Here is a 65,933-nt window from a genome sequence, read left to right on the forward strand (position 1 = left end):
CACATTCCCACATTGCTCTCAAGTGTTCTTGCATTCCTGCTTATTTCTCTGTATCCTTCACCTGACCCCAGAGGGGTCTTCCTGCACCCAGAGTTGACCCTGATGCTCTCCTGCTCATAGCACTTCCCTGGCTCCCCCATCACCCATGGGACAAAGTCCCAGACCCTCAGCCAGGTGTTGGAAGACCTTCAGCATCCACAGCTGTCCTGGTCAATAGAAATATATTGCCAAGTACAAATGCACTTTTAAATTTTCTAGTAGCCATAATTTTTTTTAAGATTTTTTATTTATCTATTCATGATAGACAGAGAGAGAGAGAGAGAGAGAGAGAAACAGGGAGAAGCAGGCTCCCAAGGAGCAGGAATCCCGATGCGGGACCCGATCCCAGGATCCTGGGATCATGACCTGAGCCAAAGGAAGACGCTTAACCGTCTGAGCCACCCAGGCACCCTGGTCATTTTTTAAAAAAATATTTTATTTATTTATTTGACAGAGAGAGACACAGCGAGAGAGGGAATACAAGCAGAGGGAATGGGAGAGGGAGAAGCAGGCTTCCCGCGGAGCAGCGAGCCCGATGCAGGGCTCGATCCCAGGACCCTGGGACCATGACCTGAGCCGAAGGCAGACACTTAACGACTGAGCCACCCAGGCGCCCTTTTTTTTTAAATAGTAAAAGGATGGAATGCCTGGGTAGCTCAGTTGGTTAAGTGTCCGACTCTTGATCTCAGGGTCCATGAGTTCAAGCCCCATGTTGAGCTCCACACTGGGCATGGCGCCTATAAAAAATAATAGTAAAAAAAAAAAAAGAGAGACAGGAGCTCATTTTAGTATTTCATTTAGCCCAATACATCCAAAATTGCAATGTGAGATCAAAATAAGAACATTTTAAAGATAGTTTGTCTTCTTATTTTGTGCAAAGTAAATGTTTGGAATCCGATGTGTCTTCCATTCACAGCACATGTCAGTTGGAACTTGTCACATTCCACAAGTTAGGAGCCACCGTGCTGAGCAGCTACTGCTTTGCATAGCCCAGCTCTGCCCACAGATCTCGTGCTCCAGGCATGAAGCTTGCTCTCTCACCTCTGGGTCTCATCCATGCTATTCCCCCTCTCCAAATGCTCTTCTCACCTTCTCCTGACCACAGCTTGTCCTTCAAGTCTTTGCTTTGGCATCATCTCTTTCTGGAAGCCTTCCCTTGAACACCACCCAACTTCCACCTCCTGCAGTTGGGTTAGTCACTCTCTCACTCAAGTTCCCACAGCAGGTGCATCCCTCAAGTCATCCTGGACCGTGAGCATCTGGATCCACGTCCGTCTACCCCACTGGATCGTGAGCTCCTTGAGGGCAGGCACTGAGGCTGACTCACCCCCTTGTGTCCCAAGTGCCTTCACAAGACCTGGCCCAGAGGAAGCCTTAGGAAATTTGACCGAATGACTAAAATGTCTTCATTACGCCGCCCACTCCCATTTTACAAAAAAGAAAACTGAGACTCAGAGAAGGAAGTTAATTGCTCAACATCCAACACCCAGGAAATGGTGGGACCTTTTGGATTGGAACTCAACTTCCAGTGTGGAGGTGGACAAGGCCCATCTTTTGGAGTTCCCATGGGGTGTCCCTTAGCACAACAGGGGATGGGAGGGCTTGGGAGGAGTTGTTGAGAGCCTTGTGGGAAAGGAGGGAGGTGATAGGTGGTGAGGAACTCCACATCTAAGAACTTCTAAGAGAGAGAATAAAGTCCCCAGCTGCAGGCGTTTGCCAGTGACCTTTATGGTTTTGTCCTTGCCACGTGCCACACATTATTATTTACAGGGTATTTTCCCCCAAATTGACATGCTCCACAAAAGTTTTCAATAAAGAAAATGTGTTATAAGAAAATGTTGTGAGAGTGTAAGCAGGAAAAAGTACCAGAAATCACAGACAATAAGAACCAATACTCACTGAAAGCTTATTCTGTGTCAGGCAATGTTCTAGCATTCTCCGAATATTAAATTTATTTAACCTTCATAGCAGACCTGGGAAATAGGTGTTATTCCTGTCACTTCAAGGATGAAGGAAAGGGGATTAGGAAGTAATGTGCAAGCAGCTGACAGGTGCCCAAACCGGGGCTGGAATCCAAGAAGACCTAGTTCTGGAGTCCGTGCCTTTGACTACTATGTTGTACTGTCTGCCCAAAGAGAAAGGAAGTTATTTTTAAAAATCCAGCAAAAGTGCTATCCCAAGTCATTACAAACCAACCCACCTCCAGACTTGTAGGAAAGGCCAGGTGTCTCCAGGCTGATTTAGTACAATTGCAACGTTTCATTACTTTTTCAAACTTTAGATGAATATTGATTTGAGGTTGCTTGCTGGGGGGAGGGGAAGTTGATGGATCTTCATGGAGACTGGTGGCCAAAAACCCTTGACATTCCTTAGACTTGACACTGATCTAGAGGCAGGAAGGGTCAGGGGTCTGGACACCTGAGTCTGAGGGGGGAGGTGCTGGAAGCAGGGACATTAGGTCTGAGGGAGGAGGGCCTGGGGGTCTAGACTCCTGTGTTTTGTGCCAGGAAGGGGCTTTGTCTCCTGGAGTTGGCGGCTGCAGGATTTCTGCAATATGGGGAGGGGTGGAGGAGTGGGGGGCTAGGAGAGACTTGCTAGGGAGATGAGATGAGAAGAGGAAGGATCTGGAGGACACTGGTTGAGAATTCTGGGGGAGAAACTAGAAAGACAGGCAAGAGGGTGAGCTCTGGGCTGGAGAGAATCCCTCTGTCAGCAGCGTCTGAGGTGTGACTGCCCAGGGAACCTTTGATGGCAGGAGGCCAAGGGCATAGCCAGGCTTTGAGTCACAGGGGACTCCTCCCTCCTCCCTTCCAGAGGTCCCTTCCCTTCCTTCTTTGAGAATAGGAGCCCACCAACCCAGATTCCCACCCCCCTCTTCCTCTAGCACCCAAGATGCTGTTTTCTCACTCTGGGTGGGCTCCTGTGGGACCCTGGTGTCCCATCCACCTGCCATCTCTATCCTTCCTGAAAATACCCCTCTCTCCTGGTTTTGCCACCTGTGAAATACTCAGGAACAGTTTCATATCCCTTTCCACCCCAATGAAACAGGCTTATTCTCTCCTCCCTCCGCCCTTCCTTCTTCCCTGTCCAACCTTCTCTTCCTCTCTACCCATTTTATAGATGAAGAAAACTGAAATCTGGGGAATGGATAGAAACAGGTCACTAAGCAGGAGGCAGGGTGAGGGCTCAAAATCGGATGTCTCTCCCTCTCTTAAGGGTTCCTCCTCCCCAGCCTCAGATCTTCAGAGCTTTTCCACCTTCGTTTTCAAGTTACAAAAGTGCACGTCTACAGAAACATAAATGGAAGGAGGCACCCCACAACTACCACTGCATGAGTTAGTATATCTTTTCAGATTTTATTCTGTAAACATTTCATTTTACACAGCTAGATTCACACACCCATTTGTATCTTTCTTTTTTCTTGTTCCATCATATAACACATTCTTGCATAACACTAACAATTCTGCAAAGTTATTATCCTTAACAGCTTCCTAATATCCCTGTCCCAAACAAGCCTATTGTTTACATAAACAATCCACTAATTTGGGACATGTTCAGTGTTTCCACTGTTTTGCTATGATAAATAATGTTGTGATGAATTAAAACCTTGCTCTGCACTTTGAATTTTTTAATTTTTTATTTATTTATTTATTTTTTGAGTAGTATCTTCCTCAAGTAGAATCACAGGGTCAACGACCTGGTAAGTAAGGGTCTCAATCCACCATGCCAAACTGCCTTCCATAAAAATGGCATGATTTACAATTCCACAGGCTGAGAGTGCTGGTCTCACTGTGTCTTTACCAGCACTGAGGTTTTTGTGTTTCATGCTGGTTTTAGGTCTTTGCTAACTTGATTGGTTTACATATGTGGTGTATTGTTGAGGTTTTAATACGTCTTTGAGGAAAGGTAAAGTCAAATATGACTACAGTTCATCACGTCCTTATTTCTCTGAATTTCTTGTTGAGGGCGTATGGATGGAGAGATGGGAAGTATGCAGAGATTAGCAATTCTTTCTCATGGTCTCATTTATCCATTTGACGTACTTGCAGACTTGGGTGTAGACACCTGGGTCATTGGGTTGGCCACAAGGGAAAGTTCCCCAGGACACCAGGCCTTGCAGGGTACCTTTGCACATCAGTGGTCCCCCTGAGTCACCCTGGAGAAGAAAGAGCAGATAAGCTTCCGTTTCCGAGCAACCACCACTCACTGGACGTGTCCACGTCTGCAATTATCAAGTCTTTGTCCTGTCACACCGAAGACTTCTACCCTGGCCAATGGGAGAGACTCATGGTCTCTGGGCACCAATAGGAGAACAGGAGTTAGTGTTGTCATGGCGAGAACAAACCAGTTCTCTGAAGACATTGGCTTGAGTCCCGGCCAATGGGACCAATCACTGGGAAGGGGGTGGAGCTTCCAGGGGGTCGGAGCCCCATTTACTTTCCACCTTTAGGGACTCTGCGCCAAGCCAGAGGGAGAAGGAGCATTATCTCCAGAACATGTCCCCCTTGAGCATGAAAGGGGGACAAGGTGGCCCTGGAAAGCAGGGGCAGGACAGGTGACATAATTCAAAAACCACAGTGCAAAATGAATATGCGGCCCCTTTTTTCAAAAATTATTAAGAGATTCAAGACAGCAACAGAAGTGCATTAAATCACTTGTGTGGGACTCTCTGAGTATGAAGCCCTGTGCCACTGCACAGCTTGCATATTCATGAAGCCAGCCCTCACTAGGGAGAAAGGGGACCCCTGCCGCCCATTCTCTAGGACATACATCCCTGTCCATCCCCCTCATCTCTAACACACACCACCCCACCTCCCCTGAAAGCTGAGGGTGCAGATGTGAGCAAAGAGAGTGGGGTACTGAAAGAAGGGTGGAGTGGAGAAGGCAGGAGGAGGAGGGAGATGGAGAAGCAGAAATGTAGGCGGTGGGGAAGGAGCAGAGATGGACACAGGTGGAGACGGGATCAGAGAGAGAGAGAGAGAGAGAGAGAGAGAGAGAGAGAGAGAGAGAGGGAGGGAGAGAGATCCCACACAGAGGAAGACAATGTCATTCAGATACAGAGAGGAGTTTAAAAGGATGAGGAAGGGCGGGGCGCCTGGGTGGTTCAGTCGGTTAAGCGACTGCCTTCGGCTTGGGTCATGATCCCAGGGTCCTGGGATCAAGCCCCGCATCGGGCTCCCTGCTCCGCGGGAAGCCTGCTTCTCCCTCTCCCGCTCCCCCTGCCTGTGTTCCTGCTCTCGCTGTGACTCTCTGACAAATAAATAAATAAAATCTTAAAAAAAAAAAAAAAAAAGATGAGAAAGGGGGAACAAAGAGGAGGGGGAGAGATAGTTCTTTCCCTAAAACCAGGACTGGGATGAGGTGGAGGAGACAGCTCCTGCAACAAAGTCTCAATAATTGCAATAAATAATATTTCAATGCAATGCTTGAAAAAAAAATCAAATTCAGTATGAAAAAGTCCATGATGAGCACAGTACCCCAACCTTAGATAAAGACAGCGTCAGTATAGTGCTGGGTTGCACCATTACTGTAGCCCGAAGCAAATGAACGATTCAGTAAGACTGATGGCTCTTTATCCAAAATTCTGATATATTGTTCATCATGGGCTTTTTGCATGGATTTTAATTTTTTTTTTTTTAAAGATTTTATTTGGGGCGCCTGGGTGGCTCAGTTGGTTAAGCGACTGCCTTCGGCTCAGGTCATGATCCTGGAGTCCCGGGATCGAGTCCCGCATCGGGGTCCCTGCTCGGCGGGGGGTCTGCTTCCCCCTCTGCCCTCTCCCTCTCAGGCTCTCTCTCTCTCTCAAATAAATAAATAAAATCTAAAAAAAAAAAAGATTTTATTTATTTATTTGAGACAGAGAATGAGATAGAGCATGAGAGGGTCAGAGGGAGAAGCAGACTCCCTGCCGAGCAGGGAGCCCGATGCGGGACTCGATCCCGGGACTCCAGGATCATGACCTGAGCCGAAGGCAGTCGCTTAACCGACTGAGCCACCCAGGCGCCCCATGCATGGATTTTAATTTTTAAAAATGTTGCATTAGTAGAATATGATTTATCCTGGCAACCACTTGAAGTGTGGGCTGGAAGCCAGGGCCTTACTCATCTGCCTGTCCCAACCCCATCTTTTCCACCGCCATTCTGCCCCATCCCAGGGCCATGCCAGCCTCCTGGGCTCCCACTACTGCCCCAGACAGAGAGCAGGGTAGAGAGAGCTAGGAAAACAGGCCTTGGGGTGGGGTGGGGGTACAAGGGAAATGCTCAGCACCAAGGTCAGGTGCACAGATTTCTGGACGGAAGGAAAGACAGGGGATCCAGGGCTGGGGATGGGTGGACTCTCACATTGCAGGCGTTGGTCTTGGAGTTGGGGATGCCAGCACACAGCATGGATTCTCCCAGTAGGTCCTTGTAAATCTTCTTGCAATCCTGGGAGGAGATGAGCTTGACATCCGTGCACATGAGCTCTGATGGAAAGGTCACTGGTGGGGAGAGGGGAGGTCAGTCAGAGGCCTGGGCCTGCGGCCCCCTGAGTGCTAATGGAGAGAGGAAGAGCCTTGGACCCTGAAGGAAGAGGGGACTGGAGGCTCAACACTCAAGTCATGAAATGGGGCCTGACTCCTGGTCTCCAGGGTCTGAGGGATGAGTTGGGAGCCAGGGCCCTTGGGTCCCGGAGGCAGCCTCACCATCAGGGCTGGTGGTGGTGCCCCAGCCAGAAACGGTGCATGTGGTCCCAGGGGGTTCACAGCGGGAGGGCAGCTTGACTTTCCTCACACTCGATGATAGCCTGGCTCGTCTACTTAGCTTCACAAGCATGAGGTCATTAACGTGGGTCTGAGTGGAGTACCCAGGGTGGCGGAATGACCTTGTGGCCCGGATCTTCTGAGCTCTGTTATCACCCAGCTGATGACTGCCCATGTGCACGTTGTATTCACTGGGAGAATAGAGTGACATTCAGAGAGAAACACTATGATTGGGAGAAGGGACAGGGACCTCGAGGGAGGGGGACAGAGACCCCGAGAGAGGGCTGCAGTGTCCCTGCCACGTACTTCATCATGCAGTGGGCAGCAGTGAGCACCCACTGTTCATTGAGCAGGACACCTCCACAGTGGAGCTGATTGCCTCTGAGCAGGGCCACCTGCCAGGGTTGGGAGCCTTTTGTACATGGGACTCCATCAATAATCTTCTCCCCACTCTTGTCACCTTGGGTTGGATAGAGACAAGGAAGAAAACATGGGTAGCATGCATTAAGGGGGCTGAAGAAACAGCCGATGGATCTGGAGAGAAAGATGGAAAGAAACAGAGAGGCATGAGAAATGCAGAGGCAGAAAGAGGGAACAGTACAGAGAAAGCGGACGTGGAGATGGAGAGAGACAGAGGGAGCCTGCTCATAAACCCAGGAGGAACATCTTGTCTGGAGGCAACCACAGAAGCTGATGGGAGCAACACTGAGTGCAGGAGATGGCCCGGAGGGCACAGAGACCCCAGGAGTCAGAAGGAAGCAGGAAGAAAGGGGACAGGAGGTAGAAGAGTCTTGTCTTCCATAGGAGGAAGCTGTAGCAGGGAGAGGGTTCTGACCCAGGAAATCCTTGGAAAGGGGGGGGGGCAGCAGGGACAATGGGAGGCCCCAGGGGTGAGGTCAGACCTCCCAGTCCAGCCCTCACCTTCTTGGCCAGCAGATCCCAGGACTAAGGTCAGTAGTAGGATCTGCAGGGGCAAGAGAAGGGATCCTGCCATGGTGGCCTCTCTCAGCCTCTCCGGGGGCTGCCAGGCAAAGCAAGGGTCTCTTTTGCGGGGGGGCTAGGAAGGACAAAGAGTTTCAGGTAGCAGGAGTCCAAGTCCAGCCCCTCCTACATCAGGCCTAGAAGTCCAAATCCCCAGTTCTTCCCCTACTCAGACCCAGGAGGCCAGGCCTCCAGACCTCCCTTCCCCCTGGGGACTCAGGAATCTCAGCAATCTGTCCCATCCCTCCTCATCCGCAAGTCTAGATCTTCAGTTCTTTTTCCCCTAACTGACACCAAATTCCAGACCTCCAGTCCCTCATCTCTCACAACCAGGATTCCAGCCACCCCCCTCCCCTTAGAAGCAGGAGCCAGCTATCCAGCCAGCTTCATCCCCCACCCCAAATGAGGCCCCTTCTCACCGCCCGAGGGTCCGATGTGATCTCGGCTCCAGCCTCAGTTGGGAGCCAAGCGTGTCCAGCCCTGTGCAGGGCGGCCCTCTTATACCATCCCCGTCCCCACGCCCGCCCCAGCGGCCTGGGGTGCAGGCGGAGCCGGCTCTGAGACGCCCCCATCCTGCGTTCGCAGTTATCTCGAAGCCCTGAGGCAGCGAAAGCAATTGGCCGCACTCAGTTCTTTCTCCACCCTCCTTCTCCAGGCCAGGGTCGGGCGGTACCCAGCTAGTTGGCCCCGCCCATTCGGGCCCTCTGTCCTGGGGGCTGCTACAGATGAGACCTGGTGTTGGCTCTGAGGGGGGCCTCAGGAGGAGGAGCAAGGAACTGCAGAGCTCAGGGAATGTCCTCCTCTGGGGCCATTTTCTTGTCCTCATTCCCTCTCAGGGGTGGCCTACACCCTGTACCCTAATTCAGACCAGCCCGTCGGCATTTGTCCAGGCTGGATCCCAATGGTGTCTTTGAGCCTGAACCCACTCCCAGCCCTGATATAGGGATATGAATTAAAAAGAGAGTGCTTTCCCTAATCCCACCCTACTAAATGTTCACAATGGTCAATTTAGTCTGTGTTCTCGTATTATACACAGATTGCTGTCGTATTGTGTATTTATAACAAAGAACTCCATACTTAAGTATTACGTAATAGAACTTTTTTTCTCTGTAAAATAACTTGAACAATTTTTCTTCTTAGTGTATTTAGATAATTTCCTCTTCCTTCCTAAGGATTGCCTAGTATCCCATTCTATGGTTGAAACATGATTACGTAATGTGTTTCAATTTCGTGTATTTTGGGTAATTTTCATTATAAAAATGCTGGAATGAACTTCTTTGTACCTTTGTCTTTGCCCCTGTGTTTGTTCAAATATTCATGGAGCATCTACTCTGCCAGAAATTCTTCTGCTCCTGGGGCCACAGCAAGCAGTCAACAAAGCAGATAAAAATTCCTTCACAGAGGCTCTCCTACCGTGGAGACCATGAATACAAAAATAAGTACATAAAATATATCGTTTGTTAGGTGGTGGGAAGTGCCATGGAGAAAAATATAAGTGGGAAAAGGGATAGCGAGTTATTGGTTCTCTCCACTCTCAGAGATCCCTGGGGTGATTAATATTTGGAATGATGATTGGAAAGACTCCATGTGAAGGTAACATTTGAGCAAAATCTTGAAGGAGGTAGTGAATGGATCCATGTAACTACTTGTGGGTACTGAGTTCCAGGCAGAGCAAACAGGCAGGTGAATTAGGCAAGGGGTGTGACTAGAATGTTCTAACAGGGAAGACATTTTTGAGTGGAGCTGAATGAGTAAGGGAGACAACGCAGGCCACGAGATCAGAGACAAAACAGGACTCAAATGACATAGAGTCTTGAAGACCAATGTAGGACTTCAGCTTTCACTTTGAGTAAGATGGGACGTTGTCTGATTATTAGTTGAAGGCAAATTCCTAAAAATGGAATTGACCCCAACTTCTAAATCAGATCTCCAAAATGTAATTGGTTCCTTAGCTATCCCAAATCTTATCTCAGTGCTGATCCAAACCCAATTCTACCTCCGTTCCATAATCTGACCCATAATAGGGGCTATTGTTTGCTCCTTCTGCCTTTCTATGAACACCCTAATCTTGCTTGGATAATCTTTTGTCCTTATCATGATGATAAGTTTTACTGCACCAAACACGAAACCCATATTCTGCTTGCCAGTGACTGGTTTAGAAATAGACATGAGAGACAATAAGGCGCGAGAGGAAGATCCCTGGGGCACTTCTGGAAAAGACTGTTTTGTTTACAAGAGACATCTGAAGAGTTCTCTTTTCTTCTGCCAGATGATGCCCCTGATGTAAATTATGGAACTGTGGCAGCCCTCCAGGAACTATGGAGCAAAGTGGCTGGCAGATCAAGCCGAAACAGTGAAGGTTGCCAAACGGAGAGATGGAGATAATTGGGGTCTTTGGTGAGGTCTCTGAGCTAGTGAATTACCCAACTATGGTGGCTATTCATCCTATGACTTCTTTGGATTTCCTATCTGATTCGGAGTATTTGGTTCCTAGAGCCAAAATCTTCCTTGCTAAGACCACAGGAGTTAAATTCAAATCTGATCCTAAACCATGAATCCAAACCCAATTCTAACTTAAATCTGTATCTTGAAGCTACAGTAATCAACAAACCACTCCCACCTCCAATCCAACTAGAGAACTACTCCCCCAGTTCCCCACCCACACTGTCTTTCAGATCCAATCCTTTATACACTTAAGAAATACATATTGAGCACCAGCTGTATACCAGGCTGGGCTAGATGCTGAGGATACAATGGTGTGCAAACCCAGAGTCCCTTCTCTAAAGGAGCTGACAGTCTAGGGTAAAAGAAAGATAAATAATTCATAAACAAATGTAAAATTACAAGCATCATGTGTGCTCTTGAGGAAAGGCACAAGGTATTAGAAAAACACTTCCTAGGGACTTGGACCCAGGAATTGACAATAGGCTGAGAGTTGAAAGAGCAATAAACATTAACTAGAACAAAATGGGAGCAGACTAGAGAGTATATCATTTAGAGGAAATAGCATGTATAAAGGTCCTGAAATGGGAGTTATGGTTGGAGTTCAGAGACTGAGGGTTGACTGGAACCCAGACGATGAAGAACATATGTCATGGCAAGTTTGACTTTATCCTGTGGATGATGGTGAACCACTTGGACTCTAGTCAGAAAAGTGACATAACAAGATTTGTAACTGCAAAATGTCACTCTACCTGCTATATGGAGGATGGATTTTAAGGGGATTTGGACCCATAAGAAGACCATTGCTATAGTCCAGATGAGAGATGACGGTGACTTAGATAAGGCTATTTAGGAGGTGGAGATGGCAGTAGGTGGATGGATCCAATATGTGCTTAGGAAAGAGAATCAACAGGCCTTGGAGATGGATTAAATGTAGGATGTGGTGAGGGAGTCAGATGTTAAGACTTCAAGGTCTCTTGCTCAATGGATGGTGGTGCCATTCATTGAGAAGCCCTGTTCAGATATGATCAAGTGCTTGTGAGAGGGTGAGAAAGATCTCAGTCTCTGGCTTCAAGCATAATTCTAACTCCAATCTTTACTGTGACACAGTTCTCAACACCAATCATGACACAAGCCCAAGTCTTAACCTGAAACCTCAACTCCTACCCAAACCTAACCCTCAACTCTGCTTTATCCTTATCCAATTCTAACTTATACCTCAACTTGGAATCTAGTTCCTGACCAAGTCCCTGATTCCAAATGTCAGCTCGAGCTACAACTCACACCTCAACCAACCTTAAACTTTGACCCAAAACCTGAATCCCTAAACATAAACCAAACTCAATCTTGACCCAAAACTGAATATCACTATAGCCTCAGTCCCAAGCCTGACCCATGCACAACTCAAACTATAGTGTCCATCCGAGACTATAGTAATATTCCGGAAGCCCACACTGACATCCCTATTAACTCATCCCCAACTCACCCCAATCCTAACACTCTGACTCCAGTTCCAGCTCTATCTCTTTTCCAACCCAATTTCTACCTGAAATTTCATATTCACTTCCGTGTCCGACTCTTTCCCCATCCCATCTTCATTTTCCTAACTCCACACACCACCTTGACCCTTTATTTCACACAAACTCTGAAATAAAGTCTACCAACAGACACCATACTAACATTGACCCCATACTGACTAAATTCAAGCTAAATCCCCAAACGTTCTGAGACACGCTTACTCCCATCAAATCCAAAATGAGACCCCCAAACTCAGACTACTGATCCCACCAATTCCACAGGAGGACCCTGGCCTTGAGGGGTATCAACCTTCCTGACTTGGGCTCCCCAGTCAAGTAGAGGTAGACCCCAGTCCACTTGACTTCATATCCCCATGAGTCAGTAATCTGTATCTTTCCCTCTCAGCTTCCTAAGGAGAGGAATTTTAGCAAGACTTCCAATTTATCTACTGCCCAAATCTCTATCCCTGGATTCTCTCTTCATCCCCCTGCCTCATCAGCATTCTGTCAGAAAGAGGAAGGGAGCTACACTCCTCTGGAGCCCTGTTGTCCATTCTTACAAACCCAGAACATCTCCTCTGCTGTGCTCTGCATATCTGTCTTTCTGTGTTCTTAATTATTTAATCTGATTTTGTTGCTAAACATGTCTTCATGAGCAGAAGGAACGAATCGGTGTTCATTGGTGTTTTCTTTAACACCCAGCCCAGACCAGGGAACATAGGAGGTACTTAAATAAATACTAGTTTGCAAACCACTGTCATCCATGGATTTGCCAACCCTAGACTCAGTCTTTCCTTGATCCCTGCGCCAGTCAACCATGGGGTGTGAGCAAAAGAACTTGGTCTCACAAGTCAGACCAAACCAGGTGTGAATCCTAATTGCTTGATTTCAGGTAAGTGACTTAATTTTTCTAAGCTTCACTTTGCCCCTCTTTAAGTGGGGAGTGGGGCACCTGGGTGGCTCAGTTGGTTGGGTGTCTGCCTTTGGCTCAGGTCATGATCTTGGGGTCCTGGGGGCAAGCCCTGAGTCAGGCTCCCTGCTCAGTGGGGAGTCTGCTTCTTCCTCTCCCTCTGACACTCCCCCCCCCCACTCATGCTCTCTCTCTCTCTAATAAATAAAATCTTAAAAAAAATAAAGTGAGGGAGAGAAAAATTTACTTCTCAAGGTAAATGGGAGGATAAAATAAAATTATGAAAAGAAAGTGGATGTACACATAGCATACACTGAGTTAGTATTAGCTCCCTTACCCCGTCATCCAGAATGGAGCAGCTTCCATTTCTTGTACACCTGCTTGGTGATGTGTCAGACATTTCTCAGAACTCATCTCTATTCCTCACATGGGTCCAAGTGAGGACTGTCTTCCCCACTATATAGATGAGAAAATGGAGTTTTAAGAGAGGTGAGATCCCTTGATCAAAGTCATATAGCTGAGGAGTCAGAAGAGGCAGAATTCAAATGCTGAGGATTGCCCATGGTATCACAGCTGTACAGACCCACACCCTGAGAAGAAAATTTTCCAGGGACACTGTCACACCCCCTTGAAGTCTCATACGGCTCAGAATGGACTTGGAACCCTATGGGCCTATTAATGATGCCTACCCTCACATTGGTGAGACTTCAAACCCCAGCCCTCCTGTGCCCTTTGTATTTAGTACCAGCACTTGTTCTGAAGTCCCACACAGATACCCAGCCTCATACTTCCCTCACCCTCAAACTTGTGTCCTGAACCACCTTCAGCTCATGATCACACCTGAGAACTGGCGTCTGGTTATCCTGTCAGCTGTGCCTTGCCCTGAGGGATCCTGGACACTGTGACCCTGGAACCTCCTGACTCAACCCCTTGGGTTCTGAAGGCCCATTGTTTCTGACTTCCTGGATTCCCTTCCCTCTTCTTTCAAGAACAGCTTCCCACTTCTTCTGGGAAGCTGCTCTTTCATTTCGCATAGTTCTGGTGAAAATGTCGATCATAGTACTCCAATCCCTCCCATCTGCCCACCCAACCACTGGGATTGATGCATGACCCAGGCCAAGCCAACAAGAGCATTGCCTCCTCCCTGACAACAAAGATTGATCCAAGGGGTGGGTCAGTTCAAACTGAACCAATCAGAGTTCTTCCCTGGGAGTAATATCAAGATGCCAGGAGAATGGAGATCTTTGTTTCTGCTTTGTTTGCTTAATTGGATAGGTCAGTAGCTGCTATGTTCCCTCCATCTGATAAAGCCTGTCTACAGAGGCTAGAATGAGATCCACAGAAGAAGGAAAGAGACAAGCAGAATGAGAAACAACTCACACACACCAAAAAGAAAATTAAAGGCAGAGAGAAGTAGGCAGAGTGACAGAAAGTGTCACAGAGAGAGAGAGAGAGCAAGAGCACGTGTGAGAGAGCTGATTGGCTTAAGTCACCATTTCAAGTACTTGAGACTCTGGTACCCATGTCACATCCTGACATCATGAACCATCCCCATAACCTTCCTAAGCACCTAAGCCAACCATCCCCTCTTGCATATAAGCCAGTTCTAACTGGGGCTCTGACATTGCTATCCAAAAGCTCCCTGACTAAGTAGATCCTTCCAGCTTTTGTCCATGCCTGGTGTTTTGATTTCCTCCCAGATTCCACAGTCCACGATCCTATTCCTGAATTTCTGGTTGACCTTGGACCAGTCTCTTCCCCCCTTGACCTCAGCCATGCCCCTCCTTAATACTATAAATCAATTTTCAAGTGTTGTTTTTTTTTTTCCCCCATTGGGGACATTTAAATACCACCTGGATACTGGGTGATATTAAGGAATTATTACTAACTCTGTAAAGCCTTGATAATGTAAGGTGTTTATGTTTTAAAATAATCTATATTTTAGAGCTGGAGTTGGCAAACTTTTCTCAAAAAAGAGCCAAAGAGTGTATATTTTAGGCTTTGCAGACCATGAGATAAAATTGAGGATATTAGGGGCACCTGGGTGGTTCAGTCGTTAAGCGTCTGCCTTCGGCTCAGGTCATGATCCCAGGGTCCTGGGATCGAGCCCCGCATCAGGCTCCCTGCTTGGCGGGAGGCCTGCTTCTCCCTCTGTCACTCCCCCTGCTTGTGTTCCCTCTCTCGCTGTGTCTTTCTCTGTCAAATAAATAAATAAAATCTTTAAAAAAAATTGAGGATATTATATAAGTACTTACAACGAGAGAAAACTGGAAAATAAATTTCCAATTTTAATTGATGAAATCCAAAATACAGTAATAATCATTTGTTACCAATTTTTGTCATACAGGTCTATTAATGAGCAGAATGGAACTATTTTTGGGGGATAACATCTTGCTTAATTAGAGTTCAAAATTAACGCTCCCTGTCATCAAATCGAATAGTAAAAGCTATTTTTAGCTCTTGGGATTTGGCCCATTGGCTTTAGTTTGCCATACCCTTTTTTAGAAACATATGACAAAATATTTAAGAACAATAGGATGGTCACCATTAGTTTCAAAATACTCCAGCATTAGGGAAGTGTGTAGTATAGGTAAAAGGATTGGTTTTGATTAAGTTGGATGGTGGTATACGCGGGTTCCCATACTATTTTATGTATGTTTGAAATTGTTCATAATAAAAATTCTAAAACAATTCTTTAGACCAAGATGACCCTTGAGTATCACCTCCAAAAATGCATCCCCAGTTCCAGGAGTTTACTATCAAGCATGAAAGTCTTCATCAAGATGTTTGGTATTCTGGAGACTTTCACGGAGGACAGAGGTTGATGCATGAGAGGCCTCTTGGACACCCACACCACTTGTGGAGAACTGTCCCCCCCCACAGCCCAGGATGGAGAGACACCTCCTGTCACGTGACTCTAAATAGCCACTGATTGGCTGGGACTGGTTACCTGAACAGAATGCAGTCAAACCATTGGCCATTCAGTAACCTATCATGTGGCCGGCTGAAGGAGGAAAGTTGACCTGGACCAATTGGATTCTCTTGCATGAGAATATAATCTGGGAAATCCTGGGACAGTGAAGCTGTTGGTGGTAGGTGAAAGTGAAGTTCAGAGGTTGTGAAGTAAGGAGAGAGATTGGAATAGCGCATGAGCGAGCCAACACTATGAAAATGCAGAGGCATGAAGGAGAGAAAGGCGTCAGAGAGTCAAATAAATGAGTTAGAAGGTTGGTAGCAAGAAAGGATTGAAACAGGTGAAGAGAGATGAGATAGAGGGGAGCCAGTGCCCATCCTGTTGCAATGTATTTATATCCTTACAGTAAGTACCCCCTCCACACACATCTTTCCCAAGACAACTTACATTAAGCCTCTGTTCTAATGAAAACTCCCCCAAATCTCTTTTTCTCCACACTTCAGTTTGGACACATGCAATGAAGTGACTTATTCCCTTCTACCACAGCAGAAAAGCTCTAAGCTGTGAGAAAGATTTCTGTTTCTCCTCAGGAAAAAGAATCTGTCGCTAAGAGTTTTGCAGGCTGTCAATGTTCTATTTCTTCATCTGGGTGTTGGTTCCATAGATGCATATTTAAGCTGCTCACGTATTTCCTGTACCCTGCTCTACATATTTTATAATGGGGGAGGGGAATTCTCCTCTCAAAGCTTAGAAACACTTTACCTGCTCAGAAAAACGAAACAGAAGTTCTTTCAAATCTCTTTTGCAGGCCAGCCCATTGGATATTTGGAAATCCTTGTGTGGCTTCTCCCCTGAAATTAACCTCCCATTCCTCCAAGCCCTTCTAGAAAAAGGGGATCACTCCAGGCAGTGGTGATAGCCAAGAGTGGCCATGGGGATCCTGGTCTCTATAGACCTCCCATCAAGCCTCTCAGCAAGGCGCAGACCCCCATCCTTCCATCCCTCCCCACAGGGCCAAAGCACAGACAGGCAAGGAGCCAGGATGAGTTGTGAGTTTTATTGAAGAGCGTCCAAAGCTTGTCCTAGCATCAAACCCTGCTGCCTATGGTCTTCTTGATCCAGTCCAAGTAGCGGCAAATGTTGGTGTAGACACCAGGTCTCTCGGGCCGCCCACAGGGGTCCGATCCCCAGGATGTGATGCCCTGGAGAACACCACCACACACCAGTGGACCCCCGGAATCTTCCTGGATGGGGAGAGTAGAATACTTTCACCTAAGATGCCCTGCTGTACCCAGAAGTTGGTACTAGTCCTGTAGCATGATTGGTTCCCTCTAGCCAATAGGGATAAGAGCATTGTACCCTGGGGCCAGTGGTAAGAAAGAAGGGTGGGGCTACGTGTATAAGGACACAGACCAGATGTCCTAGGGCAATGGGGGAAATCCTGACCAAGGAGGGAAGAGAATGGTGTCTCAAAGGTCTAATCCAGGAAGAAGACAGTGAGGATTCCATGGGGGAACTGAGCTGATGTCTCCATTCCCGATCAATGGTGAAAAGATCTTTGATTCCAGTTACCAAACATAGGAGGAAGGAGCAGAGTTCTTGTGGACACACACACACACACACACACACACACACGCGCGCGCGCACGCAAGGGACAAAGTCTTTTGGGAAGAGATCATGTCTCTATGGAACCAAAACCATTCAGAGAGATTAGATTTCAAGGGACGACACTGATGGAAATGACTTCATTCCTGGCCAATGGGGAAGAAAGCATTGAAGCATTGTCTTCAAGGACCAATCATTAGTAAAGGGGGTGAAGCTTCCATGAGGGGGGCAAACCTGGGGGAGCCCTGAGGCCCCAAATGCAGCCAATAAGAATGAGAGTGTTATACCTATGGCAAATCCCAAGATTTGTTATCTTGGGTATGGGGAGTTTGTCAAGGGACCATTAAAGTCAGTGGCACCATTCCCTACCCAGTTGGCAAGAGAGCATTGCTCCCCGAGGGACCAATCATAGGAGAAGGCAGCCGTGCTAAGGAACCCAGTCAGGTCCCAAAGAAAAGTGGCGGACTACCTAGTCAGTGGTAGAGTCAGCACAAAATCCCAAAACTATTGGTGAGGAAGGGAGCAGGGAGCTTGCATACCCTCTAGCCTCAGAGTCTTTTCCTCATGGACATCTCCTCTTACCCCCTTATCCCCTCCCCTCTCTGCACTCCATCCTGAAGACAAGGGTTCCCAGGAAAATGATAGTAACAATTCAATGTTCCTGAACCCTGTGCAGTGTGATCTGCAAATAGAGTGTGGTCTTCTCTGAGCCTGTTTCCCACTCTAGAGATAGGGGTCACCTCTCTGGGTACTAACTCTTTGAGGTCACCCTACTGCCAAGCCTCGAGCCTCTATTGGGGGTGAGGGACAAGGGAAGAAGGGAGTTTCAGAAGTAACTCACCTGGCATGAATCGGCCCCATTGCTGTCACCTGCACAAATCATAGCGTCTGTGATTTGCCCGCTGTAGACATCCTTACATTTCTTCTGGGGGAAGATTTCTACTTCTGCACAGTTGAGGGTGTCAGGAAAATTCTCTGAGGGGGCAGAGGTTGTAAGTTCCCAGAGAGAGCAACCATTTTCACCCTCAATCCCTGTCTGGATCTAATCTCCCTTCTGTACATCCATGGCTGCTCAAGAGAGTTTTCTGACACATTTCACAGGGCACATCACTTCTCACCACATTAAACAAAGCCATGGTCCCTGCTGTTTCCTTTCCAACATCTAGAGAAGGGATGTTGGGCTCTACCTTCTGTTTCTTGTCCACTAATTTTCAAATTAAGGATCAGGTGACTGGAAGACATGGAGGTGCCCCCTTATGACACCTCTGACCTTGTCTTTCCAATTTTCCCAACCCCAGACCATCAGGTCCCCAATTTCAGCTAAATGCTACTTTTTCCAAAAGTCATCTCATCCTAGAAGCCTTCCCTGACCTAGAGACATCACCCCTCCATCATTCTGTATCCTCTTACTCTCCATATTTCATTATAGCACTTAACCCTGCCTAATAATTCATTTTATATGTATTTGTTTATCATCTATTTTCCCCACCTAGCATGCAACTCCATAGGATAGAAATTTCACACAGTAAAGCAGTTGGGGCATACCAGATGCTCACAAATAAATGTTGAATTAATGACTAAAAGTGGAATTAATCATGTAATGTACACCACAGGGAATATAGTCAATAATATTGTTACAACTTTGTATGGTGACAGATGGTAATTAGACTTATTGTGGTGATCAGTTTGCAGTGTATACAAATGTCCAGTCATTGTATTTACACACAAAACTAATAGAATGTTGTGGCCAACTATACTTCAATAAAAAAAGAAAGAAAATGGAATTAATCTTTCTTATTAAACTTTGAGCAATTGACTTGAGGGGGAAAAACTTCTATCTGGGACCTCTATGTTCCAGAAACTGTATACTTCACAATCTCATTGATTGTGAAAAGTCTGAACTCACAATAGCTTTTTGAAAGAGGTTTATGGGGACACCTGGGTGGCTCAGTCACTTAAGCATCTGACTTTTTGGTTTTGGCTCAGGTCACGGTCACAGGGCATGGAATAGAGCCCCACATTGCGCTCTGAGCTGAGTGTAGAGCCTGCTTGAGATTCTCTCTCTCCCTCTCCCTCTGCCTCTCCCCCTGCTCTCTCAAATAAATAGATAAACCTTAAAAAAAAAAAAAGGGATATATTCATTTGTTCCATGCCTTCATTCAACAAATATTTATCAAGCACCTACTGTGTACCAGGTACCATCCTGAGCACTGGGAACATACAATGAAGAAAAAAGATTTAACCTGAGCCCTTATGGAGCTTAAAAATCTATTATCTATTACCTAAAATCTATTATCTAATCTTAAAAATCCATCATTTTGCAGATGAGAAAAATGAGGCAAGAGATGGGAAGGGGCTTGCCCAGAGGAAAGAACAGAGCCATGGTTTGAACTGACCTGACTGATTCATGAGCAGGTGGGTTTCCACAGCATCCCATTGTCCCCTTAGAAGGAGTCAGACAGGCAGGGATCTGAATCCTGTCTTTGCTTGGAAAATCCTGGATTTTCTGGTGAATCACATGCCTCTCTGAGCTGAGTCTCAATTCTCTCACTGTGAAGTAGGGTAAGGGTTGCCTGGACTCTGAAGTCCCAAAAGGAGGACTTCAACGGAGGTCCAGACTTTGGGTCCAGAGTGAGGAGGGAGCTGGAGACCTAGACAGTGAGTCTTGGGAGAGGAAGGGACTGGATTCCTGGGTGTGAAGGAAGAGAGTCTCTGGTGCCAGGAATCATGGACTCAAAAGGGAGAAGATGCTTAGGAGCGTGTTCTCTTGGGCCACTGAGGAGCCCATATATCCCAAGTCTGTTAAGAAAATTATAGAAAATCCTGGGCAATGAAAGATTTCATAATGTGGTGCTCTGCATGGGACACCTGGGTGGCTCAGTCAGTTAAGGGTCTGCCTTCGGCTCAGGTCATGATCCCAGGGTCCTGAGATTGAGTCCCGAGTTGGGATCCCTGCTCAGTGAGGAGTCTCCTTCCCTCTCTCCCTCTGCTTCTCCCCCCTATGCTCTCTCTCTCAATCTCTCTCAAATAAATAAAATCTTAAAAACAAAACAAAACAAAACAAAACATGGTACTCTCCACCGTGAAGGAGGCATGCATTCTTTTTTTTTTTTTTTTTTTTTTTTTTTAAGCTGGGTGTGAAGCCCAAGTCGGGGCCTGAACTCAGGACCTTGAGATCAAGACCTGAACCAAGATCAAGACCTGAACTCAACCGATGGAGCCACCCAGGCGCCCCAAGGAGGCGTGCATTCTTTATCCACTCATTCACCCATCCATTTTTTGGAAACCTGGTTTAACAATCTGCTATTTTGCTTTCTTTCTCCCACCAGTCCTGTTAATATTATGGCCTTCCAGGTTTCCAACATGGGCCACCTGTGAATCTCAACCTCACAATCACTGTCCCTTCTCTATCTCCTTCTGGAGGCAAAGCTTTGCCAATGGCTTGAGGTCCACTGGGCCAGCCAGCTCCTCCTCTCCCTCCTACTACCTCAGGGGCTGGTGACGGTGCCCCAGCCCGAGATGGTGCACTTCTGGCCAACTTCAGGACAGCAATCCGCCAGGTTGATGGGCTTCACTTTGGGCCCCAGGGATGCCCGACCACATAGTCGGATGAGCATGAGATCATGGCTGTGGTCCTCATTGCTGCTGTTGTAGCAGGGGTGTGGGATGGACTGAGCCACAGCCATTTCTTGCTCTGAACGGTCCTTATTCTTCAGGCTGTGATCCCCCAGGCGTACTGTGTATTTCCTGTAATGGTGGAGAGTAATTTGGGACCCAGGCAGGAGTCTGGGAACCCAGTCCCCTCCTCCCTCAGCCCTCCTCTTTCAGAGGCTCAGTCTCCAGCTCTCTTCTTTCCCCCTTCCCCCAGGCCCCAGCCCACCTCTGCCCCAGGCATCCACTCACTGTTTTTTACAGTGGGCTGCTGTAAGGACCCCGTTGTCATCGATGAGGACACCCCCGCATAGCAGCTGGATGCCCTGGAACAAGGCTGTCTGCCAAGGCTGCGAATGGGCCTCACATTCCTGGCCGCCCACCACCTTGGACTCCTGTGCCCTCACGTGTCCTGCAGCAGGAGGGAGAGAGTTTGGATCGTCACCCCCTGGGGCAGCGCAGAGGCCAGGAAAACCCATTGTGGGTTCAAAATGACATATGGCACATTCTCTGCCTGCCTCCTCACATGTCCACACTGAGAATGTGAGGCCCCCAGCTTGCGCAGGCTGCCACACAGATGCCCACGTCCACTCATTGAAGCCCACGAGTCTCACCGAGTCACACACCCGAGCATGCGTCCACATGCTCCCACATGCGTCCACATGCCCTGTATACTGTGTGTATCTGCACCCCTCAGCAAGCAGCCCTGCCGGCTTGGTATACTCATGCAACATGCAGCATAAGCTGACACACTCCTACCCTCTGCTATGTGTGCATGCCTCCATCCACCCTCAGGAAAGCCCAAAGGAGTTCCCACATGTGATCGCATGTTTCACATCCCCCCCGCATGCTATCACAAGCGCCTACCACGGCATTCCCACCCACGGCATTCCCACAGGCTCCCACCAGGCCCCCCTCACCTGCCCAGGCTTCCAACAGCAAGAACAGGAACATCCAGGTCCAGACTGCAGCAGGTGAGAGATGTCCCGTGGCGGGGTCTGGGAGACGGAGAAGGCAGGGCTGAGAAATGAAGAGGGAGGAGCCCTGAATCCTAGGAGAAACTTGAAATAAGGAGGCAGAGCATCCAGAGCCATTCTTCTGGGTCCTGCTGGGGGGTGGGGTGGGCCTGGGGACCCATCTTCTTAGGTCTGAGGAAGAAGGGGGCAGACCCCAGATTTCTGAATCTGAGGAGAGGAGGTGGAGGCTGGATTCCTACATTCCCAGGAATGGGAGTGTTAGAGTCCCGGACTCCTGGATCTGAAGGAAGAGGGAACTTGGAGTTAAGATTCCTAAGTCTTGGGGAGGAGGGGGCCAGGGTCCAGATTCCTAAATTTTGAAGGAGGAAGGGGTCTGAGATTGGGGTCCTGGGCCCTGGGAGAGCAGGGGCCCCGGGGCCTGATGCCTGTGTCTGAGAACTTTGGCATCTCACGTTGCAGAATCCAGGGGGCGGGGTCACCGACTGATTCAGACCCCGAGGAAGAGGCCCCAATACTTCAGCTCTGTCTGCCTGATACTAGGTTCTGGAGGCTTTTAACTGGGAATTCCCGCCTCCCGCTCCGCCTCCTCCCGCTCTGGAGCCGACGGAGCATCAGGGAACTGGAACCCTGTGTATGAGTGAGGAGGGGCTGAGGGGCTGAAAGGGAAACCTGGGGGCGGGTGTGGGGGGGCGCTAGGATCTGGAACTCCTCAGGCTTGGAAGAGAAGGACGTCAGTGCTGTGACTTCTGGGGCCAGACACCTGGACAACTGGCTCCGAGGGAGGAGGGGCTGGGGACCTGGACTCAGGGTCCAGGGAAGATAGGGATTGGGGGTCTGAACTCCTGAGTCTGAGGAAGGAGGGAGCTGGAGCCCGGAATCCTGGGTCTGAGAGAGGAGGGGGCTGGGGGCCTGAACTCTGGGTCTGGAGAAGAGGGCTGGGATTCCAGACTGTAGGTCTGAGGGAATAGGAACTGGGGGCCCACACCCCTGAATTGAGGGAAGGGAGATTGTGTCTGGACTCCTGGACCTGGGAGGGGAAGGAATGGGGTTCTGGACTCCTCTGAGTCTGACGGTGGAGGGCGCTGGGGACCCGAACTTTTGGGTCGGGGGCGGGGGGACTGGCCTGAAGTTTTAGTCTGAGGGAGAAGGGGGTTAGGGGCTGAATTCTTAAGTCTTTTTAGGAGTGACTTGGAGCCTGGGTTCTTGTGGGAGAAGGGGGCTGCTGCCACTAACTGGAAATGGACGAAAGATGAGTCTTCTGAGGGCGGATCGGGCTCCGCCCGCTGCCCCTGAGAGGTCCGGATCTGGGAAGGCAGGTTTGGGAGGCACCATGACCTGGTTTCCCCTGACTCTGGGGGCGACGGGACCAGCCCAAGCAGAGCCCAGCGGCCTTGCTGCAATAGGGCTGATGGAGACAGACTTTAGGTAGGACCTACCGGGGGGGGTTAAGGGGGAATTGCTGTACGGTGGCCGTTCCCTGTCTGCCCACCACCGCCCACGCTTTGCCCTTCCTTCATCCCACAACGCAGGCAGACGGACGGCGCGGCTCCGCGCGTTTATTGTCTAATCATCCATTGAATCTGAATGAATGGAGACCCTCCCCCAACTTCTCGCAGTCGGGTCCCCCCGCCAGGATCCAAACGCCCAGGGGCGCGGGCACGAGGGGAGGAGCCCGACCCTGCACCGCCGGCTGGCAGGGGAAGCCACAGAGCACCTGACGTCACGGGGGCGGGCTCTCCCACGGAGGGGGCGGGGTTACAGGGGGCGGGGCCCGGAGGGGAATTCTCATTGGGCAAAGTTCCGAGGGCAGGCGCTGTCTGCTGGAGGTGCTGCTGGAGCCGAGCCCCGGGTGAAGCTGTTCCACGGTGATGCCCGCTCTGGTGATATCGCAGAGGCGGGGCTCCAGGGGCGGAGGCGTCTCCCCCCTGCTTTCCGACGGGGCGGGCCCTGAGCCTGAAGATCCAGAAGGTGTCTCGGGGTCGCTGGGGCCACGCGCCGAGATCTCTGAGGCCGGAGCCCTTCAGTTCCCCTCTGCCCTACGCCCACCCTCCGCTCTTGGTCGCCCAAGGCATGAGGGCTCAGTTGTCCTCCATGGTCTTTCGGATCCAGTCCACGTAGTGGCACACGCTGGTGTACACAGCAGGGCGCCGGGGTCTGGAGCAGGGCTCGGCACCCCCAGACACCACACCCGCCAGCGTCCCGTCGCAAACTAGGGGGCCCCCAGAGTCACCCTGTGCGCGGCAGAAGAGCAAAGAAACTGTTAAGCTGGTGTATTCATATTACACTGGCCACTTCCTCTAAGGAAGCACCCTGTTTCCTCTTCTCCCGACACCTTGGCGTCCAGGCAGCCAGTCCCTCCTCCCTCAGACCCAGGAATAAGCGCTCATAGCCCTCGCCTCACCCCTGCACTTAGCACTCTGGGATCCTAGTCCCCTCTTCCCCCAGGACTTAAAGTCTGTACTCCCAGTCCTCTCCTCCTTTAGGTTCTAGAGTCGGGGCTTCCAGTCAGACAGAGAGAGCATGAGAGGGGGAGGGTCGGAGGGAGAAGCAGACTCCCCGCTGAGCAGGGAGCCTGATGTGGGACTCAATCCCAGGACTCCAGGATCATGACCTGAGCCGAAGGCAGTCGCTTAACCAACTGAGCCACCCAGGCGCCCTCCAGTCCCCTTTAAATCCAGGAATCCTGGCCTTGGTCCCATCCTCTCCCAGGACGCAAGTGTCCCGGATCCCCAGGAATTCTGGGGCCCCCAACTCCCTAATTCCCTAGGACCCAGGAATCTGGCAAGATAGCCATTCCCCTCCTCCCCAGAGTAGGTCTCACCTGGCAGGAGCCCCGGCCCCCCTCCCAGAGGCCGGCACAGAGCATACTGTCTGAGATGTGGCCTGGATATGCCTGATGGCACAGTTTGTGATCCAGGATGCTGATGTTGGCACACTGTAGCGTGAGTGGGTACTGCACTGTTGGCAAAAGAGATGCCCCCATAGAGGATCAGCAGCTGGGCCTATCACATTCAGCAGCTCCTCCACCCAGACCCTTCCCTAAGGAGGACCCACAGAACCACAGCAGAAGACTCTCAAGGACAGAAACAAGAGACAGTGACAGAATCATAATGTGAAAGAGAAACAGATGTTTGAGGAGAGGGAGAGGGCCAAAGAGAGACAGACAGAGAAACAGAAAGATGCAGGGAGCCAAGAGCCAAGAAGAGATACATACATGACACCCAGAGAAAAATAGAGACCATGGCAGGAGATAGACTTCTTAAAGGGAAAGGAGATAGACCTCTTAAGACCTTCCTCTCAGAGGAAGCAATGAAGTAAAAGAAAAGAAAAAGAAACAGGCCCAGAGATGCCAAGGGAGAAGGCAGTGAGAAAGGGAGGAAACATTTATGGTCATTGACAGAGACAAAAACATAAGAGATACTAAACACAGACAGGGAGACACAGCATGTAGAATATAGATATGGATATAGATATGCATATATCCACGTATATAATCTAGGGGCACAGATTCAAATGGGCTTGACAGGTAAATTAGAAGTGGGAGGAGGGGACTATGCAGAAACAGCAACCAGTTGGAGGCACTGTAGAGGCCCAGAAAACCTGCATCTGGTCTGAAGGCCGTAACCTCCACTGATTCTGCCCAATGGTCACTATTTAGGGAATGTGGGTCCCGCGTTGTCAGCTCTTTGGATTTTCCCAGCAAATGCAGAAATTTGGCTTTTATGTAAAAATCTCTCAAGCTCAGACTATTTTTTCAAGGCATTTTGAAAACCAAGACTGATGTAGGAGTCTAAATGTGGCTAATGGGTTGCTGATTTGTGACTCTGAGAGATCTAGGCCTCATCTCAATTCCATGAAGTGTATATTTTCATATTTAAACATCTCTGAAATCAGGGCATGTCTTCCAGCAAATGGTGTCATGCAAGTATTCACGGGGATTTTTTTTCCCCTGTTCTTAGTGGTTGTAAATAATGATACATCTTGTAATTTATAGCATCTTAGATTTTTTCCTTATCTATCTATCTATCTATCTATCTATCTATCTATCTATCTATCATCTATCATCTATCTATCTATCATCATCTTTCTATCTAAGAGATGAAAAGGCAGAGACAGAGAAATAGGGGGAATTCAGACCCTCGGCATGAGACACAAGGGGTTGAGTTGTAGGCAAGGCTATACCCTTAGGACTGGACACGGCCCCCCAGCCTGAGATGAGGCACGGGGTGCCTGGGGAGACGCAGGTCTGGCTGAGGTTGAGGGGCTGCACAGCAGGTCCCAGGTGTGCCTTCCTGGGCAGACGGATCAGCATGATGTCATCATTGTGGTCATGAGCCCTGAGATCCTTATTGAACCCAGGGTGGGGGAAGAAGTTCGTGGCCCGGAACAGTTGCTCTGGGCCCTCCCATTGCCAGAGGTGGTGCTCCCCAAGGCGGACCCACAGATACCTGTTGAGACAGGCCTCAGAGGTCAAGCTGGGTGTCCACCAGGGTGATATGTGTTCCATAAGCCACACACTCTCTCGGCCCCCATCATTTCTGTATGACCCAGAGTGCTGTGTGATTTTAAGCAAGGCCCACGCCCTCTCTGGGCCCCAGCTTCTCACTCCATCTCTTTGTCTGCCTCTACCTTTGTAGCTCTCCCCTAAAAGCTCACACCCCTTCCTAGTCCCATACCAAGTAAACCACCTTCCATCCTGCCCCACCTGGAGCCTTCGTGGTGACCTGGGTCCCCTGGAACTGTGTAGGCACATGAGGGCTCCACCTACCACAGAACAACATCCCCACCTCCTGCCCCCACAGGTCTGGTGGCTTCTGTGGGGAGTGGCTCTGTGTATGTGTGTTGTGTGTTGTGTGTGTATGTGTGTTTGTGTGCATGGAAGGGGATAGGAAATGGAAAATCTCCAAGTTGGGGGTCATCCATGGCCTTAGGCTTTTCCTGTCAGCCATATACCCTTACCTTCAATGCATGTCTTCCTGAGGCCTGACCTCAAACTCTCAGTCCACTTGATCTGCTCTGGATCCCCTGCCCTGGACAGCTGGGGACTCTCTGGGGATGTACATGTCCATTCCTCGGCCTCTGACCTCTGACCTTAGGAACCAGGCTTATGACTGAGAATTCAGGATTTAATGAGTATGAGACATTATCTCTATCTCTGTCACCTCGTTGCCTGGGCTCTGTGTCTGGGAAACCAATCTCCCCCAACTTGTCCTCAAGCCTGAATCTTTTCTACCTCCATATCTCTGCCTCTCTCCCTAGTCTTTGGAGCTAAAATCGGAACATTCTTCTCCTAGCTTTAAGTACAGACCTGAGCTGAAAGAGGCCCTATCATGGAGCAATGCATGATGGGAAATTCCCAGACAGCATTCTGTACTTCATTCAGCATCTGTGCTTCATTCCTGGGGGGAAGAATATCGGAACAAGATGGGCTACCCCTTTCCAGAGGTAATATAGAAATTCTGGATTTCTGCATCAGGTAGATTCTAAGATTCCATTAGAATTCCAGAATCTTCTAACACCCTAGGAATCCACGATTCTAGAATTCTATGTTCTAGAATCTTATGAATCCAATATTCTAACATTCTAGATTTCTCTAGGCCAAAAGTCTGGGGTTTTAAAATTATCTGGATGAAATCAAGGCTTTAAAGAGCCTAGAATTCTAGTATTCTGGGACTATAAAATGGATTTAATCAATCTAGAATTCTATAATTCTTTTTTATATATTTTTAAAAGGTTTTATTCATTTATTTATTTGTCAGAGAGTGAGAGAGAGGGAGGGAGAGCACAAGCAGGTGGGGGAGCGGCAGGCAGAGGGAGAAGCAGGCTCCCTGCCGAGCAAGGAGACTGACACAGGACTCAACCCCAGGACCCCGGGATCATGAGCTGAGCCGAAGGCAGACGCTCAACCAACTGAGCCACCCAGACATTCCTAGAATTCTGTAATTCTATGATTTTAGAAATTTAAGAATCTAGGGTTCAAATAGTTTGAGACTCTAGAATTCTCTCAATTAAAACTTTGGGGATTTTAAGAATCTGGAATGATAGCATTCTAAGATGTTTAATTCACCAGATTCTAGACATCTAGAATTCTACTGATTCAAGATTCTAGAATCTGCAAGTCACAGTATTCTAGAATACTGTGAATCAAAGATTCTAGGACCATGAGCTTCTATTTTCAATGAACCTAGCTAGAATACTGAACCTAAGATTCTAGGGTTGTGCTATCCCATACAACTATTGAGCACTTGAAATGTGACTAGTCCAAATTGAGACATGTCATATGTGTAAAATGCACATCTGATTTCAAAAGTGTAGTATTAAAAAACTAAACTATATCATTCATAAGTATTTAAAAATGGATTGCACATTAAAATAATGGTTTGACCATGAGAGACTCTTGACTCCGGGGAAACAAACTGAGGGTTGTGGAAAGGAGGGGGTGGGGGGCATTAAGGAGGGCACGTGATCTCATAAGCACTGGGTGATATATGCAACTAATGAATCATTGAACACTACACCAAAGAAAACCTAATGTACTATATGTTGGCTAATTGAATTTAAATTTTTAAAATAATAAAAATAAAATAAAATAATGGTTTGAGTGTGTCAAATTAAATCTATTATTAAAATTAATGACCATCCTTTCTTTTTTACTACTGTAATATGTCTACTAGAAAATTTAAACTTGGGGTGCCTGGGTGGCTCACTCGGTCAAGTGTCTGCCTTCGGCTCAGGTCATGATCCCAGAATCCTGGGATCGAGTCCCACACCAGGCTGCTTGCTCAGGGGGGAGTCTGCTTCTCCCTCTGCCCCTCCCCCCACTCATACACACTCTCTCTCTCTCCCAAAGAAATAAAAATCTTGAAAAGAAAATTTAAACTTAACTATGTGGCTGGAGTTATATACCCACAGGGCAGGGCTGCTCTAGGCTCCTAAGATTCTACCAGTCTGAGTCTCAATTCTAGAATTCACCGAAACTAATGTAGAATCTCATGGATCTGAGATTTTAGGAGTCCATGACTCTGGATTTTTCTGGGTCAGAGTCGAGGTTTCTAAGAGTTTTGAATTTTAGACCCTAATAATTAGATTATTTGGGACTCTAGAATTTGGAGGGTCAACTCTAATTCTAAGAGTTGAGCTTTGGGGAACAGAAATGAAGGCTAAATCCTTCCAACCACAGCTCCCTCCCTCCTCTACTGAAGGCCCCTTGACCCCCTCACTTACCTCCAGCTCCCCGCCCCACCCCAGTGGTGCCCGGGTCACTCACGGCTTCTGGCAGTGGGCAGCTGTGAGCAGCCAGCGGTCACTGATGAGGGAAGCCCCGCAGAAGAGGTGGGTGAAGTAGAAGAGCCCAGCCTGCCAGGGCTGCGAGTTGGGGCGGCATTCCTCGGCCCCGATGGCTCTGGTGTCTGCCCAGCCATGCCCTGGGGTGGGATGGAGGCAGAGGGGTCAATGACAAGCACCGTGGGAGGGCTGGGGGAGACATGCTAGATGCCTAGCAGGAAGGAGCAGAAGCCTGGGAGGTCAAGGGCAAGCTGGCTGGCAGGGCTCCCGGGACCGTGGAGGGGCAGCGGATGGACGGCTGGAGCCTCACCTGCCAGGAGAGAAAGCAGAGCACAGACGAATCCCAGCCTCATGACCTCGGGGTGCCTGGGTCTTGAGCATGCATTCAGGCTTCTGTGCTTCTTGAAGGTAAGCCATGCCATCTCCTTCCTCCTCTCTGGGGCCGCCCCTGTGATTAATCTGGGTTGGGAAATGTCCCAGGGGGGAGGGGGAAGCCCTCAGGCCTTGACTGGGGGCCTTGGAAATGGAGGCAATACAGGGGGACCCCCCTCCTGAGCCAGATGAGCTGGTGGCCTGCTGAGCCAGGGCTGGGCTGAGTGGGGGAGGAGCCCTGGGATATGGAGTCCTCCTGGGATCTCCAGAGAGGGGAACCCTCATTCCCATGATCTCAGGATGCAGGACTTGGATACAGGATATTCTGTGGTCTGGAGGAGGAAGAGGGAGAGAAAAATGATCCCTAAGGCTGGGTCCTGAAGTGGAAGTGAGTTTATCTTGAATGAAGCTGTGGGGAGCTGGGGCCAGTGGCCCCGGCAGGCTGGAGGGATAGGCAGGAGGACCACCACACCCCACCCCCACCCCCACCCCAGAAAGCAGGTGAGGGTTGGGAAAAAGAACAGAGACTCAGTAGGAAGAAGGCAGGCCGGATGGGGCAAGGCAGGGAAAGAGAGAGAAAATTAAAAACGAGAGGGACAGGGATACAGAAGGATCCAGGGTGAGGGAAGGAGAGAAAGGGAGAGACAGACTGAGCAAGGCAGAGACCACAAGAAGCCACACATGTGTGTACCCCCTAAAGAGCCCTCCCTGCTCTGGGCATTTGGGCCCCATCCTGCAAGGACAAAGGCCTCTCCTAGAAGGTTGAGGAAATATGGGCCTAACTGGATTAACTCACTCTTTTCATAAACTACCCTACCCCCTTCTTCATAACCCTACCACCCAAGACCCACATGCCCAACCTGCCTGGAACTAAGCACTTTCCTTTTCTCTTAATATCACCAGATCTGGGCCAAGTCCTGAGAACATTGCCCTGTTTTTTCATCTCCTCCCTTCCATTGTCCTTCCTACCAGCCCATCCTACCTGCCTCTCTCCCCATCCTTCCTTCCTCTTCATCAGGTGGGCAGGTCCTGCAGGGCCAAGCCCACATCTGATTCATCTCTGTGTCCTCAGGATCACCCATTCAGGGCTGAGCTCTCAGGAGGCCTCAGGAAATATTAATTAAATGAGTGAATGTCTTTCTCCATATTCTTTTCCTGGTAAACTCCTATTCATCCTTCAAGATTCAAACTAAATGCCCCCTCCTCCAGGAAGTCTTCTCTGATTTCTCAAGGAAGAATACATCTTTTCCTCCCCTGGACACTCACAGACTCCTCCACTTCCTGTTGCTGTAAGCCTGATTATCACTCTGGGTCTGGGCTTCCCTTGAATGTGTCACTGGGTATAATGGTTTAGAGCATGGACTCTGGAACTGGACCACCTGGGTCCAAATCTCAATGCTGGCAATTATTGGGCAAGTCACTGGACCTCTCTCAGTTGGCCCATCTATTAAGAAGTAATAATAATCCAGGTTGGGGGCTGATTGAGCCAATTAACCCATACGAAGCACTTACAACCGTGCTCGGCACATGGTAGGCATTCAACCAATGTAGTAAGTCTATCCATCTCCTACAGAGCCCTGCACTGCCCCCATTATAATACACATTACTCATGGTTGTAGGGTGTCTTACTCTCTCTCCAGACAGGGATGGAAGACCAAAGACTGAGGCTGAAGAGACACTATGTGCGAAATGCCATACTAACTGCTTCAGAAACATCTCCATAGCTACCTTTAAAAATATATATATATATTTACTTTTTTTTTTTTTTTTTTTAAGTAGGCTCCACATCCAGCATGGAGCCCAGTGCAGGGCTCAAATTCAGGACTCTGAGATCTTGGTGCTGAAACCAAGAGTCAGGCGCCCAACCGACTGAGCCACCCAGGCGACCCTTGATAGCTACCTTTATTGACCGTAGTCTGTGCCTGGCAGGTAAGCATTTCATATATATATCATTTCATTTAATTCTCACAAGAGTCTATTCAATCTCTATTCCACAGAGGGCAAAACTGAGGTCGAGAGAGCATTCCAGTAATTTCCTCAAGGTCACAAAGTAAGTGACAGAAATACATTTCTTTCTCTACCCAGTACACTCCTACTTATCCTTTTAAACCCCATGCAGATGTCCCCTGATCTGCGATGACTTCCCTGACTCCTTCAGAAAGAGCCCATGGCCTCTCCTTAGGGCACCCCGTGCCTCCTTCCGATGCAGCACAGATCAATTTGTGTTGTTAATCCAATGATGTATTGAGTAGCTTCTGTGTGCAGGCACCGTACCAGGTGCTTAAGAAAATCACAGTGAATAAATCAGAGTCCCTGCTTTCATGGACTGAGTCAGGAGAGAGAGGGGACAGACCATTATGCAGTAAACAGATAAATGAGGTCATTTCATCTCTAACAAGTGCTGCGAAAGAAATAAACCGAGCAATGGATTGTTGTCCTGGTGAGGGCAGGGGACCCCTTTAGCCAGGGCAATCCTGGAAGGCCTCTCTGAGGAGGTGACTTTTGAGTAGAAACCTGAATGACAAGAATGGAAGTCTTGCCTGTCTCCCTGACCTGACTAGCAGCTCCTTGAGGGTAGAGCTCGGGCTGATTCATCTCCAGGACCTAGAGTAGGACACAGCTCAGTAAAGACGTGTAGCATGATGACTAAAGGAACAGGCGATGTGCCTTTAAAAATGAATCGAGTTCCCACCTCCTTCGCTTCTGAGTCTTGCATGACAAATTCAGCTGATACGTCTGATTGGCGTTTCCTGGGTGTGCTAATGGGGGCAGAGGAAGGGAGCTGGAGACTGTGTGCCAGTCTTCTGTGGGCTCTATGAGGGCAAGGACCTTGTGGTTGTGTGCCCAGCATCAGGCCTGCCATATAATAGGTGCTCAGTAAATTGGCGTTTGAAAGGGGAAACAAGAGCAACCAAAAATGGAACATTTCTGTTGTGCATATGTTCAGCTGATGTTACGTCTCCAGAGTTTAGGCTAAATGGACGCACCCAAACATCTGTCAGCTCTGCCTGGATTCTGTGTAGTAGACCCCCCAGTGTAGGAATATTTACATGGAGACACTTTCAGGGAGAGGAAAAGAACCCTTCTCCTTCCAAATTTTCAGGGCGAAATTTCCAAGCCAATTTTGGATAAGGTGGGGATGGTGGTGGACTGGGACTTATGGGCATTGGATCAGAGGAGAATGGAGATACGGTGGAGCTGGGACTGGAGCTTGTGGTTGGTGAGGGGATGGAGAGGGATCTAAACAGAAAATTTCCCCTAAATCTCAGAGGACTTCTTTACATGAACTTAGCAACTAAGGTGGGGTGGGTTCCTCTGGTCTTAGAGGCTGAGGTGGATCTGGGGTGAGGTCCCTTGGGTTCCAGTGGCCCCAGGAGGGCAGAGAAGGGACCAGATGACTCAGAGGTGGCTCAGCTCCTGCTGGGACAGGAGGAACTGGTGTTGGGTGGACTGAAACATGAGGAACAGTGGGATGGAAGAAGGAAGTGGTTAAGGGATGCTTCATGGAACTTGAGAGGAGGGTGGGGAATGTGATTCTCCCCATCAGCCCTGAGGGATGGCGATGCAGAGGATGGGGTGAGGGGGCTTGGGACCGGGGGCTACCCCTGTGCTTTTCTCCCCAGCACGTGGAGTCACATACGTTCATTCTAACCAGGACCTGTTCACAGATCATGACAACAGGTAACATTTAGTCAGGGCTCACCACCCCCTGCATTAATGCTTTACTGATAATTACCATAGCAACCTATGCACTCATGTTATATGATCATCTCTTCACAATGCATCTATGAGGTAGACACTTCATTGTCCCCACTTTCCAGATGAGGAAATAGAGGCCCAGAGAGGGTACTTAGCTTGCCCTAGGTCACACAGCGGGGAGTAGCAGAGGGAGGCAGGTTGAGTGAATGACAGCCTCTCTTGGACACTGGGTGACCACCAGCTTCCTTGCTTCTCTTGAATTAAACTTTGTCACCACTTTTAGCACTTCAGCTTCAACGTGCTTCCACCCGAGCAGTGGAAGGCAGGGGGAGGTAAGGGAAGAGGAGAGATGTTAGGAGGTGTAGATGGGTGGCGGAGGTTCGAAAGGGGCAGGGGGAGGGTTCAGCCCCTGCAACTGCGGAGGAAGGAGCAAGAGGGCAGCTGGTGGAGTGGCAGGACCTCTGGATCAGTTGGAGCGTAGGGTTTTCTCTATCCAAGAGCTGTATTTGCAGATCTGGGTGTAGACAGCTGGATGCTGAGCAGAGCCGCAGGGGTAAATGCCCCACGAAAGGATGCCCTGCAGGGTCTCATCACAGACCAGAGGGCCACCAGAGTCACTCTGGGGGTGGGAGGAGGAGAGATCAAATAAATACACGGACCCACTTGGGTGTCTGGGATAGTGATGGCGAAGAGGTTTGGGCAGGGCTGGAGTTACGTTTGGGTAAAGATGAGCTTGGGGTGGGGTTGGAATTAAGTATGAGCTTGGGTTGGGGTGGGACTGGCCTGGGGGTTGTGGACACTGGACGGGGGGATGAGAAGGGAAACGTGATGGCCCTGGCATTGGAGCTTGTGGAAGGTGAGGGGATGAAGACGGATGGAGAGTAGGGATGGGCTCGGGGTTTAGGACTGGCCTGAAGATGGGAATGCAGTTGAGGATGGGGTGGGAAGTGGGCAGGCCAGGCACGAACAGGTGGAGAGTCACACACGGGGATGAAGATGGGGTAGGGACGGGATAGTGTGGGACACAGGGATGACACTGGGCTGGGGTTGGGGACAGGGACAGGGCCTTCTGATTTCTCATAACTTCCCTATCCTAGCTCCCCATGAGTCAGAGACCCACCCTGACCAGTCCCTACCTGGCAGGGGTCCTGACCCTGCTCCAGTCCCGCACACATCATGTTGCTGGTGACGACACCAGGGTAGAAGACCTCGCAGTCTTTAGGGCTCAGGACAGTGACCCTGGAGCAACTCAGGCCCCTGTTGTACTTCACTGATGGGAGAAAACAGTAGGTAAACCCGTGGCCAGCCCCTAATCCTCCAGGACCCAGGAGTCCACACCCCCAGCTCCCTCCTCCCTCAGACCCAAAGTCCTGGCCCTCAAGGTATTCCCCAGGGTACAGGCCTCAGGGGTCCCAGCTCTTGCCTCTTCGGGTAGCTGTGGTGCCCCAGCCAGCAACCTGGCACTGATCTCCGGGCTGAGCACAGTGGTAGGGCAGGCGCAGGGTCTGGATGCGAGGCCCCAGCACAGCGGGCCTGGCCAGCTTCAGCAGCATGAGGTCATGCTCGTCTGTCCGCCTCGGCAGGATGGGGCCTGAGCCCTGGCGGTACTTGGGGTGGATAATGTGGCGAGTGGTCCGGCGGAGCTGCTCACCCTGGAGGAGGAGCAGGTGGTCGTCCCCAATGCGAGCCCACAGAGGACTAGGAAGGGAAGAGATAAATGAGGGCAAAGCCTCCTTAGGGACTGAGACCAGACTCTGAGTCCCTGGGAAGGAGGGTACTGGTAGCAGGGTAGGAGCCTGGACTCCTGGGTCTGAGGGAGGAGGGGTTTGAGGGTGAGGACTCCTGGGTCTGAGGGAGGAGGTGGGTGGGGGAGAAGGGAGCTGGGGATCTGAGTTCTTGGGACACGGGGAAGAATGATTAGGTGTTTGAATCTCTGAGTTCTGCAAGAGTTGAGGGCAGGGGTCCACCTGGGTCAGCCCACCTCTTCCTTCCTCCCTCAGTGGGGACTCAGGAGGTGAACAATTTCCTTAGTTCTAAATTCCTAACCACACCAGACCCTGACTTCTGTTGCATACAACTATCTACACCACCCCATTGATCGCCAGGGTTGATTCGGCTGATCTGGCTGGCTAGGCGGGTGTCCCCTTCCTCCCTCACCGCTCCATGTGCGTCCCTCCCGAAGCTGCGCGCTCCGTCGAAGAGGACGACCTTCCCTGATAGAGGAGGACCGTTCTCCGGTCAAGGGTATACGAGTAGCTGCGCCCCCCTGCTGGAACCTCCAAACTAGCTCTACACTTCAGTGGAACCCAAGGAGTATCAGCAAGACGGGGCTCGTGGACGGGCCCAGAAACGCTTAAAAGGACCACACCGCCCCCTGGCGGCCACAGCCCCCCCCGCCCGCGCCCCCCACAGGAAGCCCTCCAGAACTGACTCCCACATGGATTCAAGTGCCCCGGCCCTTCCCGCCCCCTCCCCCGGGCCTGCCTCCACAGCCCCTCCCTGGATGCCCCGAGAGGCTCCCCCTACTTGCTGTTCCCGCAGTGCGCGGCTGTGAGCACCCAACTCTTGTCCACCAGGACGCCCGCGCAGTGGAACGAGAGGCCATTGAAGAGGGAGACCTGCCAGGGCTGCGAACCGCGTGCGCATGGAGCGCCCGAGGCCACAGGGTCCAAGCCAGTGTCGTTTCTGGAGAGCAGCGCCGCCTCCGCGGCTGGAGAAAGAAAAGGAGTGGAGATCAGAGCAGGCGGGACTAGGGCTGGGTTTAGGGCCGGAGCGGGCGGGGGGCGGGGGGGGCGCAGCCAGACCCAGGGAAGCTGGGGAGTTGGAAATTGGGGGTCCTGCAGGAACCGACTGGAAGTGGGAGGAGAAGAACGGCGGGAAGGGGGAAGGAGGCAGGAATAGAGCGGACTGGAGTGAGGAGAGCGAACTGGGCGGGTCTGGAGGGACAGGGACAGAGCGCGGCGCTCGGAGCAGGGCCAGCAGGGGGCGAGGACAGATGGCCGCGGAGCTTGGGGAGCAGGGGCGGGAATAGCGCAGCGGGCGGAGGGAAGGGCGAGGCCGAAGCGGGAAGGCCAGCCCGGGGAGAAACGGGCGCACTAAGAAGGGACGGGGACAGAATGCGACTGAGAGAGGGGCCGCGGTCGTAAGGGGCCGGGAAAGGAAGCCAGGAGGGGAAAGGAGTAGGGATCCAAACTGGGGGGCGGGGAGGGGGGCCCCCGGGAGCGGAGCCCGGCGAGGGGCGGGGCTGACTTAGGGGCGGGCCTCCCCCGGATCGGCGGGTGGGTGCTGGGGTCCCCAGACGAGGAGTGGTGCGCGGGGGCTGGTGAGGAGCGCACTCTCCCTGGGGCCCCCCGCCAAGCCCTGTCCCCCGCCTCACCCCACAGTTCCGTCACCAACAGCGGCAGAAGCAGCCTCGCCAGGGCCCGGGTGCGGGAGGCGGGGCACAGGTGGAGGTGTGGGGGTCCCATGGCCAGGACCGAGGCTGGGGGGGGCAGGGGGGAGAGCGAATTAAAACTGATACTCCGTCAGAGACACCCGCACACCCAGCCCACCGCGCCCGTCCGCCCGGCCTGGGCCCACCCAACCCGCGGGGACCCGCTTAACTTTGGGCACAGATCTCAGGGGCGGACGGACAGACGGGCGATTCGGGCCGGAATACCTGACATGAGCACAATTAGCCTAATGACGCCCCTCCTGGCGTCCTCCTGACCTCCCTACGCCAGAAGGGGGAGTGAGGTCCCAGCCCGAGCTTCCCCGGACTGCCCGCCAAGCAGCGTTTGGGGTTCGCCCTCCTTCACAGGTGGGGCCGCGGTCCGAGGCTCAGAGGCGTGTGCCATAGATAGGGAAACCGAGGCTCAAACAGGGCTGTCCGCGACCCAAAGGTCCCCACCCATGCTCTCGGACCCGCCCCTACTAGGGTGAGGTGCATCCCATCTCACCTAGGAGTCGCTGCTGGAAAGGAGGGAGGAGACCCAGGAGTGCCTCTGCCCTGCCAAGTGGGCCGCCGGAATCCTCTGCCCTGGGACCCTTGGCCTGGCCTTCCTTTTTAACCTCGAAGAGCCCGGAAATTTCCCCACCCTCGCCCCAGAGATTCACTCCCTCCCTTTCCCTCTCCCTAATTATACCTTGGGTGGGACTGGCACCCAGCCTGGGCCCCAGATTCCTGCTCTGGGAGGGGCCCAGGGAATACAGGCTTCTTCTAGAGCCCCAAACACCCTTTTTGGAGTTGGACTCCATGGGGATTCCCCAGGTGTCCTATTCCAAAAAGTCTTCTCAGCGGGGAGAGGATGCCATGTTCCCAGGTAGCCTCCGGGTCTCAGAGATAATGTTGGAAAGAGGTGATTACAACAAAGAGAGAGGAAAACCAAACAGGGAAATGCATACCCAGTGACTGAGAAAAACCAGAACTGCTGGCCAGGAGAGAGGGAGGCAGAGAGATAAGACAGATGGAAGGAAAGGGTAGAAGACACAGAGACAAGGAAAAGAAGAAATCACAGAGACAGAAAGGGGGCAGAGAGGGAACGAGGCAGAGCCCCAGAGCCAGCGTGAAGCTCTGTGCTGAGCCCACTCCCACAGCTTGAGCAGTGGGCTCACTGTGTATCCCAGTGACTAGCGCCCCTCTTCCTCCTGCTGGGGGCGGCTCCGCATCACACCCAAGTGTGGTCACATCACATCCTCCCTACCATCAGTTTGCCTTCAGATGACACACGGGCCCATGAATCACAGGAGGCCAAGGCCACAGAGGAGCGTCAGTATGACCTAGACTAATCCCCTCCTTTCAGGTGAGGAATCGAGGCTCAGAGAAGGCAGTGACTCACAGAAGGTCACACAGTAAGTCCACCTAACAACCAGGAGGCTCCAGTTTCAGCTCTGGGCTCTTACTCCACATGCCAACAACCTCCCCTGAAAGGCGAGCAGAATGTCAAAAAAGATCCTGAGTTCTGGACTAGTTGTGGGGCATCCTTTCCAGTGGGAATTGAGTTAACTGCAGAGGTTGGCTCTGCCCTATCCAGCTGAACTCTCTACAACAGTGGAAATGCCCTATATATGCTATTCAATACAGCAGCTACATGTGGCTACAGAGTATGTGGTATGTGAGGTCATTTTAACTTAAAAGGCCCCACGTGGTTAGTGGCTATCGTGCTGACCGCACTAGTCTGGAGGAAATACCTCGCCTGGAGGTTGGAAAGAAAAACAGTGATAGCTCCTTCTCTCAGGTCTTAATTATGTGCAGGCTGACGTACCTACTGGGCTATCATTCTTACAAGTGCACGATTTTACAGATAAGAAAACTGAGCCTCAATCAAGGCAGTTTCGCCTGGTAGTTAAGAAATCACCTTGCTTTAAAAAGAGAAAGAAAGAAAGAAAGAAAGAAAGAAAGAAAGAAAGAAAGAAAGAAAGAAAGAAAGAAGAAAGGAGAAAGAGAAAAAAAAGAAAGAAAGAAAGAAAGGAGAAAGAAAGAAAGAAGAAAGGAGAAAGAAAGAAAGAAAGAAAGAAAGAAAGAAAGAAAGAAAGAAAAGAAAGAAAGAAGAAAGAAAGAAAGAAAGAAAGAAAAAGGAATGAAAAGAAAAGACCTTGCTTTAGATTCCTTGCTCTTCTCCTTACTGGCTGTGTGACTATGAGCAAGTGACTTGTTTCTCTGTACCCAGTTTCCTCATCTGCAAAATGGGCATAATAATGACACTTAATCTTTGTGAAGATTAAGTTAGTTGATATATTTAAAAGCCCTTGGATCAGGGTCTGGCATATAGTAAGCACTCCAAAGATTCATTGTTCAGTAAGTATTTATTGAAACCTTGGTGAGTGCCAGAAAGTGTCTTTGGGGCTTGGGGATACAACACTGAACCAAACAACTATTATCTGTCCCAGAATCACAAATTAGTACAAGGCAAGATTTGAACCCAGGCCTCACTGATTCCAAACCCCAAGTTGATTATTAAGCTATAGCATCTCTCATAGTCCAGGAGGCATGAAAAGAAAATACATAAAGGCGTCCTTGCTCTGGCTTGACTATTAACAGAATGAACAAGAGCAACATCGGCAAATAGAAATCAGGGGTGTTGGGCTGGTCCTGGCTAGTTATTCTCCATAGTCTTCTGGACCCAGTCTACATATTTGCAGACCTTTGTATAGACACCAGGCTTTCTGGTGGCAGCACATGGATCCTGGCCCCAGGAGATAATGCCTTGAAGAGATCCATCACAGACCAGAGGGCCCCCAGAGTCACCCTGGGTATGGAGAGAGAGACAACCGGTCAGAAAGGAGGAGTGGCCATGGGAGAGGGGCAGGGTTGGGCGCTGTGTTAGGGAGGAGGTGGTGTTGGGATGTTGTAGCGATGGTGTTAGGAGTGGGGTGGAGATCAAGGATGGGGCTGTCGGGACGATTGGGGATGAGGTTGGAGCTATGGGTGGCAATCAAGATGGGGTTAGAGTTGATTGGGGGATGGTTGGGGCTGGGAATAGGGGTGGGAATGGGGATGGAGCCCCAAACCCTTGGAGGTTTGGAATGGGAGCTAGGGGTGGACATGGAGTTGGGGTGGCAAGGGGAGACGGGGTCGGGGTTGGGAATGAGATTGTGGATCTCATCCCAGGAGGTGGGAATGGGATGGGTGGCTGGAGACCCAGGCCCTGCCGCCTGACCTGGCAGGAATCCTTGCCCTCTTCCCGAACACTGGCACACACCATGGTGTCCGTGATGTTGCCGGGATAGGCCTCCTCACACTCCTCGTGCTTAATGATGGTGATGTTGGCGCATCGCAAGGTATAGGGCAGGCGCACTGTGGAAACGGCGTGAGGGGTGTGGGAAACGAGAGCCCCCGGTCCCCTTCCCCGCCCAGTGCCTGCTTTGAACCCACACCACAGCCAGTCCCTGTCCTTCTTGCTTGCAGCCAACTCATCTCTGTGCTCATAGCAATAGCTCCGGTAATGGTACCGAGTAGATGTATTATGCCAGCCGTTCTATATACACTATCTCTAATCCAGCCCTAGTAGGTGGGTGTGACTATCCTCATTTCATAGAGAAGAAAACCAGGGTTCAGAGAGGGGAGGCCACGTGCCTGAGGTCCTACAACGAGCAGGTCGTGGATCTGGCACTGCACATCTATCTCTCTGAGCCCAAGGTCCAGACTTTTGTCCCCACGCACACCCCCAGCTCTTACGTGTCCCCTCTTCTTTTTGACTTATCCCACCACTGACACCCCCAGGGATCCCCCTCTCGTACTCTCGTGCTCTGGGACTCTCCCCTCGGAAGGTTCCTCTGGTTCCCTCCGTCCTTCCACAACCGGGGCCACCCGCCCCCCTCCATGTCCCCCTCTGGAGCCCCTACACTGGGAGCTGGACGTGGTGCCCCAGCCGGAAATGAGGCAGTGGGTGCCAGGAGTGACGCAGCTAGATGACAGGGTGAGCGGTCGCACGGCCCTGGTGATGAAGGCTGCTGTTGTCATCTTCACCAGCATGATGTCATTGCGGTGGTCTTTGTTGGGGTGGCTGTTGTTGAAGTCTGGGTGGGGGAAGGACTCAGTGGCCGTTCGGGTCTGCTCACAGCCATCCCGCTGCCGGAGGTTGTGTTCCCCCAGATGAACCACGTACTGGCTGAGGTGGGGGAGTTGGCGGTCAGAGATGGAAGGTCGGGGAGAGACAGGAGAGGGGAGGTGGGGAGAGACATGGGGGAAGGGGGAGGGATGAGAGCACCGGGAGAGCAAAGGAACACAGCCCCCCTTCCGGCCTCATCCCCACTTCCCACCGAAGCCTCCTCCCCAGCCACATGCCCATTCCAGCACCATCCCAGGTCCAGTGGCTTCCGTCTTTCCGTCCCGTCTCGGTGTCCATCACCCACACTGCCCACCCCCGCGCCCATCTTGGACCCCATCCTGTGCTCCCCATCCCCCACCCCCCCCATCCGTCTCCCCATCTCAGCCCCCTGCCGGCCCGCCCCGCCCCCGCACCCACGGCTGGCGGCAATGTGCCGCTGTCAGGAGCCATTTGGGAGCGATGAGCGTTGCCCCACAGAGCAGCCGTGTCTTCCGGAACAGAGCCACCTGCCAGGGCTGGGAATGAGGAGAGCACTCATACCCCTTGATGATCCTGGTCTCTCCCCCTACATGCCCTGGAGGGGAGTGAGAGCAGAAGACGGGGCTCAGGCGTGAGACGACTCCCAGAAGTGGGGGTGGGGGGAGCAGACAAGGGGTGGGTGCTCTGGGTCCCAGGCTGGGGTCGGGCTGGGGGGCACTGTCCGGACAGGCCAGCCAGGTATTAAATGATTGAAATCCTTCCGTACTGCTTGGTCAGTGTCTTCCACCCCACTGCAGCTGCCCCGGCCCCTCCGCTGGACCCTCCTTGACCTCTCCCCATTCTAGCCTCTAAAGGGATTATGCAGCAAGGGGCATCGGGACCTTATTAGGGCTCCTGTGTCCATTTAGATGCCTTACGGGTTATTCTATATTTTCAGCATTGGCTCAGTCAATATCCAGACATAGAGGGTTGAGGGAGCCTAGAGATTGGAGAGGGAGGCCCCTGCCCTCCCCCATCCCCCACCGTACCTGTCAGTAGAGCAAGCATGATTAATCGAAGAATCATCCTGGCCTGGAGAGGGGAAGGGCAGGCCCAGGTTCTTCTGGGAACAAGAAGGGACAAGGGGCCCAATCACTTTATGGGGAGACTACAGAGGGCCTGGTTCATGCCCTTTCCTCCCTCCCCGGCCTGCTCTGGCTGCCTCCAGGGAGAAACAACAGGGTTGAAGGAATACCCAAGTTCTCACAGCATCCCAGCCTCCAAACCTTTAAAACAAGTCTTTGGTATCAAGGTGGCCTTGGAGGGGCCTGATCTCAGCTAAAAGCTTCTCATAGCCAGAGCCAAGGAGGATGTGGCAGATGCTGCGAGGGGCTTTGGCTGGGGCAAGGGATTGGCTGGCCCTGTTTTAAGTCAGCCATAGTACCTGTGAGATGCATCTGGGAGAATGTTTTCCTTCTTGCCCTCCTGAGACCTGGCCAGGCCCCACCAGCCCCATGCCGCCTCCACCCCAGGGTGATATGGGCCCTTTGAAGGTTGTCCAGCGTGCGGTAGGGGGCTCAGCCTGGGACGGTGTTCGGGCCCTGTCCTTCTGAATCCCTGCCCCTTGGAAGGACAGACAGATGGAACTGGGCGGGGCCGGTCAGGGGAAGGGCCAGTGCCCTCAGCTGCCCTGGCCTGCAGGGGGTGGGGTGGAGGCTGGATTCAGCTATCAAAGCGGGGATCAGGGGTCACTGAAGTCGGGGGCAAGGCAGCCAGTTGGAGAGACGGAAAGGCAGAGAGCACCCGCCCAGGCCGAGAAGGACAGAGCAGAGGGAGAAAGGGTGTGGAGGCAGAGGAGGCCTGACGGGCTCCAGGAGCACAAGAAACTGCAAGAGGGTCTTCCCTGCCCTCCCCGACTCACGGGCTCTGGGACTGGGGCTCTGGGACTGGGGCTCTGGGTGCCGGGTTGGTGGCGGAGGCAGCCGCGGCAGTTTGGGTCGGAGGCAGATTGGGTCAGTGCATCAGGTGAAAGGCAGGTGCGGGGTGGCCCTGATGACTGGGCCTCCCAGCCCTGCCTTACTGCCCTGGGGGTGGAGGGTGTGTGCCGACCGGCCTGGCTCTGTCACCTCTCCAAGCCCCTCTTCTCTGTTTCTCGCCTCCCCCCCCACCGCCCCCACCCCACATCCTTCCTGGTCTGTCTCTCTTCATCTCTGCTGGTTGCTTCCTTTCTGTAACTCCGTGGCCATATTTCTCTTTGCCTCTCTGCCTGTGCCTTTCTGTCTTTTTGTCTGTCTCTGACAGTCTCTCTCTGCAGGACTCCTTTAATTCTTTATCTTTCTTTATGTCTCTCGGTCTCTGCCTCCCTCCACCTCCTCTCTCTCTCTCTCTTCCTCCACCTCATTCTCCCAGGCTGTGTCTCTCCTCTGTCCCTGCTCCTCCCTCCCCACAGCCCAAGCCCAGGTGGGCCCCCGGCTTCCTCTGGGCCCTTCCTTCTCCATTCCAAGGAAGGGGGGGAAACTGGGGCCTCACAGAGGTGGGGCTGCTGCCAGCTGAAGGAGAAGGACAGGAGGGTGGGGGAGGCAGGTTGGGGCCTGTGGGAATCAAGGCCCAGGAAAGGGAGTCAGCCCTCTGCAAGGCCCCAAACCCTAGCGCTCCTCTGGGGCTTCGCTTCTGCCCCCTTCCCTTCCCTCCGCTCCCCCTTCCTGCCTCCGCCTCCCGGGAACCCTGGACCCCCCCAAATCCAGCTGTGGCACTTACTCGCTGTGAGACTTAGGTCCAATGACTTCCAAATCTGAGCCACCTCAATTTGCTGTCTGCCGATCCCTCTATTTCAGGGCCTGCTTGTTATCAGTGAGATCTCCTGCTCTCTGTCTTGCCCTCCTCTCTCCCCTAACCAGAAGTGGGGCAAGACGACTGGGTATGGGTTCCTAAGGCAGCCAGTCCTGACCTCAAACCCCGGCTCTGCCTCTTCCTACCACAGTGACGTGAGCCAAGGAACTCCACCCTGGTGAGGTTCAGTTTCTTCATCTGCGACATGGGGGGACAGCCCTGCCTTGGGGTGGTTGGGATGAAGACTCCAGGAGAGCTGAGCACTGAAGGCATCCAGCAAGTATTCCCATGCTGTCACCATCACCCCTCACTCTCCCACCCCAAATTCCCCTTCCATTCCCTGGGGAGAAGCTCCCTTTGCACCTCCTGGATGGGGGTGAAGACAGAACCCAAGGAGTGGGCAGGATTATTTTAAGACCTAGGCTGGGTCCTCTTGCTTTCCAAGGCTACACCCCGCCTTCCATCATCACAGACGTATTAAAACGAACCCACATCCCACATTAAATATAATGTGTGCTCAACAGCTCCAGCAAAGCCAAGTTGGAATTGGCTAGGTGGAAGAATGTTACATTTTATAGACATTTAATTAAATGGTCGTGAGTTTTGATTTTGCAATTTTCATTTGGTATTTTGGGGCCAATAATTCCCCCCTCCTCAGGTCCTTCATGGGCACTGTTCCTAAAGTGCTGGATAGAGAGAGAGAGAGAGAGAGAGAGAGAGAGAGAGAGAGAGAAAAGGCCCTTATTTTTATTGTTATAAGTAACCTTTTCTCCTCCGTTCCTGAGTGACCCCTAAGGGAAAACTCTTGCCCTCTGTGGTCTCTATTCCTACATCTGTGGGTAGGGGGACTGATGAGCCTCCCTCCTGTGTCAACCAGCACGGGGATATCAAATAGACAGACAGAGCTTGTTATATTTATTCCAGGAAGTCACACATTCCTTCCTCCTCCAAACCTGGGACTTAGAAGGGCTGGCTGGAGTTGGAGTACTCGGAAGAAGATCCCCAGCCCAAGGGGAGTTGGAGCCAGGGCTGATAACGGAGGAGGACGACGGAGGACGGAGGACGGTTGGTGCTCCGAGGGTCAGTCAGTGTGGCCCCCAGGCTGAGGGGTGGAGGTGGAGGGAGCAGGTTAGTTGTTCCTCATGACCATCCGGATCCAGTCCACATATTTGCAAATATTGGTGTAGACCCCTGGGATGCCTTCCTGCCCGCAAGGCTCCACGGTCCCCCAGGACACCAGACCCTGGAGGACTCCTCCGCACACCAGGGGGCCCCCAGAGTCGCCCTGGAATACAGAAGGAGAAGCAGCACCGAATGAATAAGGGAGAAATCCTGTTCCCATTGTCCTTGCCCCGACCCCCAAACCCATTCCCAGGCCCTGAAGACAGGATCCAAGTCTGGTGATCAGAGAAGAGCACTGCCACGTTCCCCACGCTCCCTCCCCAGCAGCGACTGATCAACAGGGAAGAACACGCTGTTCCTAGGTCGCCAATCCAGGGAAGGCAGGACTCCATAAAAGGTGGGGGAGGGGGCTTCTCAAGGACAATGGCTGGAGCTCTGACCAATGAGTGAGGAAAGTATCTTCAATGACCAATCCCAGCAAAGGAGGTGGGGACCTAAAAGAAGTCTATAGAGGACGACTGGCTGGGGCACTGACCAATGAGGGAAAGAGCACCCCATCAGTGACCAATCCCAGCAAAGGAAGGCAGGATCTATAAAGGTTCTCTCAGGCACAAAGGCTGGAGCCTTAGCAAGGAGGGTGGGGCGGCCTCCAACCTGGAGGAGCCGAGGGAGCAAGGTAGCCGAATTCGAGGACAGGAGAGGCCACCAGCCTCCTCTCCTGCCTCCATCCTAGATTCTCTCGCTCTTGCCTGAGCCAGCATCAGTTGGAGGATGGTATGGGGAGAGACAAGCGGTTACACACCTCAGTTCCAAATCCCCGCCACCTCTTTGCCCTCCCCCATCTTCTCTTCCTCTCCCTCTCCTGTGCCCCTCCCATCTTTCCTTCTCTGCTCCCTCCCTCCCTCCCTCTGTTCTCTCCACCCACCCCTCCTTCTCTCTGTCCTCCATCACCTGGCTCTCCCTGCCTTGTCCTGCGCCTCCCCTTCCTTCTGACCTCTCTCTCTCCCCCATCCTCCCTGCTCTGTCCCCAACTTCCTACCCTGGGTGACCATGCGTTGCCGGCATTCACGCACCTGGCAGGCATCCGCCCCTTCCATGCCCCTGGCACACACCATGTTGTCCGTGATTCTCCCAGGGAACACAGCCCGGCAGGTGGCACTGGAAACGATGGAGACGTTGAGGCATTGCAGCAGGTCCGGGAATGGATCTGTGGGTGGAAGATAGAAGCCACAGGGTTTCCCAAAGCTCCCCACTTGGGGGCCACCTCCCTCTACTCAAGGAAGCCAAATAGAAGTCTATACCCTGCCCTTTTCCTATGACCCCCCACTACAAGCTGCAAACGTTTAAATTTCAGATTTATTACTTCATTTCATAGTGACCCTTGCCCCAGTTCATTGACCCAGTCCCCCGACCTTTAACCTATGACTCTGAGTGCCATAACTCAAGACACCCTTTGTCCCTCCAACCTCAGAAGCAATGAATCCAGACCCACTTTTCTCCTTAAATTCCAGATGCTGTGACCTTTGACCTTCAATCTTATTATACTTAGATCCCAACTTGACCTCCTTTCCCTCTCTGTCTCCAGACCCCACACTCCTTGTCTTCTCTTAAACTTCTAAACTCAGTGATAAACCATTGGTGCCAACTCCAAAGGGACTTATGATCCCTGTTTATTTGAGCCGGGACCTCATGACCCCTAACCTCTAGGGCTTCTAATCCTAGACCAGTGATCCCTGATCGAATCCCAGTTTCCACCCTCAGATTATGGCCAGCTTGTGCAACATCTGGATCCCATGTCCTCAATTCTACAGTGACCTCTAACACTCGAGTCCATGACCCATTACCCCAAGATCCTATTTATATATGCCTTTTGCTCCAGTCTGATGACCCCTGCCATCACTCTGGCCTCCAACCACATCCTGACCCATGACTTCTGACTCTATACCCAACCCCTTAACCACTTTGACTCCCAAGACCCCTGGTCCACCATGATCTCTGACCCCACACCACAGTCCTCATGTTTGACCCTTGATCCAGCCTTCTGCTGAATGGCATGACTCCTGATCTCTTGCTTTACACCCCAGACTTTGCCCATCCTGAGCCCTGACCCTGATGCCCCCTTACTCCATAGTTGATTGGTGATGCCCCAGCCTGAGATCTGGCACTTGGTGCCGGCCAGTGCACAGGTGGTGGGCAGGGGCAGGGGCTGGATGCCTCGAGTCAAAGGGACGGGGGTGCCCAGTCGCAGGAGCCGGAGGTCGTTGTCATGGTTATGCAGGGCTCCCTGGTAGCCAGGGTGGGTCATGGAGAAGCCGCTGCGCCTGATCTGCTCTGTCCAGTCCAGCCTGGTGAGGCTGTGCTCCCCCAGGCGCACCCAGTACCTGCTGGGGGTCAAGGTGGCTCAGCGAGGGTGGGGTGGGTCCCTGGATCCCCAGCCCTCCAGCCTCTCTGCTGTTCTGCACCTCAGTGTCTGTCCTCACTTCCTCACAGGCTTGCTCTGTCTCTCACCTCTCTCACCATCTTTCCATTTCCTTGTTTGCCTACTTCTCCTCCCCGAGCCCCTGCATCTCTGTCCCTTCCCGATCCTCTTAGCTGAGGCAGAGACATCCAACTGTCATACTCACTGCTCTGTTCTTACCACCCAGAGGCTGTCAGCACCCTCAGCTGAAGGAACGAGTGAGTAATGAGTGGACTCTCTCTGTTCTGTCCCTGAATCAATCCGTCTCTTCACGTCTGAAACTTCCCTTTTGAAAAAAAACCTCGAAGTTTCAGACCGAAAAAGCCCAATCCCCTCATTTTACAGATGGGACCGCTGAGGCCCAGAGAGGTGGCCCAGACTGGGTCAGAGAAAGGCTGGGATGGTGACAGAGGTCATCTGGGAAGGAAGGGTGACACAAGGGAATGGGAGCAGGTAGGTGGGCAGGTTTCAGGACCCTTCCTGCCCCCCCTCGCCCCAGGCCCATTGTTGAGGAAGTCTTACTCTTTGTCTAGCCTCAGACCTTCTTGTGGCAGGACCATCTCCTTACTCCATGGCACCCCCCTCTCCTGAGCCCCTACCTTTCCCACCACCTTTCCTTTGCCTACCCCTAGAAGGGACCACCCAGACAGGGGCTTACCTGCCACTGCAGTGAGCCGCTGTGAGGACCCACCTGCGGTCAATGAGGACCCCCCCACAGCGCAGGTGGGTGCCCTCAAACAGCCCCACCTGCCAAGGCTGCGAGTGACGGGCACACTCCTTGCCTTTGATAATCTTCTCTGTGGCCGGTTGACTGAGCCCTGAGGACAGGGGTGTGGGCCAGAGAGGTAGGGTCAGAGATCTAGAGACTGGGAGTCAGAGATAGGAAGAGAGATGCAGAGATGAAGACACAGAGAGGCAAGAGAAAGACAGAGCCCCTGAGAGAGAGTGAGGGACAGGGAGACACAGACCCAGTGACAAATACAAGAAGACCCAGCAGTGCCCAGAGACACAGAGAGGAAGAGAAAGAGAAAGAGACAGAGAGATACTTAAAGATAAGAGGCAGACAGAGACAGAGAAAGGACAGAGGCGTAGTGACAGGAAGACACAGAGGAGAGATAGCTCAAAAGATACAGGGGGACAGAGGTGGCAGGGCCCCAAGAGGTGGAGGTGATCGGAGGCACAGAGGCAGCACCTTGCCCTCCTCCGTGCCAGGCTGGGGACCAGACCTGGAAGGGGAGTTGGGGCTCCCGTCCTCCTGGGGAACTCACCAGTAGCAGAGAGGAGCAACAAGATGCTGGAACCCAGGGTGGCCCACCTCCAGGTCCTGGGAAATGTGGGGGGATCTCAGAGACGGCCCTTTCCCTGTCAACCCACCCTTGCTTAGCCCACCCCTCCCACCAGCAGCTCCCAAGAGGACAGGATGCCTGCCCATTCCCCCTCTGTCTTGGGTGTCACCCTATTGGTGACCACCTGCCCCCTCCTCACCTTGTCCCTCTGCCTGCTGGGTCCTCCATGTGGCTGTCACAGTTTCAGCCTGTCTGTCTCTGTTATCTGTCTGTCCACTACCTGCCTGTCCTGTCATCCACCTGCCACCCTGCCAGTCAACTTTCCCACTGTCCACCTGGCTTCTCAGTCACCTGTCATGCTGCCCCACCTGTCCCCCTCCTTCCGTCTGTCTGCCCCAGACCGGCAGCTGACACAGCTTTTAACTCTCTTTGTCCCAGCCCATGCAATTTCCGGGTTGAAGGAAGGGGACCAGGAAGACATGGGGTGGAGCACCCTCTAATCCTGTAGAAACTCTTCTCAGCTGATGGCACCTAATTGAAATTTACAACTAAATGGGGGTAGGGTGGCAGGGGAGGGGCCCAGGACGGTTGTGTGTGCCTGTCTCCCCTCCTTTCTATGCCAGCGCCAGAGACCCATGACTCAAGGTGATCTGAGAGCTGGGTTCTAATCCCGATTCCCGGCGAGGTGAGGAAGGCTGAGGAAGAGTGGGATGCCCACACCTGGACCCCTCCGCACCCTGTGCAGGAAGTAGGTAGGAGGGTAGGTGGCTAAGAGCTCAGACAGTGGAAGGGAGAAGCAGGGAAAGCAAGAGCAGAGAGAGCCCAGACAGAGAAGGAAGAGATTTCGAAATAGGTGATCAGGAAGAGACTCTGAAGAGGTTTCTAAACTGGGTTCCCCAGAGTTGATTCTAATTGAATTTTCTCAATGCACAGTCCACCCTGTTTCCTGCAAAGAAGCCCACTCTTCCTATTAGCATGTGGTCGATTTATCTAATTCCTTGAAAGTCTGGGGTTTTTTCTGCATGAGGGCTTCCACTGAGAAAGAAAGGGACAGGGGACGGAGAGAGAACCAGGGACAAGACAATCTGTGCTGTCTTTAGCTTTTGATTTGTTTTGAGACACCACCTAACTCAAGCCCTCTCTATTTCTGGATTTCTGGGGGCTCTGCTTTTATGGAGATGCAATTTACATGCCATATAATTCACTCTCAGCTCCAGTAGGGAGCTGCCCTCTGGAACACACACCAGCACTGTCAGTTCCCATGGCTTTTCAAAAGAAGCTGGAAATTCACATTTATGGTAGGACATTTCCTGATTTTAAAATACTGGCCAGGACGCCTGACTGGCTCAGTCAGTAGAGCGTGCCAACTCTTGATCTTGCGGTTGCAAGTTCAAACCTCATGTTGGGTGTAGAGATTACTTACAATAAGAAGTCTTTAAAATAAAATAAAATATCGGCAAAAAACCCAAAACACCTATGGTTCCCCAACAGATTTCTTTCTCTCTCCCACTCTCTCTTGTCTTCTCTTTCTGCCTCTACTTTTTTTTTTTAAGATGTATTTATTCATTTATTTGACAGAGAGATAGAGAGACCACAAGTGGGGTGGGGAATGGCAGAGGGAGAGGGAGAAGCAGACTCTCGCTGAGCAGGGAGCCCGACATGGGGCTCGATCCCAGGACCCTGGGATCATGACCCGAGCCGAAGGCAGACGCTTAACCGACTGAGACACCCAGGCATCCTTGCCTCTACTTTTTTTTTTTTTAAGATTTTATTTATTTATTTGAGAGAGAGAGAATGAGAGAGAGCACATGAGGGGGGGGAGGGTCAGAGGGAGAAGCAGACCCCCTGCCGAGCAGGGAGCCCGATGTGGGACTCGATCCAGGGACTCCAGGATCATGACCTGAGCCGAAGGCAGTCGCTTAACCGACTGAGCCACCCAGGCACCCTTGCCTCTACTTTTTTAAAGCAAAATTCACATAACATAAAACTAAGCACTTGAACCATGTTCAAGTCCACAATTCAGCGAATTCCACCCCACTCAACCCACTGTGCAACCATCACCACAATCTAATTCCAGGACATTTTCTTCAGCTTCAAAAGAGACTCTGTACTCATGAGGCTGATGTCCATCCCACGATGAATGGTAAATAAAATATGGTCTATCCATACCACGGAGTATTATGCAGCCGGAAAAAGGAGTGAGGCACTGACACTGGCCACAATGTGGATGAACTCTGAAAACATTATGCTAGGTGAAAGAATCAGTCACAAAGGCCACATTTTGTATGATCCCATGTATGTGAAACGTCCAGAACAGGCACATGCACAGGGACAAAAAGCAGATTGGTGGTGCTGGGGCTGTAGGGAGTGGGGAGTGGCTACCTAGAGGTTCTCTTTTGACATACAGTCTTGCAACTTGTGGCTTCTGGAAAAAGCCAATCCCTTCTTTTGTAGCTGGGGGCTTCGAGAGGGCATGGACTGGCTCACAACCTCATGCTCACACCTCCCGCACTCAGGGGGAGCTCTGAGCACCTTTGCCGCCTCCCCTGGGGAGCCCCCCAGAGCTCTCAAGTCCCGAGCTCCACGCTTTACTGTTGGGCATCATTGTAAGCTCAACATGCAGCCTGTTTCGAGAGAACTCAGCTATGCCAACACCTGGGGCGAGAGCCCACAGCATGGAGACCATCACAGATGTGGAAACTGAGGCAGGACTAGATGAAGCCACTCACCCATACTCATGTAGCTGGCCAGTGCCAGAGCCAGAGTTTGAACCCAAGCAGGCTGTCTCCAGAGCCTGTATCATTAATCATTGTCCAAAGATATGGATGAACAAATGAATGGCTAACTGAATGAGTACAGGGGTAAACAGAGGAACGTAGGAATGTTCTCACAGGTTTCAAAGTAGGATAGCTTTTGGAATCCTGCAGACTGAGCTGAAACCTCAGCTCACACCATGACTCACTGGGGGCCATCAGGCTTTGGCTTGACCTGTTTGTTCATCTGAAAGATGGGGCTGGGACGCAGCTCCCTGTCCACACACTACTTCCTCTTGGGATCATCAAACAAGGCAACAAAAGATGGGTGAGGATATCAGGTACATTAAGTGAAGACACTCTCAAAATTGTTTCTTTCTCAAGAAGGAGTTTTCAAAGCTGACTTAGATGACAGAATCTTTTTCTCAGCTGTGAAGAACTATCAGCTACGGCTTGGTGCTGTTCTTTGTCTTCTGTCTCTCTCTCTCTCTCTTCTCATTCTCTGTCCCATTCATTCACTCATGCATTCACCCAACAAACATTTCAAAATGCCCTGTGTGCCTGACCCTCTGCTGGGTGACACTGGGACCACAGAGTTGCATCAGAACCAGTGGCCCCCACCACTCTCAGAGCCTTGCCCTGTTTCTCTTCCATCCTTCCCAGTCAAACTTATCCACGGAGATCTACTCACCACTTGCTCCCCACAGCCTCTGTCTGTTTGGGTCTCCAGAGACTTCCCTCTTGAGCAATCCCATGGTCTCCTGGTCCTCACTTTACTCAGTCTTCAGGCAGCCTTCCACCTGGCCTGCCCCTTCCTCCTTCATGCATTTCTGGTTTCCCTCCCACTTTCTGCCTCTCAGTAATGAATAGGTCTTTTTTCCTCCCCTGGTGCCTTGACAAACAAGGGAGTTCCCAGGGCCTGTCCTAAGCCTTGTTCTCCACACTGACTGCCTACACGGGGCAGTTTCACCTGTCACCTGTGATAGCATGGCTCTTAGTCTCTCCCTGGCTCCAGGTCTGTGCATCCAACAGCCTCCTGGATGACCCAAACCCAGCTCCCCAACTGTCCCACCAACTTGTTCTCAGACCCTGCTCGCTCCGTCTTGTGGCCCTAGCTCCCAGCCGGTCCTCCGGTCTGGACCCTTGGAACACTGATTCTCCCTAGGACCCAGTGTCTCTTCCTTCTTCTGAGACATCCCATCCCAAGACTGCAGCCACCACTCATTGCTCCCTGGCTCCTGGCCCGGAAATCTGCCTCCAGAGGTCTGGCCCTCTGCAGCCATTGGTGTCTTGCACGGCTAGGGGAGGGAGAGAGACAAGCAGACTCCGCGCTGAGCCCAGAGCCTGCCCCGGCTCGATCTCAAGACCCTGATATCATGACCTGAGCCGAAATCTGCTTTCAACCCTACCAGAATTTATGCTGCTGAGGTGAGGAAAATGCAATCTGGTTGCCAGGAGAACCGACAGCATGATTAGAGGGTTGGAACTTTCAGCCCCACGCCCCACTCCACCCCTGCCCAGAACTCTTGGGCTGGGAAGAGGCACACAGATAGGTCTGGGCGCAGACATGCCACCCAGGGCCACTTGATGGAAGCCCCCAGCCCCACACCTCTGTTCCTGAAGGCCAACTATGGAAGCTTCTGACTTGGGTCGGTCAAGTCTACAACAGCAGACGCAGGGCCAAGCAGCACAGTCTCAAATGCACGTTCACCAGCAGACAGCAGGGCCAGTGAGCAGGACAGCATGATGAGGAGACCATGGGATTGCTCAAGAGGGAAGTCTCTGGAGACCCAAACAGACAGAGGCTGTGGGGGGCAAGTGGTGAGTAGATCTCCGTGGATAAGTTTGACTGGGAAGGATGGAAGAGAAACAGGGCAAGGCTCTGAGAGTGGTGGGGGCCACTGGTTCTGATGCAACTCTGTGGTCCCAGTGTCACCCAGCAGAGGGTCAGGCACACAGGGCATTTTGAAATGTTTGTTGAGTGAATGCATGAGTGAATGAATGGGACAGAGAATGAGAAGAGAGAGAGAGAGTCATCCACACTCCTGTTCATAGTGCCAAATGTGGCCACCCCAGAGGCAGGAGGGACCCTGTAGTGTGTGTGTGGCATGTCAAGGCCAGACATGTGGGCCAACTTTCAGATGGAGGAGTCCATCCTGTTTCTGTGGGGTGGCTACGACATTATCCTCCATTCTCTCTCCTCCAAAAATCCTCACTTGGGCCTCCGCCCCCTCTACCCTCCCACAGCCTGTCTGCTTCTTTTGTCTTGTCATTGAACCCGTTAGAATGGAAACTGGGGCTTATATGCCCATTGCCCCTGTGATACTGTGATTTAGGATAAGAAGTATGTTTTTGGTCTTAGTCCCCATTCCTGGCACAGAGCTCCTAAAACTCTTGGAATTTCCTAATGAAACAAACAAACAAACAAAAAAGGTGTCTTTTGTCGTATGAATGCACCTAAGAGTGGACGGGGACTGGGGCTGCAGATGAAATCAATCACCAATGGACAATGAGTTAATCAATTGTACCTTTGCAGTGAAGCCTCCATAAATACCCAAAAGGACGGGGGCTCAGAGGGTTTCCAGGTTGGTGAACGCATGCGGAGCGAATGGTGCACCCAGACAGGGCAAGCAAGCTCCGTACCCCTTCCCACAAATCTTGCCCTATGCATCTCTTCTACCTGGCTGTTCTGAGTTTTATCCTTTTACAGTAAGCTGGTAATCAAGTAAGTAAAATGTTTCTCTGAGTTCTGTGAGCCCCTCTGGCAAATTATTCCAACCCAAGGAGGACGTCGTGAAACCCTCCGATCTATACAGCACTTGGCCAGAAGCACGGGTAAAGAACTAGGACTTAAGACTGGCATCTGAAGGCAGAGGTAGGGGGCAGTCTTGCAGGACTGAGCCCTTAACCTATGTGATCTGACACTACCTCCTGGTAGTGTAGTTAACCTAAACTGTGGGACAATTGCTTGATGGTGTTGGGGAACCTCCACACATTGGGACTGCGTGCAGAGACCAATACCCCTACTAGGCTGGGAAGTCCAGTGGTCTAGTCCATTCATTTGGGAAGTCCAGTCCATTCATTTGGGAAGTCCAGCCTAGTCCCTCCTAAAAGGCCTCTCAGTAGGGGAAGTGGCTGAGCTTGGCCTGGACCCTTCAGACTAGAGGGAGAACTCTTAGCCTAAGTCTAGTCTGGGAGCTGACATCTCCCCACCCGGGGCCTTAGGAGAATAAAAAGCAAGGGCTTGATGTGCCAGGCCAACGCTGGGAAGCGTGGTTATCCCTCTGACACACTCCCCTTCCGAAGGCTTTCAGTCTCTTCAGTCTTTTCCAAGACCTTTCTAGCCCCTCCCTCACAACCACCAGCTTTCCAAATCCCTCCCGCAAGGATCCCATTGTTATTAAAATTCCCCTGCTTGAAAACAGGAAGAGGAGGGCAGGTGGCGGCAAAATCCCAGGAGAGGGAGGGCGGGAGGGCGGGCGGAGGGATGCCTGAGAAGCCTGGCCACCTGGCTAGCCTTTCTGAATTAAGGTGTTGTTGGCCAGGCAGAACCTCCAACTCAGGTATGTCATTATTTTTTGTTCCACAAGAAGGATTTGGGCGGCCGCCTCCCATTCTCCCAAATCGCCCAAGGCTGTCTGCTCTGGCTCTGGGGCCTTGGCGACAAATCATCATAACAATTTTGTCAATAAGAACAATGATCCGTACTAATGAGAGCACTGCTCAGTAAGCACTCACTCAGGTGGCAGGTGTTCTGAAGGGCTTTTCACATATTAATGCAATTAATCCTCCCAAGACCCCTCTCACCACGTAGGTGCTATTTTTTTTTAAATGTCTTAATATATTTAGATCTTTTTTTTTCTTTTTTCTTTTCTTATTATGTTCAGTCAGCCAACATATAGTACATCATTAGTTTGTGATTAGAGTGTTCTAAAGCCTCAGGTGTGCAGAGAGGAATTCGCTGGTGGCACATTATTGTGAGTGATGTGTACACGTCCCTCTTTTGTTTTCCTTATTACCTTATTCCTTTTGTCTCCTTCCCTTTCTGCTATTGTCCTCACCATTGCATATCTTTGCTATTATCTTTGTTACTGTATATCTTTTGCTGTTGCTTTTATTACTATGTATCTTTGCTATTGTCTTTGTTACTATGTATCCTTTGTTACCTTTATTAATGAGTACCTTCTGCTATTGTATTTTTTATTGCATAGCCTTTTAAAAACTATGAGTCAAATAAATAAAATTTTTACGTTTTTAAAAATTAAAAAGATAAACTTAAATTCACATAAAGTTCACCATTTAAGGCGCACAGTTTAATAGCACTTAGTACATTCACAGTGTTGTATATTTTTTTATTAGAATATGTTCTTACAAATTGTATATTGTTTTATGTGCAAAGCACTGTGTAGAGTTCTGTGTAGTTTGAATTTATGTCAGCAGCATTGTGGTATACAGCTTTTCTTTTTTAAGCTCAGAACTAAGCTTTTTTTTTTTTTTCATTTTTAAAGAAGGTATTATTTACATAAATTAAAATCCATTCATTTTAGGTGCTCGATTTGATGAATTTTGGAAACTGGAGATTTTGGGCAACCTCCACTATATTCAAAACATAGAACAGTACCTCTCACCTTCTTCCCCATCCTTAAGCTGCCCTGCACCCCTTCTGCAAAAGCTCTCCCTCCCTCCTCTGCCCCAGGCTGCCACTGATCTACATTCTGCTGCTATCATCTTGCCTTTTATTTATTTTATTATTTTTTTTTGAGACAGAGAGAATGAGAGAGAGAGAGAGCACATGAGAGGGGGGAGGGTCAGAGGGAGAAGCAGGCTCCTTGCTGAGCAGGGAGCCCGATGCGGGACTCATCCAGGGACTCCAGGATCATGACCTGAGCCGGAGGCAGTCGCTTAACCAACTGAGCCACCCAGGCGCCCCATCTTGCCTTTTAGATCATATAAATGTTTGGCTTCTCTCACTAACATAATGCATTTCAGAATCACCCATGTTTTTGCATTTTTCTGTCAATAGTTCATTCCTTTTTATTGCTGTGCAGTATCCCACAGCATGGATATACAACAGCCTTCATCCATTCACCAGTTGTTGGATATCTGGGTTGCTTCCAGTTTCCGGGTTATTCCAAATAATGTTGCTATAAACATTCATGTAACACATCATTGTGTGGGCATATGTTTTCATTTCTCTTAGCCAGGCACCTAGGAGTGGCACTGCAGGATCATATGATGTGTATGTTTAACTCTATAAGAAATTGCCCGGGCGCCTGGGTGGCTCAGTTGGTTAAGCAACTGCCTTCGGCTCAGGTCATGATCCTGGAGTCCCGGGATCGAGTCCCGCATGGGGCTCCCTGCTCAGCGGGGGGTCTGCTTCTCCCTCTGACCCTTCCCCTCTCATGCTCTCTGTCTCCCATTCTCTCTCAGATAAATAAATAAAATCTTTAAAAAAAAAAAAAAGAAATTGCCCAATGTTTTCTAAAGTGGTTGTCCCACTTTGCATTGCCACCAGCAGCGTATAAGCGTTCCAGTGCCCCACATCTTTGTCCACACTTAATACTGTCAATCTTTTTAACTTTCACCATTGAAGTTGGTAGCACTATACCTTTAAGATTCCGATCACGTGTGAATCTAGCCTGTTGCTTGTAAATGCTGTGTAGTCCTCCATGGTGCTCTCCACCATGTCCTAACATCCACCCCTACCCTCATTGGTGGGTGCTCAGTTTTCCTCTAATTCCCAGCACAACAAAGAAATGAGTGACAGACACTTCATACTTGCCTCTTTGTGATCTGCATGATCACTGCCCTAGGATAGACCTCAGGAGTGGAACTTCTGGGTCCTAGGGTGTGCACATACTTAATTCAGCCAAGGAGTGCCAAATTACTTTCCCAAAATAACTGGACAGTGTCCATTCACACCAGCTGTGCACTAGAGTATTGTCTCTGCATCCCTGCCAATACATGAGTTATTTCACTTTAAAGACTTCTAATCTATCTAATAAACATAAAGAGGTTGTTATTTGTATTTGTGTTTCTTAGATGACTAATGAGTCTGTACACCTTTCATCTTAACTTCCTATTTGTTTCCTTCTCTGCAAATGCATTCATAGCCCTGAGTATTCTTCTTGTTTATGTGGATTTCCTTGCACATTTTAGATACCAACACGAGGTCAATATTACACTTTGCAAGTATCTTCACCCATTGATTTGCTTTGTTCCTGTTGTCTTTTGTTGAACTGAAAATCCTTAGTCAGATTAAACAATTGTTGCCTTATGATTAGTCCATCTGAAGTTTTAAAGTCTTTCCTCACCCCTAAGTCACAAAAATTTTCTCTGTCATTATCGTCCATTAGCTTTATGGTTCGACCCTTAGCTTTTAGGTCTTTATGCAATTTGGTGTTAAGTACCAGTGTTATACCCATTTGAGTGGTAGGAAAACTGAGGCATGAAGAAGGTAAGTCATGGGGTTAAATAAGTGGCAGAGCTGGAATTCACACCCAGGCAGCCTGGCCTCAGAAACTCTGTTCTTAGCTACTACATCATGCTGCTCTGATTGAGAAGTTGGCTGAGTGCAGACTTTAAATGTCAATCTTTTTTTTTTTTTTAAGATTTTATTTATTTATTTGACAGAGACACAGCGAGAGAGGGAACACAAGCAGGGGGAGTGGGAGAGGGAGAAGCAGGCTTCCCGCCGAGCAGGGAGCCCAATGTGGGACTCGATCCCAGAACCCTGGGATCATGACCTGAGCCGAAGGCAGACGCTTAACGACTGAGCCACCCAGGCGCCCCTAAATGTCAATCTTTTAACAACCCTGAGCAGTAGGTCCTGTTAGTACCAGAGGAGGAAACAGATACTCGCAAAAGATAAAGATTCTTCCATCCAAAACCAGATCCTTCAGACTCCAATCTCTGTGCTTTTATTTATTCATTTTTATTTATTTTTAAGTAATCTGTACATCCAACATGGAGTTTGAACTCACAACCTCAAGATCAAGAGTCTCAGGCTCTGGGCGCCTGGGTGCCTCAGTTGGTTGAGCGACTGCCTTCGGCTCAGGTCATGGTCCCGGGGTCCTGGGATCGAGTCCTGCATCGGGCTCCCTGCTCCGCGGGGAGCCTGCTTCTCCCTCTCCCACTCCCCCTGCTTGTGTTCCCTCTCTCGCTGTGTCTCTCTCTGTCAAATAAATAAATAAAATCTTTAAAAAAAAAAAAAAAAGAGTCTCAGGCTCTGCCTAATGAGGCAGCCAGGAGCCCCCACCCCCTGTGCTTTTAAACACTAAACTAGTCTCCCCGATAGGAAACAGGGATGGTGGACACTGAAAGACGATGGCTCCCTCCTTCTGTTCTTTGCACAGTATGGATCCCTCTCACTTTTTAGGTCTTCAGCCAAATGCCACCTCCTCCAAGAAGCCCTTGCTGACTACCTGTGGAAAACAGCCTCCCCTCTAATTTTCTAACACAGAACCCTGTTTAGATGCTTCATGGATTACATTTATTATCACATAGAAATCATCACAATTTGCAGTTATTTAGTTTAGTTGTTAATTTTCTGTAAATCCCCTGAGGACAGAGTTTATTGCCACTTGACTAATAAACAGTTCAAAACAAAAACTCCCAGTATTCCTCTGCAAATCTCTTCCTTCCAAAATTTCCCCAAATTTAGTAAATGGCAGCTCCATTTAGTATACGGTTGCTCAGGCCAAAGCATTGAGGTCTCCTTGGCTTCTTCACCTGATGTCAGCAGATACTGTTCAACAATCTCTTCAAGCAGATCCAGAATCTGCCTCCTTAACTCCCCTGAGAACATCACCTGGTCCAAGAACTTTCACCTCCTGCCTGAGCTCTTGAAGTGCAGTCACTTCCACACCAACCTCTTCACCATCTTCCCAATCTTCAGGTGCACCAGGCTGGCTTCTGCCACAGGGCCTTTGTACTTGTATTTTCTACATGGGGCGCTGCTCCCCAGATGTGCACTTGGCTCTCTCCCTCCATCCTTTCATTGTTTTATTTTGTTTTTAATGTCACCATCTCAGGGCTCTTCCCCAGACCATCCTATTTAAAATAGCAACTCTGGGGGCGCCTGGGTGGCTCAGTCATTAAGCATCTGCCTTCAGCTGGGGTCATGATCCCAGGGTCCTGGGATCGAGCCCCACATCGGGCTCCCTGCTCGGCGGGAAGCCTGCTTCTCCCTCTCCCACTCCCCCGGCTTGTGTTCCCTCTCTTGCTGTGTGTCTCTGTTAAATAAATAAATAAAATCTTTAAAAAAAATAAAAAATAGCAACTCCGGGGCACCTGGGTGGCTCAGGCGGTGGAACATGTGACTTGATCTCAGGGTCATGAGTACAAGCATCACGTTGGGCATAGAACTTACATAAAAAAATAAAATAGCAACTCCACTCACTCTCCCAACCCAACATTCCTTATCCTTTGTCTCTGCTTTTTTGCCATGGTTCACATTGCCACTTTAGTCTATCTCCTTATTCTTTTTTTGTAATTGTGTCTCCTTGCAAAGAACACAAGCTCTACAGGGCAGAAGTTTTATCTAATTCACTGTTTATCAGCTGTGCCCGCAACAGTGCCTGGCTTGTGATAAGTGCCAATATTTGCTAAATAAATAAAGTTGTATTTACCAACACCCAGGAGGGTGCCTGCAGATGGTCAGCATTGAACAAATGCTGAAAAAAGTAACTTCTTTTTTTATCGTTTTGTTTTAAGTAAGCTCTATGCCCAGAGTGGGGTTTGAACTCAGGACCCTGAGATCAAGAGTTGCATGCTCTACCAACTGAGCCAGCCAGGAACCCCAAATGGAACACTTTGAGGACACTGCAAATTTGAGGGGTTGTTGTTGACACCCTAAGATGATGTTCTATAGAGAACCATGCGAATAATAATAATGGAAGTGCTTAACATTAATCATAAGGGAAAAATGAAGAGGGGGAAATCGGAGGGAGATGAACCATGAGAGACTATGGACTCTGAGAAACAAACTGAGGGTTTTAGAGGGGAGGGGGGTGGGAGGATGGGTTAGCCCGGTGATGGGTATTAAGGAGTGCACGTACCGCATGGAGCACTGGGTGTTATATGAAAACAATTGTGGATCACTACATCAAAAAATAATGATGCAGGGGCGCCTGAGTGGCTCAGTCGGTTAAGCGTCTGCCTTCAGCTCAGGTCATGATCCCAGGGCCCTGGGATCGAGCCCCACATCGGGCTCACTGCTCAGTGGAGAGCCTGCTTCTCCCTCTCCCTCCACCTGCCACTCTATCTGTGCTCTCTCTCTCTCTGTCAAATAAATAAATAAAATCTTTAAAAAAAAATAATGATGCATTGTATGGTGACTAACATAACATAATAAAATTTTAAAAAATAAATAAAAAATCATAACAGTGCTATGAGGAGCAATGATGATCCCCACTTACAGATGAAAAAATAGAGGGGCAGTGAGTTCTATGTTTTGTTCAAAGCAAGGACACGGTGGCTTGAGCATTTAACCACTGCATTTGGGGTCACTGAACAAAGATGCTTGTGGGGGAGATAAAAAGACAGAATACTTGGCAGATAATAGGGTCTAGGCATGGAGGCCCCTCTGGGTACTGAACCCCAGAATGCTAATCTAGTGTGCTAGTGACCTTTAGTGGGCATAGGGATTCAGAGACAGGGAATACTGGCAAAACGTGGGATGTAGGTAGAGAAGGGACACTTGGGAGACCCCAAACTACGTGAGAATGAACCTTTATGAGGATTCAATATTAGCTGTGATGTGATTAATCATTCAGATGTGCCTAGAATATTGTTGGGGCAGATTCTGGGCACAAGATAATATTTTCAGGATGAAATATCACAGGAGTCTAGAACTTTCTTGAGCACCAAACACAGAAGTGTCTGGAATGTTGGCAATAAATAAATATTTGAAGGGGTATAGGATGTTGTCAAGGAAGTTCCATTCACGGGACATAGAATATTGTTGAGATGGGCCAATGGGTGTATTTAGTGTTCCACAGACAGAACATTCAGATGGCTATCAGCGATTATGTTGAAACAGTGGGAGTCCTGGAATGTTGTCCGGCTTGGAACGTTCAGGGTACCAAGGTGTTTCGGGATGCAGTATCTGGGAGACCATAATATTGGAAGTGACTGAATGCTTTTGAAACACGAAACGTCAGCTAGGATCAGACACACTGAGAACACGGATCACTGGTTCAAGTAGAACTTTGGGAGGGGCCAAGATGGGCTGGGCTAACTGGACAAACGGAGTGAGGAGGGCACAGAGGGAGGAAGGAGGCAGGTGAGCCAGCCAGGCTTTTATTGTGGGCCCTTTGTCCATTTCTGGTCCTGGGTTTTATGTTTTCGAATTGTGTCTTGGATCCACAGAACATACTGAGAGACTCGAGTGTAGACACCAGGCCGGTTTGGCTGACCGCATGGGAAGTCTCCCCAGGAGATGATGCCATGGAGTGTTCCATTACAGACCAGGGGGCCCCCGGAGTCGCCCTGAGTGGGGGAAGAGAGAGAGGTGGGGTCCTTGGTGGAGCCAAGGGCACAGGCTGGGACATGTCCCTGGGACATGCGGGAGAGAGTGAAAAATAGAGAGAGACACACTCAGAGGCAGAGACAAAGAAAGACAGGCACACAGAGAGAATGAGAAACAGGAAGACAAGAAGATAAACAAAAGAGACACAAAGGGAAAGATGGAGCTGGGTGCACGTGGAGACCAAGAGTAAGACTTCTCTCTCCACATTTTTCTCTGCTCCTCAGTCTCGTTAGAGTGGTGACACCTTACCTGAACGCCCACTCCCAGTTCTCTGGCACTGCCTCCCCCCACCCCCCAACTCTGCTGTGCTTTTATGGTTCCCTGGAGCCATCTCACTACTGAGTAAACCCATCCACATCTGGTTAGGGTATGCCACACGTCTATTTCCACTTCTCCCCCCCGGACCCAAGACAGACGTCACTGATTAATCGAGGCACACATCATTAATTCATTCACTGCTCTTTCCCACTGAACCAAAACTCAATCTCAGAAGCCTCCCCTATTGAACATAGGTTTTGTTTCTTGTGTTTGTGGAGGTTTTTGCCCATGTAGTATTATTTCCCCTTATTTTGGTAACTGCCTCCTGATTTTCTTTTTTTGGGCAAAGTCCCCTCTCTTTCCCTCAATCCTTGCTTATCCCTGCCCCTTCCTGGCCCCCATAGTCAGTCCCATGACAGACTTGGTCCATCAGAGAATCCCACAGCTCTGGCCAGAGTGATGGTCCAGGACACATGACCTAAGTCAGACTAGTGAGACTCACACTCAAGATGTTTATGTAAACAACTGGAAAACTCTTTTTAGTCAAGTTGCTTAGGAGGGTGGGATGTAAGCCCAAAGCTGCTGGGGCCATCTTGCTATTGCATGGGAAAGCTTAATTGAGAATGAAGACAAAAACAGAAGAGAGAAGAGCAGAGTTGAAAGGAGACAGAGTCCTAAACATATTATTTGTGCACCTGGATCCATCTGTGCCTGAAGCAAGATACCCCTGGACTTTGTAGTTACAAAAGCCAGTGTGTCTTGCTTAAGCTGGTTGGAGTTGGGTTTCTGTCACTTGCGTCCGAAAGAACGCTAACTTTTATGAATCTCAACACAGGGATCTGGGCCGCCACTGTCAGTCAAAGCTAAGGCTTACGGTGAATTATATTCTACAGCCATGGGTACTCTCTTTTTATCTTGACCCTCTATGCTAGGGGACATGTCATTTTAAAAGACTGCTTCCTTCAAGGCTAGAAGCAAGTCCTTCCCCCCCAGCATCTGTCCCCACCTCCATCCTTGCTTCTCATCGTGGCCCACAGCATCCCACCACCCCCTTGTTCTCACCTCGCAGGAGTCCTTGCCACCCTCCTCTGTGCCGGCACAAAGCATGTTGGGTGTGATCTTCCCCGGGTAGACTTGACGACACTCCTCATCTGAGCGTAGCTGGATGTTGGTACATTGTAAGGTTTGGGGGTAACTCACTGGGAAGGAGAGAGAGGAGGGTCTAAGGATGTCTGTCTAGGACAGGCTATGGGGTGGGAGTTAAACAGGACAGTCGGTAGAAAACGGATGGAAGGGGGAAGATGGGGAAGAGATGGGACATGTATCTGGGGAAAGTGATGGAGGAAGCAGGTGTGGAGAGAAACAGGACGGAAGTGGAGGGGAAGATGGAAAGAATGCACAAGATTGGGAAGGAAGAACCATAAAAGGGAGGGAGCCGAGGAGAGGGATGGTGGGAGATGGTGAGAGACAGAGGACTGGGGATGGGGAAAACAAGGAAGAGAGATGGCAAGTCAGGGAGGAAGAGGGAATGAGATGGAAGGAAGCCTGGGCACCACGAAGAAGATGCAAAGGGCCCTTGCTGCTATAAGGATCAACTTTCTATTCATGCACATGTAATTTATACACAAAGGATACACCTCCACTTCCTTATGTTTAACAAATACATACCTGCCAATATCAAATTTATGTTACATATTTATTTAAATATGTATTAAAATGTATAACTTATATAATACATAATTTATATTCAAACATATCTAAATATAGAATTTATGATTTAGAAAAATCAATCTATATAATCTGCATATACAAATGTATAGTGATGTATATTTATATAAATATACATGTGATATATAGCATATGCTACCATATTTGTTTTTTAATTTATATATTTATATAAAGAATATATAAGTTTATATATTTGATCTATAACATTATATATAATATAACTTTACAACTCTATGTACATTTACATAAGATATATATATAACTTTATACATATTTATAAATTTAAATATATTTTAAAGTATCTATAACTACATAATCTATGACATATAACTATATAAATAGACATTTATATAAAGGATATATGTGACATCTATAACTTTATATATTTATAAATTTATATATTTATATGAAGGATATATATATAACACACACATATGTGATACATAACATTTAACTATACATCTTCGGTTATTTATATATATAAAGGAATCCTCCTCCAACCTTCCCTCCTGTTTCTGCCCCAGTTTTCCCAGCCACTGATACCTCAGGCCACCTGTGAGGGTGCCTACCCTGGGGGCTGGTGGTGGTGCCCCAGCCAGACACCCGACAGCAGGTACCAGCGGGGAGACGGTCGTTGTGGGAGAGAGGCAGGACACGGATGTGGTTCGTGGGCTGGACTGGGAACTGCAGCTCCAGAAGCATGATGTCGTGGTCATGGTTCAGGTGGGTGGGGCTGCTCTGGTATTGAGGGTGGGGGATAGAGCGGACTACCTCCCTCACCTGCTCTCCGGCCTCCGAGCGCCCCAGGGCATGCTTGCCCAGGTAAACTCTGTACGCGCTGTGGGTGCAGGAAGGAGGTGATTAGAGAGGATAAGCCCATCTCCACCACTTTCCTCCTCTCCAAACATCTTCCACGCTTCAACTCCAATCCCCTTCCAACCCCAGCCCCAACTCCAACCTCATCTCAATCTAGCTCCACTCTCCCACCACGCCAGTCCCATTTTCGTCCCTACCCTCATGCTGCCCTGACCCCCACATACTCCTTCAGACAGTGTGCTGCAGTGAGGACCCATCTGGGGTGGACCAGGACTCCCCCACAGAGCAGCCGCCCTTGAACTAGCAGGGCTGCCTGCCAGGGCTGAGAGTGGGGGCGGCAGGTGTAGCGACCCGGCAGAAATCTGCTGGTCCCATTGGTGCCATTGAGAATCTTGGGATATTCCTGAGAGACGCCTGGTGAAGAAGAGAAAATGTTAGGAAATTGGGGTCCGGGGCGGGGAAGGAGGAGGCACTGGGCTTGGGGAGAGGGTCAGAATTTTGCTCTGGATGACCAGGAACTGATGATTCACTTGTTGGCCTCTAGGAGTTGCCATCTTCCATGTAATGGAGATGAGTCAGGGCAAAGAGATGATGAAGTCCTTTTCCGCACCAGTGCTAACTCCGTCGGGGGTTCAGAGTTCATGGAACAAGGAAGCTTCTGATGGGTAAGCGGAAGCCTGACTTTCTCCCCACCTGCATTTCCTCATCCCACCGTGGGGATGGATTTCAGGAATAGGGATGAGACTGACCTACACATCTACCTAGGCAGTAAGTATGTATGTATCCATCCATCCATCCATCCATCCATCCATCCATCCATCCATCCTTCCAACATGTATTTACTGGGTGCCTCTATGGCTTTAAATACAACCCAGAGCCTAACCACTCTCAAATTCAAAGTTTGCAGGACTCTCTCATTGGACTCTTGCGAGCCCCTTTGGCCCCATCTCCTACCTGTCCCCTTCACACACTCTGTTCCAGACTCGTGGACCCATTCTCCAGACACAGTTCTTTATCTAGTTCTGTGCTGCTCAAATTGGTAGCCACTAGCTACATGTGGATATTTAAATTTAAACTAATTGAAATGAAATAAATTCAGTTCTTCAACCACACCAGTTACATTTGAAATGCTCAAGAGCGCCACATGGCCAGTGGCTACCATATTGGACAGGACAGACATAAGACATCATATATAGGAAATATTCTACTTGATGGCACTCAGAATCTACAGGTTATGTGTCTGTGTCCTTATTGACTCTGAGAGCTCAGCTCAGCTCAAATATCACCCCCTCAGAAGCCATCCCAGATTCCTGGCCACCTGGTCTAATAGTGTCCCTCCCAGCCCCCCAGTCACTCCCTATTACATCCCCCCCAGTTGATTTTCATCAGAACCATGCTCACTATTCATTTCTCTTTATATTTGTTTACATTCCTGTGCCAATCACCAGCCTTAGCTTCCTCAGCTGTAAAGCAGGAAAACATCTCTCAGGGCGCCTGGGTGGCTCAGTCGGTTAAGCATCTGCCTTCGGCTCAGG

The 65,933-nt window shown here is 50.3% G+C and overlaps 7 protein-coding genes across 9 annotated transcripts in view; all 7 read right to left on the minus strand.

The window, feature by feature from the left end:
* Window positions 1-4,039: 4,039 nt before the first annotated feature.
* On the minus strand, window positions 4,040-7,772 carry KLK7 (kallikrein related peptidase 7). Its single transcript, XM_034986499.1, has 5 exons — window positions 7,700-7,772; window positions 7,085-7,238; window positions 6,722-6,969; window positions 6,381-6,517; window positions 4,040-4,195 (listed from the first exon to the last, which is right to left on the minus strand). The coding sequence occupies exons 1-5, from the start codon at window positions 7,770-7,772 to the stop codon at window positions 4,040-4,042; spliced, it is 768 nt and encodes a 255-aa protein (XP_034842390.1).
* An 8,670-nt stretch (window positions 7,773-16,442) lies between these two features.
* KLK8 (kallikrein related peptidase 8) lies at window positions 16,443-21,936 on the minus strand. The gene is given in 6 exon segments (XM_034986500.1): window positions 16,443-16,786; window positions 17,989-18,122; window positions 20,635-20,894; window positions 21,051-21,210; window positions 21,719-21,796; window positions 21,933-21,936. Coding segments are annotated over 6 exon segments (792 nt in total). The 3' UTR covers window positions 16,443-16,630.
* A 1,746-nt stretch (window positions 21,937-23,682) lies between these two features.
* KLK9 (kallikrein related peptidase 9) lies at window positions 23,683-29,518 on the minus strand. The gene is made up of 5 exons (XM_034987108.1): window positions 29,370-29,518; window positions 29,043-29,199; window positions 25,958-26,223; window positions 24,597-24,733; window positions 23,683-24,006 (listed from the first exon to the last, which is right to left on the minus strand). Exons 1-5 carry the CDS (start codon window positions 29,479-29,481, stop codon window positions 23,854-23,856), a joined length of 825 nt encoding a protein of 274 aa, XP_034842999.1. The 5' UTR covers window positions 29,482-29,518; the 3' UTR covers window positions 23,683-23,853.
* Window positions 29,519-32,445: 2,927 nt separating this feature from the next.
* KLK10 (kallikrein related peptidase 10) lies at window positions 32,446-37,131 on the minus strand. The gene is made up of 6 exons (XM_034987105.1): window positions 37,069-37,131; window positions 36,507-36,611; window positions 35,657-35,840; window positions 34,554-34,828; window positions 34,267-34,400; window positions 32,446-33,749 (listed from the first exon to the last, which is right to left on the minus strand). The coding sequence occupies exons 2-6, from the start codon at window positions 36,595-36,597 to the stop codon at window positions 33,597-33,599; spliced, it is 837 nt and encodes a 278-aa protein (XP_034842996.1). The 5' UTR covers window positions 36,598-36,611; window positions 37,069-37,131; the 3' UTR covers window positions 32,446-33,596.
* A 1,764-nt stretch (window positions 37,132-38,895) lies between these two features.
* Window positions 38,896-43,493, minus strand: KLK11 (kallikrein related peptidase 11). 2 transcript variants are annotated; one of them, XM_034987122.1, is made up of 6 exons: window positions 43,375-43,493; window positions 41,667-41,740; window positions 41,077-41,233; window positions 40,454-40,719; window positions 39,769-39,905; window positions 38,896-39,357 (listed from the first exon to the last, which is right to left on the minus strand). In XM_034987122.1, the coding sequence occupies exons 2-6, from the start codon at window positions 41,701-41,703 to the stop codon at window positions 39,205-39,207; spliced, it is 750 nt and encodes a 249-aa protein (XP_034843013.1). In that variant the 5' UTR covers window positions 41,704-41,740; window positions 43,375-43,493; the 3' UTR covers window positions 38,896-39,204. The 2 variants fall into 2 exon arrangements, with proteins under 2 accessions (XP_034843013.1, XP_034843014.1); XM_034987123.1 differs by having other exon boundaries at window positions 38,904-39,357; window positions 39,811-39,905.
* A 1,082-nt stretch (window positions 43,494-44,575) lies between these two features.
* On the minus strand, window positions 44,576-48,631 carry KLK12 (kallikrein related peptidase 12). The gene is made up of 6 exons (XM_034987109.1): window positions 48,512-48,631; window positions 48,295-48,350; window positions 47,685-47,844; window positions 46,693-46,952; window positions 45,642-45,775; window positions 44,576-44,731 (listed from the first exon to the last, which is right to left on the minus strand). Exons 1-6 carry the CDS (start codon window positions 48,538-48,540, stop codon window positions 44,576-44,578), a joined length of 795 nt encoding a protein of 264 aa, XP_034843000.1. The 5' UTR covers window positions 48,541-48,631.
* An 11,795-nt stretch (window positions 48,632-60,426) lies between these two features.
* Window positions 60,427-65,933, minus strand: part of KLK13 (kallikrein related peptidase 13) — an 8,647-nt gene continuing 3,140 nt past the window's right edge. For both annotated transcript variants that reach the window (XM_034987104.1, XM_034987103.1), the window contains exons 3-6: window positions 64,623-64,812; window positions 64,152-64,420; window positions 62,917-63,053; window positions 60,427-61,556 (exon numbers count right to left, since the gene is read on the minus strand). In XM_034987104.1, the coding sequence (XP_034842995.1) occupies window positions 61,368-61,556; window positions 62,917-63,053; window positions 64,152-64,420; window positions 64,623-64,812 (785 nt within the window). In that variant the 3' untranslated portion in view covers window positions 60,427-61,367. The remainder of the gene's footprint in view (window positions 61,557-62,916; window positions 63,054-64,151; window positions 64,421-64,622; window positions 64,813-65,933) is intronic.

The sequence above is a fragment of the Mirounga leonina genome, unplaced genomic scaffold (assembly GCF_011800145.1).
Source record: "Mirounga leonina isolate KUSES-001 unplaced genomic scaffold, KU_Mleo_1.0 Mir_376, whole genome shotgun sequence".
Taxonomy (NCBI): Eukaryota; Metazoa; Chordata; class Mammalia; order Carnivora; family Phocidae; genus Mirounga; species Mirounga leonina.

What these genes read in the sequence shown, in the direction of transcription:
- KLK7 (XM_034986499.1), bottom strand. Translation starts at nt 7,772, where the DNA reads ATGGCAGGATCCCTTCTCTTGCCCCTGCAGATCCTACTACTGACCTTA. An exon ending in CACCACCACCAGCCCTGATG is followed by an intron (nt 6,518 to 6,721) that starts GTGAGGCTGCCT and finishes TCTCCCCACCAG; the next exon opens with TGACCTTTCCATCAGAGCTC. An exon ending in CCAAGACCAACGCCTGCAAT is followed by an intron (nt 4,196 to 6,380) that starts GTGAGAGTCCAC and finishes TTTCTTCTCCAG; the next exon opens with GGTGACTCAGGGGGACCACT.
- KLK9 (XM_034987108.1), bottom strand. Translation starts at nt 29,481, where the DNA reads ATGGCATGGCTTACCTTCAAGAAGCACAGAAGCCTGAATGCATGCTCA. An exon ending in TCTGCTTTCTCTCCTGGCAG is followed by an intron (nt 29,200 to 29,369) that starts GTGAGGCTCCAG and finishes ATCCCACCCCAG; the next exon opens with GGCATGGCTGGGCAGACACC. An exon ending in GCTGCCCACTGCCAGAAGCC is followed by an intron (nt 26,224 to 29,042) that starts GTGAGTGACCCG and finishes CTGTCTCAACAG; the next exon opens with GTATCTGTGGGTCCGCCTTG.
- KLK10 (XM_034987105.1), bottom strand. Translation starts at nt 36,597, where the DNA reads ATGGGACCCCCACACCTCCACCTGTGCCCCGCCTCCCGCACCCGGGCC. An exon ending in CACCACAGCTACCCGAAGAG is followed by an intron (nt 34,401 to 34,553) that starts GCAAGAGCTGGG and finishes TTCTCCCATCAG; the next exon opens with TGAAGTACAACAGGGGCCTG. An exon ending in AGGGTCAGGACCCCTGCCAG is followed by an intron (nt 33,750 to 34,266) that starts GTAGGGACTGGT and finishes TCCCACCCCCAG; the next exon opens with AGTGACTCTGGTGGCCCTCT.
- KLK11 (XM_034987122.1), bottom strand. Translation starts at nt 41,703, where the DNA reads ATGATTCTTCGATTAATCATGCTTGCTCTACTGACAG. An exon ending in GCGGCACATTGCCGCCAGCC is followed by an intron (nt 40,720 to 41,076) that starts GTGGGTGCGGGG and finishes CCCCCACCTCAG; the next exon opens with CCAGTACGTGGTTCATCTGG. An exon ending in AGGGCAAGGATTCCTGCCAG is followed by an intron (nt 39,358 to 39,768) that starts GTCAGGCGGCAG and finishes CTCCATACCCAG; the next exon opens with GGTGACTCTGGGGGCCCTCT.
- KLK12 (XM_034987109.1), bottom strand. Translation starts at nt 48,540, where the DNA reads ATGGAGGACCCAGCAGGCAGAGGGACAAG. An exon ending in CCAGCAGGCAGAGGGACAAG is followed by an intron (nt 48,351 to 48,511) that starts GTGAGGAGGGGG and finishes CACATTTCCCAG; the next exon opens with GACCTGGAGGTGGGCCACCC. An exon ending in GCGGCTCACTGCAGTGGCAG is followed by an intron (nt 46,953 to 47,684) that starts GTAAGCCCCTGT and finishes CTTGACCCCCAG; the next exon opens with CAGGTACTGGGTGCGCCTGG.